The sequence below is a fragment of the Lissotriton helveticus genome, chromosome 6 (genome assembly GCF_964261635.1).
Source record: "Lissotriton helveticus chromosome 6, aLisHel1.1, whole genome shotgun sequence".
Taxonomy (NCBI): Eukaryota; Metazoa; Chordata; class Amphibia; order Caudata; family Salamandridae; genus Lissotriton; species Lissotriton helveticus.
This window is the reverse complement of record NC_136067.1, coordinates 403,569,554-403,641,642: the sequence shown is the minus strand read 5'-3', so window position 1 is coordinate 403,641,642 and position 72,089 is coordinate 403,569,554.

Genomic DNA, 72,089 nt, shown 5'->3' with positions numbered 1-72,089 from the left:
TGTGCTTCGGCCATAGTGATACCCCCATTGCCCTGATCCAAATTATCAATTACAGCCAGATCAACCATTGTGAAAGACATCTCTTCATGTACATTATGATGATTCCCTCGTCCCAATGAAGCCCTACGCTCGGTGTTAATTTGAGTCACCTTTTTTACCAGGTAATTATCCAAGGTTCCAAGGCCAGGTGCAGTTTTGTTTGTCTTGGCCATAGACATAGTCCAGACTTGCCTATATCCCACAAGGCTAAACAGGAAACAAAAATAAATGTTCACAAGCACTTTACACAAATAACAAATAAGTGGCACTCACTTAGGTCAAATGTCCTTATGTTAAGCGCCAAGGTCCGTGGCCCAGCCCAGCCTCCTCTGGCCTCTGAGGGCCCGCCCTTTGCCCGGGCTTCGCGAGGCGGGGCAGAGCGCAGTTTAAAGGCACCTCCTGGCGCTTACGTTGCATGACAAAGCAGCGCCGCCGCTGAGGCAACCGGGTGTTGTAGTCCCGGGGCGGCGGCGCAATCCCCAGCAGGTTATGACTCCTGGCGGCGGCGGCAACACTGGAGGCTTCCTCGCCTCGTCCCTCCGCTCCGGTGAGTGACCCCCCACACTCTGCTATCTGACCAGGATCGTTGAAGCTGTTTCTTCAGCTTCACCAATGTCGCAGCCACTGGCTGTGGGCCGGTAATCGGATACCACCGCCCTTCTACAGCTGACTGTCGGGCCTGGGACCAAAATGCAGTGCTATTCTTCGGCGAGAATCTGCATGATGCTGATGGGACTCTGTGGAGGCTGTGCCCCAGTGCACTTCTCACCCCTCTACCGCTTTTGGTTGCAGGGCCCTGGACCATGACCAGGGATCTGCTGCTGCATCGGGGCTTATGCGGAGAGGCACGCACTCACAGCAACGGGTCCTGCCCCTGCATTGAACTAAGGTAAGGCCCATGTTTCAATGGTGGGTCGCCTGCACTGCTTCTGCCCCCACACCAAAAGGTTCCTTTGCCACCTGCTCCGCAGTGCCTGCTGGCCTTACACTCCCTGTCGGACCTATCACCCTGGCTCCTTAAACTGTTAATGCAGGACATTGGTGCCAGCCCCAGGGGGTTGCAGTGCGGGTCAAGTGGTGCGGACTGTGTGATGTGGCACTGAGGGGAGACCTTGCTCCCATATAGCACCACCCACATTTTTACCTGTGCATCCTCTGTTGGCCTGTAAACAACCTTTTGTTTGGACGCATACATGCTACTGCAACCCACTTGTGGGCCCTGTGCAGCTGGGGATGCAAGGCCTCTGCTTGGACCTCTCAGGTGTCTGACACGGGGACCATCATGATCTGCAGGCACTGCACCTGGATCACAACTATAATAATTTGGCCCCTCATGCCTTTACCTTCCCTGGACCACATAGCTACACTAACTTGCTTGGAGCAAGTCTAAGGCTCATATGGTGTGTGCCCTCGTTCCCCTGCCCACCTATCAATCAGATACCCTTCATGTGATAAGTCACTGCCCAAAAACACTTGAACATACTGAGCTGCTCAGCCTGTGGTATCTGCTCGTATCCATAGGAGCCAGCAAGCTGGCCCTCTTGTACAGTGGCCTAGATTTCCTCCCTGTGATGGACTTGAACCCTCAGCCACCATGGGCCACCTATGCTCGGGTACACAGAGCACACATTTGCACCCATCTGCCATGTCTACCAATCACCAGTAGCCAAACACTCAAGATCACCCTGGACATTCCCCGTCCTCGACCACAAATCAGACATTGTCCTGGCTGCCATAGAGAAGTTCCGGGCCTCTATTGAGAGCAAAATTGACACTTTAGCAAAATATTTCATACTGCTGCATGCAGATAATCGCAAGCTGGCCAAAAAGTCCAGACTGCGGAGCAAACACTTGCCTCACTTCAACCAAGATTCTAGCAAATGGAATCGTCCCTGCCAATACTCACAGCCGGGATTCCTGCTCTGGAGGACAGAGCAGAATCCACTGATGGCCGTACTAGGAGGAACAATGTACAAGTGGTCGCCTACCTGAGGGGGCTAAAGGGCTAAATGCAGTCACCTACATGGAACGATGGGTGTGTGATTTGCCCCGACAGACTGCTCTATCACAATTTTTCTCAGTTGAAGTGGCTCACCAGCCCTAGACACAGAAACACCTCCCTGGTGCCAACTCCAGGCCGCTGGTGTCCCTTTACTCCATTACCAGGACCGGGTAAGCCATCCTAAGAGAAACCCGCAAACTCACTGACATTGTGGTGAATAATGCACATATTATGTTCTTCCCATACTATACCATGGCAGTGCCCTGCAAGAGGAACTCGCTCTTGACTGTCAAACCTCCGTGAAATCGATATGAGGTACTCTCTCTTATTTCCTGCACATCTCTGTATTGTTGCTGTTGGGGCAATGCACTTTTTTGAGAATCCTGAAAACACCTGGGACTGGCTAGAGTCATCTGGACTCACAACTACTTGCCCATTCCAATGGAAGACGGCGATGAACCATGTATCGGATGGGGGCCAACAGTGAGGATGCCAATGCCTGTTGAGGCACTCCCCTCAACCTAAGATCTCACCTAACTTGGAGCAGGTAATACAGGAGAGATGACAAGCTCTGCAGATGGATGCCACGATGTGGAACACTGCTCTGAATTCAGACCTGAAAGACGACTCCACCAAATCTTCAAACAACGATGGCTCCTCCACAATTTGGCCATCCAGAGTGGACTTGGTGGGTTCACCCAAAGTGACTCCACAAACTGCTGACAACCTAATCTGAGCCATGTCTCAGATTTTCTAGATGGGTCATTTGGTATCTTGCTATACCGTTTGGATACTGTTGTTCTGCTTGTTTTAATAACGCTTGTTTCTTTCACAGCCGGCACACTGAACACATGTTCTCACGTCTACCCATTTTGCCTCACTAGTCTGGAATACTGGACTTGGGGCTCTGCCTGTGGGAACCCCGTGTGAGCAGGATGCCTGTCACCATAAGACGTCCATACTTCTTCACTATGTGGGGTCCTTACACACTTGGTTGCTACACACTAATTCACCCCTTGTTTGATTCGCTGTATCTGGCGCAGTATGTTCAAGTTTAGACAGATACATGTTGTCACTCTTCTCCGATGGTACTAATCATTCTGTTAGTTTCTCTTTTTATTGTAGTCACCTGTTCTGTGAGACATGGCCTGATACCCACATCAACACTATGATCATCTGGTAAAAATGTTCACTTGCCACTCTAGTAGCAGTGGTTGACAACCATACTGCTCTCAAACAGTGAGATGACATGCTCTAACATTGTTACTTGGAATGTACGGGGCATGCACACACCCCTCATGCCGTTATGCTATCTACTCCTATCTAAGACGTTGCTCCACACATATTCCCTTATTACAAGAATCCCACTTAGTACATACCGAAGCAACAAAATTACAGAGGCAATGGCATACTCAGGTGTATGCCACTAACTTCTCATCATATGCACATGGGGTACTGATATGGATCAAGCCTGGTGTCCCCTTCACAGCAGATACCATCATCACAGATCCAGAAGGTTGATGCGTTTTCATTAAGGGCCACTTAGAAGGTTGAGATATTCTTATAGGCAGTATAAATGCCCCCAGTACAGATCAACCATCGTTCCTAGTTCCTACACAGAATGTCCGAGGTGCTCTCCTGCCGAGGCAGAATCCCATAGATCACAGATGGGGTCTTCAATGGTGTATTATCTAGATCGACAATTCCCTGCACTACCTCTCACACATGTCTCATCCAACGCCCAGGCGCTAAATGAATGGCTTAGGCACTTGCAACTATTGAATACTGCAACCTGCAGTGTTAGAAGATCCTCCATTCCGCACTTCCCTTAGCACAGCCATTATTAATTATTTTTAACTTAACGTTGACACAGCAAGAACTAGAAGAATTGAATGGGATGCACTTAGGGTGTCCATTAGGGGACACTGCTTAGGAATTAACAGGAGCACGCTCCGACAGCTTGAAAATGATATATATTAGCTGGAACGTAAACTCCTAGTCCACGAAACTGGTCTATACATGACCCAGCAAGCAGACACCACCTCTGGCGGCAAAGCGTGATCATGTTGCTCTGCTGGAGAGACTGCATTGCCTCAGCTATGGAGCTCACTCCGCTAGAACTCATGACGGAGCTGATGAATCTTGCTCATGGCTGGCATGGATAATATGCCTAGACCAACTGAGACACCCTATAATAGAACTGTGATCTGATACTGGTGTCATGCTCCACACTCAACATGAAATGCATGATGATCTGACAGGGCACTACACTTAATTGTATTGGTAGGTGACCTCCGCAACCACAGGAGACATCGACTTCTTCCTGTCCAGTGTGCCCCTACCCCACCTCACTCAGGAACAATGGGCAGAACTAGATGATCCCATTACAGCTTTTGAGATTCATGAGGCCATAGGAGCCCTCACAACTGGCAGGACCCCAGGGACAGGCGGACTACCTGCCGTAATTTACAAGGCATATACCCCACTCTTAGCCCCCCATCGCAGAAACTATGTGATGAGGCCTTATTAGACTCATGCCTCCCTACCACCCATGCAAAGCACTGCTTATTTCCCTTCCTAAGCCCGACTGCAACCACACTGCATTAGACTTATATAGATCATTGGCACTGCTCAACACAGATTATGAAATGCTGACCAAGATACTTGCCAACTGATTAGTACCCTTGGTCCTCTAGCTGGCACACACAGACCAAAAAGGGGTTGTCCTGGCATGCAACACCTCTCTTAATTTTGCAAAGATGCTTCTGAATCCTCCCCCCACAGTCTCCCCAAGTTGGCTGCTTTGTGCTGCTTTGTGCTGGACCTGGAGAAGACCTTTGATTCTCTGTAATGGGACTTCATATTTGAAACATTGCCATGCTCTGGCTTGGGGACTGACTTCAGCAAGCTGCTGAAGCTGTTGTACATTTTACCAGTGGCCAGAGTTAAAGCAGGCACCTTTATCTCTGACCCAATTCAAATACATAGTGGTGCCTACCAGGGCTGCCCACTCTCCCCTTTCCTTTTTTCCCTAGTAATAGAACTGTTAGCATTTGCCATTCGCAAACTAGTTAGAGATTGGGGAATACCTGTGGGAGATGGAATCCACTCAATCTCTCTCTATTATTATGAATTACTCCTCTCTCTTAGGGATGTACACTCAATTTCTACCACAGTGACCCTAACACTCAAGAGTTTTGCTGTCCTTTCAGGCCTCAAAGTCAATTGGCTATATCAAGTTTCTTTCAAATTCCACCCATGTTGCAAACCAGAATTCAGCCTCAATGCGGTCAGATTTCCTGGCAACCCACCAAGTTCCGGTATTTGGGTGTTCCCGTGCATCACTCAATTACGGACCAGTGCGACGGCATCCTCACTCATGCAACTACATCACTAATGTCGCAGATGAGCGTTTACAGGATATTGCCGCTATCGATGATGGGGCGTATAGCCTTCCAAAAAATGGTCATACTACCCCACCTTTTATATAATTTTACCAACCTCCCCATATACATCACAAGACCCTTCTTCCGCTCCCTTGAGATGCTAATTCATCTGGAATAACTTCCGTTGTAGGGTTGCACTCTTTAAACTTTATTTTTCCCATGATAAGGGCCGACTTGCAGTACCAACCCTCAAGTACTATTGTCTAGTGTCCCAAATGCAATGGGTTGCTAGATGGCTGTCAGGCCAGCAGATAGCTGACACAGCAACAACATCTTTGGCTTGGAGCTTACCTAGTATCCTTCTATCCTTGTTCTAGGGTGGAGACAACCGATCCCACACTCCTACGAGTAGTGTACTGCTGCTATCATTGATGCCTCTTCATTATGAGGTAGACAATTCATTGTTCTCTGGCACAGGCCTTGCACACCTAGAGGACACCACATCACCTCTCCAGTGGAGCTGCCCTCATGGCACCAGGTGGATCTTCACACCCTAGGAGACCTGTAACAAGATCTCCCATTTGAGTCCCTGATAGAAGGCAAATCTTTACCCCCGACCACCTCCTTCAATTTAATTCCCTAATTGTAGTGCTGGGAAGAAAATGGGGCCACAGGAGCACCAGAACACCAAGAATGCCAGATGCACCTTAATGTACAATAATTTCATAAGAAGGGACCAGGGAGACACCTAACTCACTGGCTCAAGGACTCACTGCGAACACACTGGGCACTGCTGCTCACACTGAAACACCAATTCTGGGAGACGGACCTGGCTTGCCCCTGCACAGACAAGGAGTTGTCTGCTTTACTAGAGATTTGGTTCATGTTCTGTATAATGCTCGTTTCAGACTCATCCAGTTTTAGTTATCCACAGAGCCTATCTTACCCCCGATAAGAAGAATCATTATTTTTTTACCACACGGACACTGCCTGCCCCCATTGCAATGATTTACTTCACATGCTGTTGGCCTGCTCGTCCCTCCATCCGTACTGACAAGGGGTTAGCTCACACCTGTCACTACCATGGGAGACATGCCGTATAGGCCTACAACACAGGCATAAAAAACACAGGGTCACCTCGCTCTTCCTCAACTTGGGTTTATTGTCGGCCAAACGCTTAATCACTTGAACGTAGAAATGACCTGTGCCCCCAACTCTTGCAACCTAGACACAATTCCTTACCACGCAGGCCCACATAGAGAGTGTCGGCCTGCACAGGGTGGGCACCATGGGCTTACGCAAATATCCCTTTGCAACCAACTGGAACGCTATCCTGACCGACCTTCAAACTGCTCAACAACACAAGACTGACACCCCGGATCATTCAATGGAGATCAGGGCGGAGACAGCAGATGTGCAGGGGCTCTTTATATATATAATATTCATGAGACACACCGTCACTCCCCACACCAATCATACCAATGTACAGATCTGAAATCTTTCTTCTTAATTGCTGTTGTGTTGGGGAAATATAGGCTGGGGTTTCCTTAGTTACTGTTAGAAAATTACCGGCTTATGTTTTTTTTCCTCTGTTCGTATAATATTGAATTCTCTCTTTCACATGTATGATTAAATCGCTTTTCATTTTCTTTGCAATCGCTTGCAGCATAGACAATTTGTACGGATAAGTATATAAAAGCCGCCGTGGAAAAGCATGTGTCAATGCACATCGTAATGTGGCTGAAGGTGTCTTGCAGACACCGCCACCAAATAACTCTCCACACCCCGCGGATCAGCGGCAGACGGACCTGCCGTCCGCCGCTGGTCCCACCGCAATCCCACCACCATTCTAATCTGGCGGTGGGTGATGTCTGTGGCCATAGCGGTGAATCCGCATCCTCCAGGCCGGTGGTGGCTTCCGCCGGCCCGGAGGATGCGCATTCACCACCATCCTAATCGGCCCCATAGTGAGAAAGGTGCAATAAATACAGCTATAAATGCACATTGACATAACATGTGGGGATTATGTCAGATTGTTTTTGCAAAACAGGTGTTTATTTCATTTTGTTAGTGCACTTTAGAGTAGATCATAACCAGTTTGATATAATAGTAGAATGTAATGTTTATTTATTGTACAAAATATGGCATTGTGCTAAGAAAAGATTGTCTACTAAGAGTGCCACTTTAGAAATAGACAGACATATTTAGCAATTATCATTCGACCTTCTAATGTGCAGGGAATCTCTTAGTTCCAGAACTTGTGAGCCGCGGAACAGAATACCGGAGCAGCGTTCACCGGTCGAACGACCAACAACTCCAGAAACCAGTGACTGCTGACAGAACTGCAAAGAAAAAAGAAAAGGAAGAAGATGTAATCCTTCAGTGCCCTGCAGATTTGGACTGCAGGACAAGTCCTAAGAGATTCTCTGCACATTAGATCACCAAGTCCTACACTCACAGCCCCAGCCCTGAGGAAGACCGTAGGTGGGTAGGGAGGGTGTTCCAGGTTTTTGCGGCGAGGAAGGAGAAGGAACTGCCGCCGGAGGTCGTTCGCTGGATGCGGGGGACAGCAGCTAGGGTGAGGGTGGAGGAGCGGAGCTGGCAGGTGGGGGTGTAGAAGCTGTGCATGCTGTTGAGGTAGGCTGGTCCGGTGTTGTGGAGTGCTTTGTGTGTGTGGGTGAGTAGCTTGAAGGTGATCCTCTTGTTGATGGGGAGCCAGTGTAGGTCTCTCAGGTGGAGGGTGATGGGCTGCTGTGAAGGACGTTGAGGATCAGTCGGGCGGAGGCGTTTTGGATGCATTGCAGTCATTGCAGGTGTTTGGCCGGGATTCCTGCGTAGAGTGCGTTGCCGTAGTCCAACCTGCTGCTGACGAGGGCCTGTGTCACCGTTCTTCTTGTTTCGGTGGGGATCCACTTGTAGATCCTGCCGAGCATGCGGAGGGTGTTGTAGCAGGAGGAGAAGATGGCGTTGATCTGCTTCGACATGGAGAGGGAGGAGTCGAGGATGATTCCTAGATTGCGTGCGTGGTCGGTGGGTGTCGGTGCTGTTCCCAGCGTGGTCGGCCACCATGAGTCATCCCAGGCAGAGGGTGTGGATCCGAGTATGAGGATCTCCATCTTCTCCGAGTTCAGCTTCAGTCGGCTGCCCCTCATCCATTTGGCAACTGCCTTCATTCCCTCATGGAGGTTGGTTTTGGCGGTGTGCGGGTCCTTGGTGAGGGAGAGGATGAGCTGGGTGTCGTCAGCGTTGGAGATGTTGTTGATGTCGTGCTGATGGGCGACGTGAGCGAGGGGGGCCATGTAGATGTTGAACAGCGTTGGGCTGAGGGATGTTCCCTGGTGTACGCCGCAGATGATGTCGGTGGCTTCAGAGCGGAAGGGGGGAAGCGGATGCTCTGGGTTCTGCCGTAGAGGAAGGATGTGGTCCAGTCGAGGGCCTTCTCTTGGATTACGGCTTCCTGGAGGCGTGTCTTTAGTGTGCGGTGGCAGACCATGTCGAATGCGTCTGACAGGTCCAGGAGGATGAGGGCTGATGTTTCGCTGTTGTCTAGATGGATCCTGATGTCATTTGTGGCGGCGATAATGGCTGTCTCGGTGCTGTGGTTTCTTCGGAATACAGAATGGGATGGGTCTAGGATGTTTTTTCCTCGAGGTAGCGGGTCAGTTGCGTGTTGAAGATTTTCTCGATAACCTTCGCTGGGAATGGGAGCAGGGAGATGGGCCGGAAATTCTTGAGGTCCTTGGAGTCCGCCTTGTGCTTCTTGAGAAGGGCGCTGCTTTCAGCGTGCTTCCAGCTTTCCGGGAAAGTAGCTGTCTCGAAGGAGATGTTGATTACTTTCCGTAGTTGGGGTGCGATGGCTGCGTCTGCTTTGTTGAATACGTGGTGTGGGCAGGGGTCTGATGGTGATCACAGTTCTTGTGATGTCGTTGTCGTTGTCGTTGGCGTTGGCGCTGGGGTTGGAGAGTTCCTTCATGATGCTGAAGAGCTCTTTGCTGTCATGTGTGTTGTTGTCCAGGCGTGCTTTGAATGACGATCTCTTAGCTAACCCGATGAGATGGTGATGTCTGTTGGTGGCGTCCTTGTAGAATGCGTGGCTGTTCGGTGTTTGTTCGTGGAGCCATTTTTTCTCCTATTTCCGGCATGCTCGTTTGGAGGTCTGGAGTTCTTTAGTGAACCAGGTGGCTTTCTTGCTTGTGCGGCTGTTGGAGGGTTTCTTGAGCAGGGCGAGGATGTTGGCGCAGTCGTTGATCCACTGTCTGATGTTGCACAGGGTGGTGGCCAGCTGGTCTTGTGTGATTTTGCTCCAGCAGCGGCGGGGCAGCTGTTGGGTTTGGTGATGCGTGATGGGCTTCTTGTAGGTGAAATGGATGCAGTGGTGATCCATCCAGTGAAGTTCGGTGGTGTGGTCAAAGGAGATGTAGGTGCTTGTGAAGAAGATGGGGTCAAGCGTGTGGCCGGCGGCGTGGGTGGGAGCGGTGATGAGTTGTCTGAGGCCGAGGTTGGCGATCAGGGTGGCGGCGTTGACGTCGTTGTTGTTCTCGAGGTGGAAGTTCAGGTCCCCGAGGAGGATGTAGTCTGTGGAGGTGAGTGCGTGGGTGCTGACAAGGTAGGCGATGGAGTCGCTGAACTGTGGCCGGGGTCCGGGTGGTCTGTAGATGAGTGTTCCTCTGAGGGTGGTGTTGGGGTCAGTGTGGATCCGGAAGTGCAGGTGTTCAGCGGTGCTGAGAGTGTCGTCTGCTTCGGTGGAGACCTTGAGGGTGGACTTGTGGATGACGGCTATTCCTCCTCCAATTCTGTTGGTGCGGTCACTGCGGGCGATCTTGTATCCGTCCGGGACGGCTATGGCGATGTCGGGAGCCGAGGAGTCGTTCCACCAGGTCTCGGTCAGCAAGGCAACGTCTGGGGTGGAGGTGTCAAGCAGGTCCCAGAGCTCGACGGCATGTTTGCATGCGGAGCGTGTGTTTAGGAGTATGCAGCGGAGGTGGTTGGGTCCGGTCCTTGGTGGTTTGGTGGCTCTGTCGCAGGTGAAGCTGCAGGTGTGGCAGGAGAAAGGTCAGTGGTTGCGTTTCGGGACGTCCTGGAAGCAGCTGTGGTCATGGCTGGCGTTGAGTGCATGGAGGGTGCTAACGTCGTATCGGAGTCTGGCGTCGTGGCGTTCGCAGGGGCCAGGGGTTCTGGCGCTGGGCGCGGTCCTGGCGCAGACGGGCTTGCCTTAGGCGCGCCTTTGGCGCGCCGGTGGCGCAGCTGCGCAGCATCTGGCATATATGGGGAGGTGGGAGGGAGGAGCAGCTTGGAGGCCGGAGCAGCAAGTGGGCAGGCGGTGGGGCTGCAGGGGGCACAGCGGCGGGAAAACAGTGGCACAGCAAGCAAAATGGGACACAAAGAGGGGTAGAAAACGAGTGGCACAGAGAGCAAAATGGAGCGCAAACCAGGGAGAAATGAGTGGTACACAAGCAAAATGGGGCACAAAAAGGGGGGGAAGAGCAAGTGGCACAGAACAAAAAATGGGGCACTAAGAGGGAGCACACTTACCAGCGAGTACTCGGCAGTGGCAGCAGGGGCACAGAGGCGGCACTGCGTGGAGTGGGAGCGACCTACCAGGAGCGTCAAGCGTCGCCTCTGTGCCCCTGCAGCACATTATCCTGGGTGCTGTGCCACCAAGGATTGAAGATATATACAGTTACTACAAACTGGGATATGCAATGTGATTCAGGAATACATGCATGTCTCATGAAACATTTATGGACACACTCCAAGGCATTTTAACGCACAAACAGAAAGACAATTACCTTTATGCAAGTCAACAGCATTATAACATTCTGTGTGCAACGCATCATTAGATTATTAAACAGTCAGTGGAAAAAAACAGGGAAGTACTTTCCGATGGCAGAGAATCACATACCTCTCCTCCATGCCTCTATTCTCCAGAGTTTTTCATTCAAAACTCTGTTCACATCATCGGTTTACCAGCAGGCCCTGGCCCAACCCGTTTCCCAGCCTCATTGGTAGTGGATTATTGGACATAGCAACAACAAATAAAGGCTCTCATTTGTCAGGGAGAGGAGAAATAATGATTAAACAGGGACAGCACAGGCATTACTTAATCTCCATGCATCTACAAAAGAAAATACACCTGACCTTGTGTAATGTAACTGCTGCTTTTGTAAAGCGTGCCAATACCTTTGGGTCAGTGGAGTTCGCGTTTTATAAAAATGCCCCCAAACATTTATTTAACCTTATGTAAAGTAACTAGAACTCATGTGAAGTGCTCCAACATCTTCGGGTCAATCCAGTTTACGTTATATAATAAAAAATGTCTCACAGTCACTGGGAAGCTGCCATGAATGTGCTTTGAAATTCGAGCTCTGAGAGGATGAAGACGACAGGAAGAGGCAGCGGGGCGGGCATGAGGCAACATGGGAGGAGGAGAGAGGGATGAATGCTGCTCCGATTTGTGAGGTAGAAGGGAAATAATTAACAAAGAGGAGCGACGTCTGCATCACTTAATCTCCTTGCACCTTAAAAACAAAACCTGACCTTGTGTAATGTAATTGGTGCTTTTGCAATGCGCTTCAATGCCTATGGGTCGGTCTAGTTTGCACTCTACAACAGGCATTGGCATAGCCAATAGGTCTCCCTTTAGGACCTTATGAATGTTTAGCCATGCAACAGCTGATGTTGCTGCCCCAATGATATAGTGCTGGATAACTAAACACTTATAAGGTCCCAAAGGCGAGACCTATTGGCTATGCCAATGCTTGTTCTACAGAGCGTTAGGTTTGTATTAGTCTGACTCTCTTTTCTGCAAATTTACTTGAAACTTATGTCTCTTTACATATCCACTCCGTTATAGGTACATTGATACATATTATTTTAGATGAAACTATTGTCTCTTCATTTATCCTCTCCGTTAGGTGTATTTTGTTTCGCATTTGAATTTTGCTGAAACCTTTGTCTATTAATATATCCACTCCATCAAGCATAATGTGTTGACTGTATGATGAGTTTGCATTCATTTGAATTATTGATATTTCTCTTCCTTTGTGAATTCATTATTTGCATTTTGTGACGGTATGCTTGGAACATTTTCAAATTTTATTAAGATAAAGCTTATTAACTTTACCAAGAGTTTGTGATTATTTAGCTGACTGAATAGTTATTTAAGAGAATATTGTCATTACCATCAACTATTCAACTAATTGGTCCATCGACCAAATGGAAGGAAAGTTGATGAAAAAGGTTGATATATTTTAAAGATGTCACATTTGAACCTATGAAAGAAAAGAAACTAAACGTACATGTAAATTGATGCCAACGCATCAGGGATTCTGGGTGAATGTGTTTGGGCCATTGTATTATGATGTTATTGAGTACTGATCCCTGATCAATTATTGGTATCGCGCTGGATCAGAGCCTTTAAGGTACTATGACCCTGTGGAAGAAAAAGAAATCAGGCATTACCTCTACGTCCCTCGTCCTCGACCCAGTCAATAACTTATTAAGAAAAGTTACCCAATCACAGGACAGGAAACTGATGCTAACCGACTCCACTGACCCTCAGCTGGACACAACATTAGAGCGGCATTCTTTCAGCACTTCCTCTAATCCCAAGCCTCTTATCAAAATCCCAGATACCTGGGAGGGTGGGAGGGTTTGAATAGCTGGGTTGAGGACGAGCATGCCTCAGAGTAATGAAGATTACAGGGTGGTTATCAGGACACAATCTCTACGTCCCTCATCCTCCACCCAGTCATTATCTTATGAGGTATACAAAAGCTGGGAGAATGTCCTTTTATAAGAACAAGAGTAAAGAAAATATCATGATATAATGCTACATCAGAGTGATTTCATTATAATATCCTGATGTCAAAATAAAAAAGTACAAACATAATCATGGTAAATAATGATTTCAACACTGCAACACAAAATACTTTTGATTGCTCAACACCCCATGCAATCTGGAATGTCCTACAAAGGTGTTCTCTAAGGGCCAAGTTCCAGCTCTGCAAATCTCGTCTAGATGACCACCTCTCAACTCTGCCCAAGAGCTGGATAGAGGGTGAGAAGGTCGAATATCTAATTTAGTTTACTGGTAAGTAATCGGAGGCAATAATGATAACTGGCTATTCTGTGACACTGAAAAAACAGCTTATGATGCAGGCACACAAAGTACAACAGGAAACCGTGAAGAGCTCCTGCCTGATTTAAAGTCATTCAGTATTAAACCAGTGTGGCAGAGCTAACTAGTTGACTATATCCATACACAGTAAAGGTAAGGTAAAGGTAAGCTGGGTTCTACCCAGCAAATTCAAGAAGTTTCAAATCAAATTCAGATTTCTTAAACGTAACCTTTGGCGATCCCATGAGTTTGACAGCTAATCAAGCATAAAGTATAGTCAACAGCAGATGCATCTTGGTAAAGATCAGAGCTCCCTAGTCAATTCCATTCACGCCGAAGTGATCCAGGAAATTTTTAGGCTGAGCCTGGGCAGTGCACGCCCTGCTCTGCGTGCCATGCTGTATTAGAGTATGCACTTCAAGCCTGCCCACTCTCCGCACATATTTTTCTTTGGGTTGTGTCATTGTCCTTCGTAAGCACTACTTTCTGATTAGCCAATAGGCTTGTTAGACCCTCCTTAGTACCGCCCTGTGTTCATTTGTAACCTCCCATGAGCACTGGCTCTTTTACTTCGGTTGTTACACAGTAAGTCTTATTTCATCTGTAAGCACTACTTCTTTAATGAGTTTCTGGTACTGCAGGCACAAGTGTTTTGCTGCAACTTGCTTTACTGCAACATTCAGCGCTCCATGCTCGCTTTCACTTTTATTTAGTGCATATGATTTGTTGACTTGTTTATGCCTTTAGGGGTCACCTTAGTCAGATCTGCGATTTTTCTGTACTTTATCTTTAAAAAAGTTGAATTGCACGCCTTAAAGCTATTAGCATTGTAAATGACAATCCCTTTCGTTTATATTTTAAAATCCAACACATCCATAAAAGTCATTGTCATTTCCAATGCCAATAGCTCAAACGCGCGGAAATGCAAAACCTCTTGCATTGCAAATGCTTGTTTTCTTTGTCTTCTTACCTTGTAGCCTAAATTTGTAGTGGAATAAAACAGGACTGGAAGTTCCAGAATGCAAAGGAAAAAAACACATTCGGATTAGCTGCTTATATTTGCAACGGGTAAAGTTGAGGTCAAGAAATAGTTTGTATTTGAGGTTTGAGGTTTTTATTAACTGTACAATTAATTAAAATCTTTACAGTAAAAAGAGAAAGTACAGAGAGCAGTAATTGTAAAAAAAAAGGTGTACGTCTATACTAATTAAAAGAACAGTATAAAAAAAACAGAATGAGGTAAAAGGATACAGTGCCCCCTGTCTTAGTCCCATTTGATTGGCCTTTCCCAGCCTTGTATGCGTAAAAATAAGTCTTTACTTTCTTTCAGAGGGGGGCGTACAAGTGGCACTGTCAATGATACTACGTAAAGAGTTCACTTGAACTTTGATCCGTTGCTTTTGCGGTGGGCTCCCTGAGTGTTAAAATACTCTTGTTATGGGTTTTTAGTGCTTGCCCAATTTGGTAAACTAATTTCACCGATCTCGCTAGGGTCATTGTGTTGGTGGTAGACAAACACAAAGATGATGCTTCCGAGCATGTTGTTATACTCCGGTTGAGGCAGATCAGGCGCAGCAATCGCCGGCGTTCATTCTTGAAATGGGGACAGCAGCAGAGAAGGTACAGCCAGGATTCCCTTTTATACGTGCATAGCCTGCAGGATATGGAATCCCCTCTTTGGACCCAAGTGGGGTTAAAGTCTGCTATCCCAAGCATGATCAGCCTCATGCATAAAATGTTGCTTCTGGCCTGTGTTGTAATGGCCTCGCTTAGATATGGTTGTGCTTTGCCCACCGTGTATGAGTTGTTTAGTGGTTCCAAATTGGAACTTTGGCGAAGGGTTTTATAATCAAGTTCAAAGGAGATTTCCTGCACTTGTTTATTAATGGCTCTCTTCTAAGCATTCAGTGGAATATCCTGCCGCGCGAGGTTTTCTTCCTCTATCTTAAGAGCTTTGATTGCATTTCCCAGCCTAGTATGCCATGTCGATGCAGGGTCTACAAAGATGGATCTCAAGTGGAGTTTTAGGGAGTCAGCCGGGGCCTTTAATATCCTTAGGTACAACTTAATAAGATCCCCCTTGCCGATCACATCTGGCCCTGCTAGGCCAAGCTCCAGTCTCAGCCTGGTTCTTCTTGCTGACCTTGGTATATGTAACACTGACTTGTAGGCTTTGACTTGGGCAGAGTTGAGGAGTAATAGTTTGTACCCACATTACATTTTCATTGCCATTAATGTTACGAGGCAGCTTGTCACCCCCATTTCAACGAGTGTCATTTTAACAAGTCCCAAACTTTTGGAGAACAATTTGCATACTTGTATTAGCAGGACTACGTTTTTAACGGGAAAAATTAAACCACCTTCCAAAAAACAGTAATTACTGTTAGCCGGAAAGCCACAATGAGTGGCTATAGGCATCAAAAGTACACGAGGAAAACAGAACTGCTATCAACTTACGGCTTGGGTACAAAATCTGCGAAATTCTCAGGGGCCAGGCTTAAAACAGCTTTCTCTCACTACCCCTAGCCCCATGCATTCCTGAACCCTAAAAACCCTTCCTACTCCTAACCCCCACCCATCCCATTCACCTTATAACACCTCAGCACAACCAAACTCCACCCATCCCTGTACCCTAAAAACCCTCACTGCCCTTAAACACCAGCCATCGATGACCCATAGAAACTCCTCATCACCCTAAATAAAATATCCCTGAACTCTAAAACCCTTGTGACCTGCGCCCTCTAAGAAGACTCTCCTGACTTACCTCTAATCCTGCCTGTGCAGTGCATTTTGAAACAGCCCCCTTCGTCTTTGTGTTTCCAAGACCCTTAACACTCTGCTCCCAACGATCAGGAACACTCCGGAACTTCTCCTGCTGGAACTTTGGACCTGGTCCCGACATCGACATAAAATGAGAACGTGTTCTTCAGGAAAGCAGTGTCTGATTTTAAATGTATTTGTTCTCTTTTTATGTCGAGATTTTATGCGCGCATGCGCTGTCTGTAAGACTGTTCTATTTACTATACAGAGTGTAATCCCACCTGCCGCTTCCCATAAGTTGAGCCCATTGTCAGTATTCTTTGCTGCTTCCTAATTGGTTCTAAAGCGATACCTGACTTCTGTTTTTTTGTTCAGGAGCACCGGCCTAGTACAGTATAATAATGCTTCGATTTCTTTTATGCTGGTTGGGAGAACTCTTTGTTTACGTGCATGGAACCATTTTTTAAAAGTAATTGTTGCAGCGCAGCATGCCGTGTTTTATCTTTATTTGTAATTATTCCAGTGCAGCACTCTGTGCTCTATTTTGATTAAGCATGTAGCTTCAGCGCTGCATCTCCCTTGGGGTTGCCCTTCCTGCCTCCAGCACCTCCCCACAATTTTTAAAAGCACCTCTGGGCCTGCAGGAAGTACCCCGCCAGGTCTGTCATCAGACTGCAGTGGTCCCAAGGCTTTTTGGGCCCCCTTCCTACCACTGGAAAGTGGCAAAAATCTGAAGAAAGAGGTCAGTTGGGTGCTGTGCCATGGAAGCGGTGAGTATGTCTCTGTTTTGAAAATGTTATTTAGCCTTATTATTAAATGGTTGCAACACAGCAGGCCACACTTTATTTTTACCTTTATATATGGCACTGTAGCCCCCAGCTGGGCCTCCCTCCCTCTCTCTCTCTCTTCATTTAATTCCCTCTCTTTCTGTCTCCTCCTCCTCACTTACTGTGAAGAAACACTTTGGCTTCTCCTGCTCTTTCGCTGTCAACTGCCCCTCCACCTCTGGGACAGAGACAAAAAAGGTCAAAATATGAAAAGCTGCCAGATTGCTTTTATTCACAACCACATACATTAGCGCCACCTGGCAGAGTTTTCCAGCGAAGATGTACTTTTTTTTCTCATGTTTCTTTAAACAACAGTGTTCACTTCTCCTGCTCTGCTGCTGGCAGCTGCCCCTCCCCACGCTCTCTTTGTTCCACTTATTCACTCTCCTTCTTTCTTGGTCTTGTGGTTGCAAAGTGCCCAGATAGTTTTTTAGTCACCACCACACACATTAGCGCCACTTTACAGAGTTTGCAAATGAAGCACTACGTCTGTTTTCTCCTCTTTTTGTAAACAACAATGTTTTCCACGGGTGCAGAAATTTACCATTTCTGGAGGTACTGCAATACCTGGTTTAGCCTCAGCACAGAGAGAAAAAACTTTTTAAAATAAGTAGCCTCGTTGGTCTTATTCACAACCACACACATCAGCAGCCACATGGCTGCAGTTGTTGCTGTTTGTTAGGCAGGGCATACATAATTATCAATTGATTTATCGGATAACACCGCTTGTTGGATGGGCGCACGGAGTGCACACGTTTCTTTTCTTCCTCCTCTGACCCTGCTGGAAAATGTTACGTTTTCTTCTCATGTTGGTATTGAGATGCTACTTGTAGGGTTTAGTTAGAAGCCACTTAAGGAGGTGATGAAGATGGCGGCCTGGCAACAACTCATATTAGATGAATTTACCAGTATCTTTCTCCATGTCTCCAACTGGCGAATTCTGGGGCATGTTACCAAGGGCCTCATCGGCGCTTTAGCGGCACTTTTTGTCGCTAAAGCGGCAATTTTTTTTATCGCCCTAACAGCAAGCTGTTGCTAACAGGCGTTACCGACAGCTTTCTGGTGATAGTGGCTGGTTTGGGTGCCGCTTTGCACATCAGCGATATTTATCACTAATGACATGCAAAGTAGGTGTTCTCGACCAACAGACCACGTAAACAGCCGCTAACAGGCCTGTCGCATATTAGCAAGGAGGCCCTGGCCCAGGTTAGCGACATGAAAAGTTGTGCTAACTGGGGTCATCGCTGTTTTTTAACACTTGCTATTTTCCTGACTTAACCATACCTGACATCGGGGTGGATTATGCTGATACGACCACAGGGTTGTATCAGCAAGGTTTTCCCCCTTCCGCATGCAACATCGCTGGTTTTGTCACGATGTTGGCCCTTCCCTCCCGCTATCACTGGAATATATATCGCCATAGAGCTAATTGTTGCTAATACAGTGTTAGTGTGGCGATATATTCCAGCAATAGCTGGCGATAAAACATTTCGTGCTAAGCGTGCTCTGCGATATTTATCACAGTTTGTTGCTAATATGGCCCTCTGTTCTCCCACCTGCTCTCCCCCAGGCCAAAATCATTAAAGGCAATTACGTGTGAATAGTGCAATACTAATTGATGCAATTTCAGGGGAGGGAAGCCAGTACACGTGCTAGAACAGTAAACATAGTTCAGGGGTGCCAAGAAATTCTGTAAAAGAAAGAAATAATTGGACCCAAAGCCCTAGGTTTGGAAAACTACAAAGTACTGCAAGACTGCTTTGTGAGACAACATTGTTTTGGTCATGTTTTTTGTTGCTGTGTATGCCCTCAGCTCCACGTGGCATAATCTGTGTGTGTATGTTTCTGCAGCTTCCATCTTCCTAGACCATAATCCCTGGCGCTGACAGTCTTTCTAATTAGGATTGCAGAGTTGCTAATAGGTTAATGGGTGCAGCTTGGAGGCCTTAAGTGCCCACCATGTCTCCTCATAGAGGAGTCCACAGGGGTATTAGATCCAGCACTCTGAGATTATACACTCCATATAAAGTACTGCGTCCTGGAGTACTTTTCTGTGCTTCTGGATCTCTACTTTACCACCCCAATGGCTCATTGAGTTAGGCGGTCAGTGCTAACATCTGTAGGTCTAAAGATAGAATCATCACAAGAACAACACTGCCTGTCATTTCTTCTGGATTTCTACTTTAACACAATGATGGCCCAAAGACTTAAGCGCTCACTGCTAATGTTTGCAGGTCTCAAGGTATAATCGTCACAGGAACAACTCTGCCTTTCATTTCTTCCATGGTCGATAAAATAGTATAGTTGATTTGTGTAATGGTAACACCGGTTAATTAGAGTGCTACAAAAGAGTTAAATTGTGTTAGCAAGTGCTATGTAAAAACAAGATATAAAAAGCTGTTATTAAAAAAAGTACACCTTGGTTGCTCTTTTAGACTGGTATAAAAAATATGATTTATTTCTCTGTTGTGTTCTGAAACTGAACCCAGTATATTGAACATGAATATGTTTGACTGCTCTAGCTCAGTAAACATTGACCCACACTAGTAACCTGGGCAGGCCTTCAGTACAAGCCACACGGCTCTCTTAGTATTTAGCACTATTATTTATAGAGGAACCAGATTCGGATTTATTCCACCTTCTTAAACTAAATGTACTAAGAGTAATAGGTTTTTTTAAGTTTGGGTAGTTGTTGTCTTGATGATGTGATTGGAGGGTGAGGCACATCACAATCCACACAGGCACTGGTGAAAGTATTAATTGGAGACTTGGAAGTTTTACTGGCGATTAAAAAACTCACTTCCGATAAAAACAAATATAAACCTATGTTCAGCTGCAATCATTCTCTTTATAATTGCATTTATTCTGTAGTACCTTATGTAGATAATAGAGGTCCCTTTACAACTCCATAGGCACTCCTAGTACCAGCCTGTGGTACTGCACCCTTTATTGCTTTGTGGATTTTCTTTTATTTTAAAGAAAAAAAATCTAACGAACATTATCATTTGCAAAGCCAATAGCTCAAAGTTTCACTAATGCAAGACCTATTGCATTGCAAACGCTTGTTCCCCATTATTTCCTATGGTGCATAATTACACACAAAAGTGTTGAAAGTACTTACCTTGGAACTGTGTTCTTGGTCTTAAAAAATACATAAAAATAAACTTTAGTTTTATAAACTGGTCTCAGGTTTATTCTTGGGTGTGTGTCTCATTATTTGCCTCTGTGAGTACAGCAAATGCTTAGCAATACCCTCTGATAAGCTTAACTGCTCGCCCACTCTGTCACAAAAAGAGCATTAGAATTATCTTATTTTACTTCTGTGTACCTTTTGGGGATTCTCTGGACTATCTGCACAGTGTACTTCTTTTAAGTGCACTATATGGAGAGCCAGCTTCATAAATTTGGTGGAAGAGGTGGGAAAGAAGACTTTGCATTTGCTGGAACGACTTTGTCAATATTTGACCACACGAGTAAATTCAAAAATTGTCTTTAGCTAGGCAAATTATTTATTTATTACCTAATTTAAAAAATGAATTGCTAGGGTCTTGGTTAAGTCCCTGAAACAAACTGTTTAGAAATCTGTACTTTTGTTAGGACATTTTTTTAAGTAATTAGTGTGATTTTTATTTTTTACTTCATTAAAAGTTCCCAACTTTAGTAAAATAATGCCTGAAACCAGTAGCCAGGATCAGGAGCTCAACCTAACCTTTTGCATAGACCTGAGTCATGATAGATGCAGGGCTCTCTGTAAAGGAGAATATCTCCAAAAACCGAAAGCTCAGTTTGATACAGATTTCCCAGACCTGGTAATGTCAATGTAGATAATACTGAGGAGGGGCTTGAATCAGTACCCTCGGATACAGGTGTGACCCCTCAGATGAGGACCTTGAACGGCCCAGGCCTAAAAGTTCTAGACTCGTTCTAGAGTCATCACCTGATGATTCTTTTTTGCAGCATGAAAGCATTGAGGGGAGAACATTCTTTATGAAAGCCAATCAATTAAGCAAGAATCCTTGTGAACACATAGTAACCACAGAAAACTACGCAAAGTTAATTTGATTTTCCACAAGGCCAAAAATAACAGAACATAAGGACATCTCGATACGAGAGTGTAGAAATACATCAGAATTAGAATGAAGCCATATCGGTGTATCCAATTGAGACGGTATAGCATGAATAATACAATTAATTCAAGAAGCAGAATGCAGAGGATCGGAAAGCATGAGTCCAATATTGCTTGCATCGAGGGTTGATGAGTAAAAAGCATTAAGATATCTCTACACTAAGACTAAAGTGACATCCCTACTTAAGCATCTTCAGGAAGGAGGGTAAAAGGTGTGTACATGTGAGGTTCCGTGATTTTCGACTTCGCTTTGTAGTCAGCCACCATTTTGTGACAGCCGCCATTTTGTGTTGAGCTCACTCAGGCGACACGGCGAACATAGGGGCAGATTTATGTTGGTCATGCGCCACGTTTGCGTCACGCAACTGCGGCGTAAACGTGGCGCATCCCTACGACCCATTTACAACGTGACGCATCTAGGCAGATGCGTCATGTTGTAAAGCCCTGCGCCACATGTGGGCGTTCCGTCACTTTCAGGCCAATGCTGCGTCAAAACCCTGCGCCTGCTTGAAGCAGGTGTAAGGCTTGATGCAGCATTGGACAGATAGGGCACCCCCGAGCCTTGCTGGAGCTGCGTCGCGCTTGCGACGCAACTCCAGCAATGCGCCACCTTTAAGGCACAGATGCGTCACGCATCTGTGCCGTTTTTGCCCCATGGTTCGCCGCATTGTAAATGCAGCGCACCATGGGTGGCGGAGCTGCGGCGCAAAATAACTGGCGCATCCCTGGGGATGCGCCAGTTATCATAAATCTGCCCCATAATGTTTTTGCCTTTTCAGCTGCTCGCCTCTCCTGTTAAAAAGTAACCCTTTGTCCTTGTTTAAGAAACCGATGTCAGGGACTGGCCGAGTTAGTTAATCCATGTCTAGACTGATTGATCCTTGTCTTAGTTGACTGTGTGGGTCTCACCATTCTTCCTTTATTTTATCTTGTTTAACTGGTCTTCACTATTCTCTCTGTGTATTCTCTTGTTACACAACTGTCCTTTGAGGCTCGCAAATACGTCCTACCACCTGCAAACTGAATTACATGCACTAGCATTGATTAACTTGAGGGGAGGGGAGAACACGGGGTCTGAAAGAAGTGCGTATACAAGATACCCGAAAGCTTGTTTTCGAACTTTTCTCATTTGTCAGTTCTGTATGTTTTGGGAGTGGGTATTGTAAATATGTATGGTATAAAAGACTGTTCGCCACGGAATGAAGTGGCAGTCTCCTGAGAATTTACCATTGGTGTACTTCTAGGACCAATGTGCTTAGCTGCAGCTAATAAACCTGATTTTCTTCGCCTAACAAAGTGTCTCGGTCTGATAAGGCAGGTGAACCCGGAGATATCAGGCATGCACTGCGCCGCTAGGCCCATAAGGCCCAGTTCTCCAATTGGCGTCCCAACGAGGGGCGACTTCCGTGGTAGCGGTTCAGCCCGAAGATCGTGAGGAGCCTCGCAAGAAAATTCTGGAGGATTCTTGAAACACGTCAAGCGACCCCTGTATTTCGAAAGTGGACCGAAGGTCTTTTTCAGCGCGGCTACTCCTTTCCGACGGCTGCAGACGACTGCTGCCCTGACTGTCGCCCTGCCTTGGCCCTCTGGTGATGATTGGTATCGCGAGACGTTAGACGGACACCTGTTGGCATGAGAAAATACTTAGTTAAGTATACGTGGGTAGCTCCCACTCTTTTTGTTTTGGTTTTTAGTCGACAAATGCATTAGTCGAAGCCGAGGAGTAAGTACGTTTGTGCTGTAATAGTTGTCTTAAAACACTTGAAGTTTGAGAATAGTCCAGTTTGTTACAAAATGCCTGGACTTAGTAAGTTTAAGAAATTTTGTTGTTTTAGTTGTAATAGGGATTCCCAGCTCGAGGACTCTTGTCCAATTCCTCCGGTTGGAACTCCCACTTATGAGCTCTATTCCAAACATGGTCTTGGTCCAATTATTTTTAATGACACATGGATTCGATATACGAAGAAAGATGGTGTTTTGCAATGGCCGACAAATGGTAGCTTTGAGCCTGACATATTAGACAATTTAGAAGCGATTTTGTTTAAAAGAAAAGCCCGGCCGTCAATGTTTGACTCTTTCCGCCTCTGGCATAAGGAAGCCGAACAGAAAGAAATTAAACAAGCAAAAAAAGATAAGAAAGCACAGGATATGACGATTCTACAGGCTGCTCAACAGTTTAAAAATAATGAAATTGATCAAATGATTGACATTTCGGAACGACAGCACCGCATGGCAATAGATAGATGTTATCCAGTGTTGCCTCCTCCCACAAAAAGTAAAGATCTTGATGAAGATACTTTATTGTCTCATTTGTTCCGATTACCTCCACCTTATGTATTAGGTGCTAATGCACCTCCATTACAACCTATTGTTCAGCAACCTGTTGTCCAACCAGTTATTCCAGTTCCTCCGCAATTGCCTCTTCCAGTGATTCCACCCCCACATCCTTTGCCACCGACTTCTGTACCTCAGTCTCCTTCACCGTCAGTTTCTTTTACTACTGATAGTTCTTTTCCTGCTGTGCTTAACACGATGTCTCCAGTCTTACTGTCTGATTCTCCTACAGCTCGTCAACGATTAGTTGAGACCGTTTCCGGTCTTTTGTTACCTTTCTTTGGGTCTCTTAATTTGACTCCTGCTTCGTCCCAAAGACAATCTCGTAGTCAAATTCCGGATACTGACGCACGAATTAGGTTAGTCTCTCTCACCCACAATTGGATCATGAGTGGTCCACTGTATAATGTGCACAATATCTTGGATACTTTCCTTCAGTGGAATGCGCCTACGCAGAGATATGTTTTTAATGTTATGTGTAATACCCTGATTAAAGGATGGGGTGATATGGGTTTGGATTTACTCCTCAGGGTTTGTTTGATATACAGGATACCTTCGATAAGGTTCTTATTGTGGGTTCCGATGTCGAGGATGCTGTTCGAACACTTATCACTTTTAGGTCTTCCTTTTTCTCTCAAGCTTCTCTTGAACCTGATCCTGCAGTAAGGCATAAAGTGAAACACTATCCTATGCGAGAGGTACCTCCAATATGGAGGGAAGGGGATCAGGGTGCTGTTCCGCCTGTCCCTGCTCATTTTCAGCTTATATGGGTACATGTTCCTGGGAAAAGATCTGAAGTTCTAGCGCTTAAACAGTCTCTACCGTACCCTCATAAGAATCCTGCTGGGTATTATAAAGAGTTGTCCCAGACTTTTGATGCGTGCGTTATGAATTTGGCAGATATCGAGTTACTGATGGGCAATGTAGTCCCTCAAGCATTATGGGCTCGGATTCGTAAGGAAGATCACGATCAAGCTTTGGGTGGTGATTGGGCTGCTTTAACTGCCGCAGATGCGCAACAAGTAGGTGGTGCTAAACCCGATTCTTTGATAACTGAATTGCCTGGTAGAATAATAGCTCTAATGAAAACGATGATGCCTGCCCTCCGAGTTAATTGGGATAAGTTAGCTGCGTGTAAACAGAAGAAAGATGAGAGTGTCTCTGATTTCTTTACTCGTTTCGAGGAAACATTCATCGACCATAGTGGTCAAGATATGAGTCCTCAGGGTGGAAAGCGATTATTTGTGGATAAATTTGTGTTTAATTTGCTTCCCGAACTATCGCATAAATTGAAAGATTCCGAGAGTTTGTGGGCCGTTTCTTCGTCTGCCCAGATATTAGCTACTGCTCAGTATTACGAGAACAGGGATAAGGAAGAAAAGGATAAAGCAGAGAGAAAGACTAAAGAGTTGACAAAGAAGGTTCTTTTGCAACGAGCTTATCCCCCTCGTTCTGCTCAGAATCAATCGCAACAGCCTCCACAGTTTCAGAGATTGTTACAGAAACCTACATCGTTTGTTCCACAAGCTTTGTTAGGTCCTAATCAATGTGCCTATTGTAAAGAGGAAGGTCCTTTCAAGAATAGTTGTCCGGTTTTATTGCAGCGTAATGGTGGACTATCAGGGCCACGAGGCCGTGGTGGTTTTCAGTCAGCACCCAGGGGTAGAGGACGAGGTGCGCCGTCTCAAGGACAGCGTTCCTTACCCCCACAGAATACTATGAATTATTTTGATCAGCAGAATTCTCAGTCTGCACAGTATTACAATGACGATTATTGTATTGAGAATGACAATTCTGTCTTTTCCACTAGCTAGGACAGCCGTAGACAAAGCAAGGGAGTGTTATCAGTTCCAGTGGATCAGGATGGGCCTTATGTTAACGTTGTTACATTGTGTGTTTCAGAGCCGTTTCTTTTGGATACTGGTGCAATGAGAAGTTCTATTATTCACTCCAAACTCCCTTGGGCACCTTTGTCTGGCTTAACGAATGTTTCTGTAGGATTCTCTGGCGCCCCAGTTAGCAACCCAGTTTCATGTCCCTTACCCAACTCTATTGGTCCTTACGATTTGGAAGCCCCGCTCCTTTTAACGACTAGTTGCGGTGAGAATTTGTTGGGCTTGGATTTATTGAAACGTCTACATGCAACGTTGTATTGTTCCCCCTCTGGTGTACATCTTACGTTGAAAGATAAATCGATTTCTCCCATGTATTTGTCTAAAGATCAACTACCACTTTAATTGCGTTCACTTCCTGCTACGCTTTGGGCCACGGGTCCGAATGATGTTGGTTTGCTCAGAATTCCACCTTACGTGATCACTGTCAAACCTGATGTTCAGTTGCCACGTATTCCTCAATACAAGATTTCTAGCGCTGGTGAAAGAGCTCTGTTGGCTATTGTGCATGATTTAGTTCAGAAAGGTGTCGTTGAAGAAACGAGAGGAAACGTTTGCAACAGTCCTGTTTTGCCTGTTCTTAAACATACTTATACTTCTAAGCCACCTGTGTATCACTTTGTGATTGATCTTCGAGAGATCAACAAAATTGTTGTGCCTCAGTTTCCTGTTGTCCCAGATATTACTGCTTTGCTCACAATGGTACCTGCTTCGGCTGCTTGGTTCTCAGTCATTGATCTTAAGAATGCTTTCTTTAGTATTCCTATTGCTGAGGAAAGTAGAGATCTTTTTGGTTTCTCTCTTGGAGGCCGAAGCTTTAGATTTAAACGTGCACCTCAAGGCTACTGTGAGAGTCCCTCCATTTATAGCCAAGCTTTGAAATCCTAATTGGATTCTTTCTCTTTGCCTTCCGGTGCTACTCTTATTCAGTATGTGGATGATTTGTTAGTGGCTGCTAATTCTGAAGATATCTGTAAAGATGCGACTGTTTTGCTTTTGCGCCACTTGTCTGATTTACATCATAAGGTGTCACCCTTTAAGTTACAATATTGCCGCCAAGAGGTTACCTATTTAGGTCACCTCTTGTCGAAGGAGGGAAGGCGATTGACCCCAGAACGTATCCATGCAATTTCACGAATGTCTGTACCATACACGCAAAAGGAAGTGCGTGCCTTTTTGGTCATTACCTCTTATTGCAGACAGTGGATCCCGAATTTTTCTCTACTGGCTAAACCTTTGTTGGCGCTTACTCTAAAAGACACACCCCAACCTCTTCCTTGGACTGATGAATGTCAGAAGAGTTTTTCTGACTTACGTACTGCTTTGTGTTCTGCTCCTGTGTTGGGTACTCCAGACTATAGTCAGACCCTCCAGGATTTCGCGATTTCGCGATTTGCCGCGAAATCGGCACTTTTGTAAAAATGCCGTGATTTTTACGAAAGTGCCCGCGAAATCCTGAAATTCTGGAGGGTCCGCCTGACAGTAACACTATTGTGAAGTGCAACTCCCCATTCCCGCCCCCTTCCTGCGTCATCAAAGGGGAAGTGCTCCGCAGTGTCCTATGATGATTGAAATAGCAATGGCCTCCTCTGTTCGGATCTCCATGAAGTGTAGATATCTTAGGCGACTCAATGCACTACGGTATCGTGCCACTATGCAATGAAGCCCATCAAATTATATCATCCTCTAAACGTGCTCTAGGCGCACCTCTTATAAAAAAATATGTTTTTTTTTTTTTGTTTCAAGGCAGCTTGTCACCCTCTCATATGGCAGTAGTCAAAAGTAAACTTCTACCCTTCAAAGTAACTCCAGTACAACCCTGACACTGAGGTGCAGTTTGACTCCCCCTCCCGCGTCATCATGGGAGCAGTGCTGCGCAGTGTCCCTCGCATTCTGGTTGGGAAATAAAAGGAAATGACTCACCAGTCAGCGCCCCCCTCAAATTCTCGAGACTTCCAAATAGCCCATTTCTTCCCGAGAAACTTGAAGCTTTTGTTGCTCGCCGGTGGGAGGAGCCTGTTTGCATGCTGACAGGCCACAACAAACGCTCACAAAAGCAGGGAGCAGTGGCACCGTGACCCCCTGCCATCAGCAAACAAAACTTGGAAAACGCAGCATTGTTTTTTTTCTCTGCGTGTTCTACGGCGGCTCCGTATCAGCTGATTCAGGAAAAAAACAGCTGAAGAACTTCATTTTAAACACGAGGCTCCATCCAACGCAGAAATCAGGGCATACGGCCGGGAGTCAGAGGTGATCCATTCCTTACACTGTATTTAGTTAATTGCTTAAATAATGCTGCAGCTGTACTTTTTTCTTTCGATAAAAGCACATGGAAATAATTTTGACGTTTTGTTTAGTGCATGATTTATTATACTGTCATGTTTGCCAAGTTTCAGATTATTTATGTGTGACAGTTCCATGCTTTTAGTGTGCTTTTGCGTCATTCCATGCTTTTTGTGTGACACTATGAGTGAAACTTAATTGCGATAAAAACCAAGCAGAAAAATACACGAAAAGATAAATATCAGAAAGGGCCTCACTTGGTGCCATATGAAGATGTAGAAGTGCCAATTGCTTTTGATTCAAAAGTGCATGCACTGAGGTAGTGCTGGTAACTTGCTGCCAGGGTTGGATGGAGATGCAAAACAGGCCTGGGCACCCTAAAAAAGTGGCCCACATTTGCGGATTGCACCTTTGGCAGATGCACACAGTGCAGTTGATGAGTTTCATTTCAACCAACGCTTACATTAACAGATCTTCTTGCTAAGTAGAAGCTGGTACACATGTTTGCATATATTTATCATGAACGTGCTGTAGCCCTACAAGCTCGTGACCACACCCTGGCACACATAATTATGCATGTGTGGTACTAGACACTGTTCACAGTCTGGGTGGAAAATCGACTCTACAACACTCTATGCCACTCTACAATACTATTCCAATCACCACTACTCTAAGTAATTCTGCAGCGTGCTCAGTGTGCGGGGGGCCCTGGGGGGGATTGCTTTTGGGGCATTTATTCATTAGTTTATGTCCTATATGCAGCCTTGAAGCCAAACAAAGTGTCTACATTGTAAATAAACAAAAAATACATAGCTTCATGTTGTTAAACAACTAAAAAAACAAATATCTGTGTTTGTTGTAGAAAAAAACGCCAAATAAAATGCCGCTAAATTGCCGCTAAATTTCCATATTTGTGCCGCTAAATTTCCATTTTTGTGCCGTTAAATTTGCTAATCCATGCCGCTATATCCTGGGGGGTCTGAGCCTTTTACACTCTATGTGCATGAACGAGAAGGTTGTGCATTATCAGTTTTAACACAACAATTTGGAGACAAACAAAGGCCATGTGCCTATTTTTCGGCTACTTTGGATCCAGTAGCCAAGGCATTACTTAGTTGTCTCAGAGCAACAGCAGCAGCGGCGATCTCTATTTGTCAATCTGCTGGATTGGTATTAGATCATACTCTTGTTGTTATGGTACCACATGCAGTAGATAGTCTTTTGAACAGAACGAAAACACAACATCTCACGAGTGCTCGTTTGTCTGGGTATGAGTTGATGCTTTTAGCAAGCCATATACACATCAAACGATGCAATGTTATGAATCGAGCAACGTTGTTACCTACTCCAGAAGGAGAATACACAAAATCAGCATGATTGTTTTCTCCGAACGGAGGAGGAAACTAAAGGCAGAATGGATCTAAAAGATACACTACTCGTGGATCCGGATGGGATCCTATGGGTAGATGGCTCAGGTTTTAAGCTTCCTAATGGTAATACGACTGCAGCCTATGCTGGTACCACTTTGCATACAGTAGTAGAAACTGCACGTATCACAAACAATTCAGCACAAGCAGCTGACTTGATTGCACTGACGAGAGCATGTGTGTTAGCGAAAGGAAAGAGAGTGACTGTTTACACCGATAGCCAATACGCCTTTGGCGTGGCTCATAGTTTCGGTCGCTTGTGGAAGGAAAGAGGATTCTTTACTTCCCATGGGACTAAAATACAGCATGGTCAGTTGGTTACTGACCTTATTGAATCACTTGCCTTGCCTATCCAAATAGCAATTGTAAAGTGTAGTGCACATAAAAGGATCACTGATGATGTAGGTTGTGGGAATGCATTTGCAGACGAACTAGCGAAGGAAACAGCGAGAATCGTTTAGAGCCATATGTATGTTGCAGGCCCTGCAAATTGGGTTAGAGAAGGAGTTATGTGTGAGGACACAGTGGAAAGTATGAAAATGATTCAAGCAGAAGCGACTGAGAAGGAATTAAGCAAGTGGAGAGAAAGTACGGGAATGTTGGATGAGACAGGATGTTGGACGGAATTGTTGGAACACCAACGATGGTTGTTACCAGATGCCTATGTACTACCTGTAGTTACTATGGCGCTTGGTCCAGCTCATATCAGTGTGAAAGGAATATGTAAGCTTCTGGCTCCAGTATGGCAGAATGAAGGTATTCCTAAATGTGCGGAAAATGTAGTGAAGCATTGTATTGTTTGTTTAATGCATAATCCAGGAAAGGGAACCCCAACTCCGGCAGGTCATTTTTCTCCCCCTACGTATCCTTTTGAGGTTTTACAAATAGATTACATTCATATGGAACGTTCCAACAACCTCAAGTATGTCCTTGTGGTGGTCTGTGCCTTTTCCAGATGGATAGAGGCTTACCCCCTAAAGGATAATACTGCCTTATCCACTGCCAAAGTCCTCTTGAAAGAATTTTTCCCAAGGTTTGGTCTGCCGCGCATTGTCTGGAGTGACAATGGAAGTGAATTTGTGGGTAAAATTATGCAGAAGGTGTGTGCGGGTCTTGGGATTAAACAGAAATTCCATGCGGCAAACCATCCTCAGTCAGCGGGTTTGGTAGAGTGCTATAATGGCACTCTCAAGCTCAAATTAGCGAAGATTCAGGCCAGCACAGGCCTCGCTTGGACTGACACTTTACCTTTGGCACTTCTCTCTACGAGAACAACTGTCCATTCTCGTTTAGGACTTAGTCCTTATGAGGTCGTTTTCGGACGCCCAGCTAATTTTTGGGGAGTCCCTCGACCAAAGAAATATTCCGACATTCCATACCCAGTGTTGGTTGACTACTTGCATGACCTCACCAATAAATTACGTGTTATTCATCAACAGGTCCAAAACGCTTTACCGGAGGCTTCCTCAGATCCAGGTCATTCCATACGACCTGGCGATTACGTCTGCCTCAAGAATTTTCAGAGGAAGAAGAATCTGGAACCTCGTTGGGGGCCGCCGCGACAAGTGCTTTTGACAACACGTACAGCTGTGAAAGTCACTGGAAAGAAAAACTGGGTCCACGGCGTGCACTGTAAAAGGGTACCCCTGCCTTTACCTTATGATCAGTGGGTTCAAGAAGGCATTGGCGATAGTGAATGTGAGAAAGTACCCCGATTTGTACCTTTTAGTAGTGCACGCCTGGACTGGACAAGTTCTGAGAAAGCGGATGATGATGTACTACAAGAAGCTGTACCACCACATTTAAGACTGGATACGACTAACCCAGAGACTCTATTCCGGGACCAAACAATGCCTGGCAAGACACGGTACAACCTAAGACCTAGGTTGTCAAAAGACAATTGAACTGTGTTTTCTTTTTTTTTTATTACTTTTTTTGAAAAGACATTTCCTTTCCACTATCCATCAAGTTGCAGGGTCACGGTAGGAGTCTTGGGCTGTGACCTGAATAGTGACTAGGTCAACAGGACTTGCAGTGTCATAGGACGACTAATAATCACACCTAAGTGATCTAGGAAGATTACCATGAGCAACGCCTTTAGAGAAATGGATACTAAGATGGAAGGGAATGATGTTATGATTGTAAAAAGAAACAAATACAAGAAATTGCTATTTAGTCGATGTGGCGTAGCACTATAGTGTGTTTATGTATTTTATTAGCTTTTGTGGGTTGGATTGTCCACACTATGCAGCAAGCACCTATTCCAACTTCTGTTCCTTTGCTCTCTTCTTCTACTAACTCTCCGCATAAGTTCTACACACTCCCAGATCATGAACAAGTTGGGAGACCATAATATTTCAACAATTCTTTCAGCCAGTTATTACATCAGCATCAACTGGTAATTAACACTACTGATTGTTGGGTCTGCGGGCTTATGCCCCATAATGCTGACAAAGGGATGCCATATTTAGTTCTCCCGTTTTCATATGAAGGTTCCACTTGGGCTTATTTGGCTATGTTTTCCAATGCATATCAGAACCAACTTCGATATCCTCCTGGTGATCTATATACTGGTGGATCAGACTATAGTCATAGTCCTTTGATAAAAAGAATAGTGACTATGGCTAAAATTGCCGACATTAGTAAGATTCCCGTGGAGGAGAAGCAGGCATATGATGGTTGGAATGTGACTCGCTACATTACTAACCTCACTGACAGGGCTAAAGAAAGAAGAGCCTTACCAATTTGGACTGTACCTCATGAAGGCACCCTGTGTTTGCAAATAACTGGTCAGAATAATAAGAATGAACATGAAAGGAGTGTTTGTTCCCATACCTATGTCTATTCCCCCTTGATTACTTCTCCGTTAGTACCATCTCAAGGTACATATTTTGTCTGTCATGATAGGGCCTACACATGGCTTCCTGCCTATTTTCAGAAACATGTTATATAGCTTTCCTTCTTCCCCTTACATACACTGCTCCTTCAGGACACCACAGGAAAAGATATGGTAGAGGGGTTATTGATCCTCGAGACACAGCTGGACAAGAGGGAGGAGATTTCATTAAAGGGTTTCTTCCCTTTTGGGGCCCAATGGTCAATAGCAGAAACATTAGACAGTTGGTTCATGTTGTTGAGGCTACGATAAATGTAACTTCCGGAGCCTTGAGTAACTTGACGTCTGAACTTCAGGCAGATCGTCTTATGACTTTACACAACCGAATGGTTTTAGACATTGTCCTTGCTGATAGAGGAGGAGTTTGTAAATTGATTGGGTCTAGTTGCTGCATTTATATTCCTGATAATGCCCCTACAGTATACCAAGCCATTTCTAAGATACATGTCATTTCCGAGTCTATTCATCAGGACTCAGGAGATTGTTCTGTGATGGGATGGTTTTGGGGACTACTGTCCACATGGGGATGGAAAGTGTTAACTTTCCTTGGAATGATTTTAGCCATCATTTTCTCTTATTGTCTCTGTTTGCAATGTGGTCCCACTATCTGCGGTCTTTGTGCCACCTTGTGTGTTCCGAAGCCTGTGTCACAGCAAACAGAGAACATTAAGATGATGTTGCAGCAACAGCTCAATGACATAATGACCATTAACAATGATTCAGACTAGCGTGAGTCCTTTGTGTTTTGCCTGAGTAATGGCAAAAGGAGGGTCTGAGGTTCCGTGATTTTCGACTTCACTTTGTAGTCAGCCGCCATTTTGTGACAGCCGCCATTTTGTGTTGCCCTCACTCAGGCGACTCGGCGAACATAATGTTTTTGCCTTTTCAGCTGCTCGCCTCTCCTGTTAAAAAGTAACCCTTTGTCCTTGTTTCAGAAACCGATGTCCGGGACTGGCCGAGTTAGTTAATCCATGTCTAGACTGATTGATCCTTGTCTTAGTTGACTGTGTGGGTCTCACCATTCTTCCTTTATTTTCTCTTGTTTAACTGGCCTTCACTATTCTCTCTGTGTATTCTCTTGTTACACAACTGTCCTTTGAGGCTCGCAAATACGTCCTGCCACCTGCAAATTGAATTACATGCACTCGCATTGATTAACTTGAGGGGAGGGGAGAACACGGGGTCTGAAAGAAGGGCGTATGCAAGGTACCCAATAGCTTGTTTTTGAACTTTTCTCATTTGTCAGTTCTGTATGTTTTGGGAGTGGGTATTGTAAATATGTATGGTATAAAAGACTGTTCGCCACGGAATGAAGTGGCAGTCTCCTGAGAATTTACCATTGGTGTACTTCTAGGACCACTGTCCTTAGCTGCAGCTAATAAACCTGATTTTCTACGCCTAACAAAGTGTCTCGGTCTGATAAGGCAGGTGAACCCAGAGATATCAGGCATGCCCTGTGCCGCTAGGCCCATAAGGCCCAGTTCTCCAATTGGCGTCCCAACGTGTGGCGACTTCAGTGGTAGCGGTTCAGCCCGAAGATCGTGAGGAGCCTCGCAAGAAAATTCTGGAGGATTCGCGAAACACGTAAAGCGACCCCTGTATGTCGAAAATGAACCGAAGGTCTTTTTCAGCACGGCTACTCCTTTCCGACGGCTGCAGACGACTGCTGCCCTGACTGTCGCCCTGCCTTGGCCCTCTGGTGACGATTGGTATCGCGAGACGTTAGACGGACACCTGTTGGCGTGAGAAAATACTTAGTTAAGTATACGTGGGTAGCGCCCACTCTTTTTGTTTTGGTTTTTAGTCGACAAATGCATTAGTCGAAGCCGAGGAGTAAGTACGTTTGTGCTGTAATAGTTGTCTTAAACCCCTTGAAGTTTGAGAATAGTCCAGTTCATTACGAAATGCCTGGATTTAGTAAGTTTAAGAAATGTTGTTGATTTAGTTGTAATAGGGATTCCCAGCTCGAGGACTCTTGTCTAATTTCTCCGGTTGGAACTCCCACTTATGAGCTCTATTCCAAACATGGTCTTGGTCCAATTATTTTTAATGACACATGGATTCGATATACGAAGAAAGATGGTGTTTTGCAATGGCCGACAAATGGTAGCTTTGAGCCTGAGATATTAGACGATTTAGAAGCGCTTTTGTTTAAAAGAAAAGCCCGGCCGGCAATGTTTGACTCTTTCTGCCTCTGGCGTAAGGAAGCCAAACAGAAAGAAATTAAACAAGCGAAAAAAGATAAGAAAGCACAGGATATGGCGTTCCTACAGGCTGCTCAACATTTTAAAAATAATGAAATTGATCAAATGATTGACATTTCAGAACGACAGCACCGCATGGCAATAGATAGATGTTATCCAGTGTTGCCTCCTCCCACAAAAAGTAAAGATCTTGATGAAGATACTTTATTGTCTCATTTGTTGCGATTACCTCCACCTTATGTATTAGGTGCTAATGCACCTCCATTACAACCTATTGTTCAGCAACCTGTTGTCCAACCAGTTATTCCAGTTCCTCCGCAATTGCCTCTTCCAGTGATTCGACCCCCACTTCCTTTGCCACCGACTTCTGTACCTCAGTCTCCTTCACCGTCAGTTTCTTTTACTACTGATAGTTCTTCTCCTGCTGTGCTTAACACGATGTCTCCAGTCTTACTGTCTGATTCTCCTACAGCTCGTCAACGATTAGTTGAGACCGTTTCCGGTCTTTTGTTACCTTTCTTTGGGTCTCTTAATTTGACTCCTGCTTCGTCGCAAAGACAATCTCGTAGTCAAATTCCGGATACTGACGAACGAATTAGGTTAGACTCTCTCGCCCACAATTGGATCATGAGTGGTCCACTGTATAATGTGCACAATATCTTGGATACTTTCCTTCAGTGGAATGCGCCTACGCAGAGATATGTTTTTAATGTTATGTGTAATACCCTGATTAAAGGATGGGGTGATATGGGTTTGGATTTACTCCTCAGGGTTTGTTTGATATACAGGATACCTTCGATAAGGGTCTTATTGTGGGTTCCGATGTCGAGGATGCTGTTCGAACACTTATCACTTTTAGGTCTTCCTTTTTCTCTCAAGCTTCTCTTGAACCTGATCCTGCAGTAAGGCAAAAAGTGAAACACTATCCTATGCGAGAGGTACCTCCGATATGGAGGGAAGGGGATCAGGGTGCTGTTCCCCCTGTCCCTGCTCATTTTCAGCGTATATGGGTACATGTTCCTTGGAAAAGATCTGAAGTTCTTGCGCTTAAACAGTCTCTACCGGACCCTCATAAGAATCCTGCTGGGTATTATAAAGAGTTGTCCCAGACTTTTGATGCGTGCGTTATGAATTTGGCAGATATCGAGTTACTGATGGGCAATGTAGTCCCTCAAGCATTATAGGCTCGGATTCGTAAGGAAGATCACGATGAAGCTTTGGGTGGTGATTGGGCTGCTTTAACTGCTGCAGATGCGCAACAAGTAGGTGGTGCTAAACCCTATGCTTTGATAACTGAATTGCCTGGTAGAATAATAGCTCTAATGAAAACGATGATGCCTGCCCTCCGAGTTAATTGGGATAAGTTAGCTGCGTGTAAACAGAAGAAAGATGAGAGTGTCTCTGATTTCTTTACTCGTTTCGAGGAAACATTCATCGACCATAGTGGTCAAGATATGAGTCCTCAGGGTGGAAAGCGATTATTTGTGGATAAATTTGTGTTTAATTTGCTTCCCGAACTATCGCATAAATTGAAAGATTCCGAGAGTTTGTGGGCCGTTTCTTCGTCTGCCCAGATATTAGCTACTGCTCAGTATCACGAGAACAGGGATAAGGAAGAAAAGGATAAAGCAGAGAAAAAGACTCAGGAGTTGAAAAAGAAGGTTCTTTTGCAACAAGCTTATCCCCCTCGTTCTGCTCAGAATCAATCGCAACAGCCTCCACAGTTTCAGAGATTGTTCCAGAAACCTACATCGTTTGTTCCACGAGCTTTGTTAGGTCCTAATCAATGTGCCTATTGTAAAGAGGAAGGTCATTTCAAGAATAGTTGTCCGGTTTTATCGCAGCGTAATGGTGGACTATCAGGGCCACGAGGCCGTGGTGGTTTTCAGTCAGCACCCAGGGGTAGAGGACGAGGTGCGCTGTCTCAAGGACAGTGTTCCTTACCCCCACAGAATACTATGAATTATTTTGATCAGCAGAATTCTCAGTCTGCACAGTATTACAATGACGATTATTGTATTGAGAATGACAATTCTGACTTTTCCACTAGCTAGGACAGCCGTAGACAAAGCAAGGGAGTGTTATCAGTTCCAGTGGATCAGGATGGGCCTTATGTTAACGTTGTTACATTGGGTGTTTCAGAGCCGTTTCTTTTGGATACTGGTGCAATAAGAAGTTCTATTATTCACTCCAAACTCCCTGGGGCACCTTTGTCTGGCTTAACGAATGTTTCTGTAGGATTCTCTGGCGCCCCAGTTAGCAACCCGGTTTCATGTCCCTTACCCATCTCTATTGGTCCTTACAATTTGGAAGCCCCGCTCATTTTAACGACTAGTTGCGGTGAGAATTTGTTGGGCTTGGATTTATTGAAACGTCTACATGCAACGTTGTATTGTTCCCCCTCTGGTGTACATCTTACGTTGGGAGATACATTGATTTCTCCCATGTATTTGTCTAAAGATCAACTACCACTTGAATTGCGTTCACTTCCTGCTACGCTTTGGGCCACGGGTCCGAATGATGTTGGTTTGCTCAGAATTCCACCTTACGTGATCACTGTCAAGCCAGATGTTCAGTTGCCACGTATTCCTCAATACAAGATTTCTAGCGCTGGTGAAAGAGCTCTGTTGGCTATTGTGCATGATTTAGTTCAGAAAGGTGTCGTTGAAGAAACGAGAGGAAACGTTTGCAACAGTCCTGTTTTGCCTGTTCTTAAACGTACCTATACTTCTAAGCCACCTGTGTATCACTTTGTGATTGATCTACGAGAGATCAACAAAATTGTTGTCCCTCAGTTTCCTGTTGTCCCAGATATTACTGCTTTGCTCACAATGGTACCTGCTTCGGCTGCTTGGTTCTCAGTCATTGATCTTAAGAATGCTTTCTTTAGTATTCCTATTGCTGAGGAAAGTAGAGATCTTTTTGGTTTCTCTCTTGGAGGCCGAAGCTTTAGATTTAAACGTGCACCTCAAGGCTACTGTGAGAGTCCCTCCATTTATAGCCAAGCTTTGAAATCCTAATTGGATTATTTCTCTTTGCCTTCCGGTGCTACTCTTATTCAGTATGTGGATGATTTGTTAGTGGCTGCTAATTCGGAAGATATCTGTAAAGATGCGACTGTTTTCTTTTGCGCCACTTGTCTGATTTACATCATAAGGTGTCACCCTCTAAGTTACAATATTGCCGCCAAGAGGTTACCTATTTAGGTCATCTCTTGTCGAAGGAGGGAAGGCGATTGACCCCAGAACGTATCCATGCAATTTCACGAATGTCTGTACCATACACGCAAAAGGAAGTGCGTGCCTTTTTGGGCATTACCTCTTATTGCAGACAGTGGATCCCGAATTTTTCTCTACTGGCTAAACCTTTGTTGGCGCTTACTCTAAAAGACACACCCCAACCTCTTCCTTGGACTGACGAATGTCAGAAGAGTTTTTCTGACTTACGTACTGCTTTGAGTTCTGCTCCTGTGTTGGGTACTCCAGACTATAGTAAGCCTTTTACACTCTATGTGCATGAACGAGAAGGGTGTGAATTATCAGTTTTAACACAACAATTTAGAGACAAACAAAGGCCATGTGCCTATTTTTCGGCTACTTTGGATCCAGTAGCCAAGGCATTACCTAGTTGTCTCAGAGCAACAGCAGCAGCGGCGATCTCTATTTGTCAATCTGCTGGATTGGTATTAGATCATACTCTTGTTGTTATGGTACCACATGTGAGGTAACAGGTTTTTAGGAACCCGTTTGGTGCCAGGGGATAACACCCGAAGACCTCTGAGTTCTCCCTGTTCCGGACCACAGAAACACAGAGTCTTCTAGTCGCAGTCAGAGATCAAGTTTTATTGGCAGCTACCAAGTAACAGGTGTCCTAGAAGCACGACAAACACGGGTCATGTGTTCTCAGGAGACTGTTCGTTTTTACAGAACCAGCCTTCTCCTTATATACAAAAATATTAGCTGCAAGCAAGAATTCTTAAGTTTATGATATGGCTATATACATATTTCTACAATAATACAAAAGAGCGAAGTCATGTAGGCAAGCCCGTATTTTAGATGTCCAATTTGTGATAGATTACCTAGCCAGGCCCGGAACTCCCATCAGATATCGGTGAAGCCCCAATAAAAGAAGGCACCTCCTAGTCATAAAACTGGCCATAAACAGGGAGCGTGGACAGGTGTGTATGTGTGTAGAAAACATGATCTGTATGCGGTGAATGGTTTGTGGTATGTTGTGCATTGATGCTATCGTGTTTGGCCACTGGGCGAGGAGCTGCCCAAACAGGTTTGGCTGGAGGCAAGGGAGTCAGTTGGGACAGGTCAGGGGGAAGTCAGGGAAGGTGGACGTGTCCTTTTAGATCACGCTCGACCTTTAATTGACTTATCATGAGGGCAAGACACAAGATGGATACCGTTTACAAAATGGAGTCTGGGGGGTCGGGACGGAAACTACGATTCAGGGGTGTTAGCATGCCTCGATCATGACGCAAATGCATAGGAATGATGTCCTAATCATTATCGGTACGTCGACACCAAATTCGTCATGGTACGTTGATGTTTCGGGACACGGGTATTGGACCTCGATACCGGGACAATGGTAGGGTCCAGAATTTCAGAACCACACATGCAGTAGATAGTCTTTTGAACAGAACGAAAACACAACATCTCACGAGTGCTCGTTTGTCTGGGTATGAGTTGATGCTTTTAGCAAGCCATATACACATCAAACGATGCAATGTTTTGAATCCAGCAACGTTGTTACCTACTCCAGAAGAGGAGAATACACAAAATCAGCATGATTGTTTTCTCCGAACGGAGGAGGAAACTAAAGGCAGAATAGATCTAATAGATACACTACTCGTGGATCCGGATGGGATCCTATGGGTAGATGGCTCAGGTTTTAAGCTTCCTAATGGTGATACGACTGCAGCCTATGCTGTTACCACTTTGCATACAGTAGTAGAAACTGCACGTATCACACACAATTCAGCACAAGCAGCTGAGTTGATTGCACTGACGAGAGCATGTGTGTTAGCGAAAGGAAAGAGAGTGACTGTTTACACCGATAGCCAATACGACTTTGGCGTGGCTCATAGTTTCGGTCGCTTGTGGAAGGAAAGAGGATTCTTTACTTCCCATGGGACTAAAATACAGCATGGTCAGTTGGTTACTGACCTTCTTGAATCACTTGCCTTGCCTATCCAAATAGCAATTGTAAAGTGTAGTGCACATAAAAGGATCACTGATGATGTAGGTTGTGGGAATGCATTTGCAGACGAAGTAGCGAAGGAAACAGCGAGAAACGTTAAGAGCCATATGTATGTTGCAGGCCCTGCAAATTGGGTTAGAGAAGGAGGTATGTGTGAGGACACAGTGGAAAGTGTGAAAATGATTCAAGCAGAAGCGACTGAGAAGGAATTAAGCAAGTGGAGAGAAAGTAAGGGATTGTTGGATGAGACAGGATATTGGACGGAATTGTTGGAACACCAACGATGGTTGTTACCAGATGCCTATGTACTACCTGTAGTTACTATGGCGCTTGGTCCAGCTCATATCAGTGTGAAAGGAATATGTAAGCTTCTGGCTCTAGTATGGCAGAATGAAGGTATTCCTAAATGTGCGGAAAATGTAGTGAAGCATTGTATTGTTTGTTTAATGCATAATCCAGGAAAGGGAACCCCAACTCCGGCAGGTCATTTTTCTCCCCCTACGTATCCTTTTGAGGTTTTACAAATAGATTACATTCATATGGAACGTTCCAACAACCTCAAGTATGTCCTTGTGGTGGTCTGTGCCTTTTCCAGATGGATAGAGGCTTACCCCCTAAAGGATAATACTGCTTTGTCCACTGCCAAAGTCCTCTGGAAAGAATTTTTCCCAAGGTTTGGTCTGCCGCGCACTGTCTGGAGTGACAATGGAAGTGAATTTGTGTGTGCGGGTCTTGGGATTAAACAGAAATTCCATGCGGCAAACCATCCTCAGTCAGCGGGTTTGGTAGAGTGCTATAACGGCACTCTCAAGCTCAAATTAGCGAAGATTCAGGCCAGCACAGGCCTCGCTTGGCCTGACGCTTTACCTTTGGCACTTCTCTCTACGAGAACAACTGTCCATTCTCGTTTAGGACTTAGTCCTTATGAGGTCGTTTGCGGACGCCCAGCTAATGTTTGGGGAGTCCCTCGACCAAAGAAATATTCCGACATTCCATACCCATTGTTGGTTGACTACTTGCATGACCTCACCAATAAATTACGTGTTAATCATCAACAGGTCCAAAACGCTTTACCGGAGGCTTCCTCAGATCCAGGTCATTCCATCCGACCTGGCGATTACGTCTGCCTCAAGAATTTTCAGAGGAAGAAGAATCTGGAACCTCGTTGGGGGCCGCCGCGACAAGTGCTTTTGACAACACGTACAGCTGTGAAAGTCACCGGAAAGAAAAACTGGGTCCACGGCGTGCACTGTAAGAGGGTACCCCTGCCTTTACCTTATGATCAGTGGGTTCAAGAAGGCATTGGCGATAGTGAATGTGAGAAAGTACCCCGATTTGTACCTTTTAGTAGTGCACGCCTGGACTGGACAAGTTCTGAGAAAGCGGATGATGATGTACTACAAGAAGCTGTACCACCACATTTAAGGCTGGATTCGACTAACCCAGAGACTCTATTCCGGGACCAAACGATACCTGGCAAGACACGGTACAACCTAAGACCTAGGTTGTCAAAAGACAATTGAACTGTGCTTTCTTTTTCTTTGATTACTTTTTTTGAAAAGACATTTCCTTTCCACTATCCATCAAGTTGCGGGGTCACGGTAGGAGTCTTGGGCTGTGACCTGAATAGTGACTAGGTCAACAGGACTTGCAGTGTCATAGGACGGCTAATAATCACACCCAAGTGATCTAGGAAGAATACCGTGAGCAACGCCTTTAGAGAAATGGATACTAAGATGGAAGGGAATGATGTTATGATTGTAAAAAGAAACAAATACAAGAAATTGCTATTTAGTCGATGTGGCGTAGCACTATGTATTCTAGTGTGTTTATGTATTTTATTAGCTTTTGTGGGTTGGATTGTCCACACTATGCAGCAAGCACCTGTTCCAACTTCTGTTCCTTTGCTCTCTTCTTCTACTAACTCTCCGCATAAGTTCTACACACTCCCAGATCATGAACAAGTTGGGAGACCATAATATTTCAACAATTCTTTCATCCAGTTATTACAATAGCATCAACTGGTAGTTAACACTACTGATTGTTGGGTCTGCGGGCTTATGCCCCATAATGCTGACAAAGGGATGCCATATTTAGTTCTCCCTTTTTCATATGAAGGTTCCACTTGGGCTTATTTGGCTATGTTTTCCAATGCATATCAGAACCAACTTCGATATCCTCCTGGTGATCTATATACTGGTGGATCAGACTATAGTCATAGTCCTTTGATAAAAGGAATAGTGACTATGGTTAAAATTGCTGACATTAGTAAGATTCCCGTGGACAAGAAGCAGGCATATGATGGTTGGAATGTGACTCGCTACATTACTAACCTCACTGACAGGGCTAAAGAAAGAAGATCCTTACCAATTTGGACTGTACCTCATGAAGGCACCCTGTGTTTGCAAATAACTGGTCAGAATAATAAGAATAAACATGAAAGGAGTGTTTGTTCCCATACCTATGTCTATTCCCCCTTGATTTCTTCTCCGTTAGTACCATCTCAAGGTACATATTTTGTCTGTCATTATAGGGCCTACACATGGCTTCCTGCCTATTTTCAGAAACATGTTATATAGCTTTCCTTCTTCCCCCTACATACACTGCTCCTTCAGGACAGGTAGAGGGGTTATTGATCCTCGAGACACAACTGGACAAGAGGGAGGAGATTTCATTAAAGGGTTTCCTCCCTTTTGGGGCCCAATGGTCAATAGCAGAAACATTAGACAGTTGGTTCGTGTTGTTGAGGCTACGATAAATGTAAATTCCGGAGCCTTGAGTAACTTGACGGCTGAACTTCAGGCAGACCGTCTTATGACTTTACAAAACCGAATGCTTTTAGACATTGTTCTTGCTGATAGAGGAGGAGTTTGTAAATTGATTGGGTCTAGTTGCTGCATTTACATTCCTGATAATGCCCCTACAGTATACCAAGCCATTTCTAAGCTACATGTCATTTCCGAGTCTATTCATTAGGACTCAGGAGATTGTTCTGTGATGGGATGGTTTTGGGGACTACTGTCCACATGGGGATGGAAAGTGTTAACTTTCCTTGGAATGATTTTAGCCATCATTTTCTCTTGTTGTCTCTGTTTGCAATGTGGTCCCGCTATTTGTGGTCTTTGTGCCACCTTGTGTGTTCCGAAGCCTGTGTCACAGCAAACAGAGAACATTAAGATGATGTTGCAGCAACAGCTCAATGACCTAATGACCATTAACATTGACTCAGACCAGCGTGAGTCCTTTATGTTTTGCCTGAGTAATGGCAAAAGGAGGGTCTGAGGTTCCGTGATTTTCGACTTCGCTTTGTAGTCAGCCGCCATTTTGTGACAGCCGCCATTTTGTGTTGCCCTCACTCAGGCGACTCGGCGAACATAATGTTTTTGCCTTTTCAGCTGCTCGCCTCTCCTGTTAAAAAGTAACCCTTTGTCCTTGTTTCAGAAACCAATGTCAGGGACTGGCCGAGTTAGTTAATCCATGTCTAGACTGATTGATCCTTGTCTTAGTTGACTGTGTAGGTCTCACCATTCTTCCTTTATTTTATATTGTTTAACTGGCCTTCACTATTCTCTCCGTGTATTCTCTTGTTACACAACTGTCCTTTGAGGCTCGCAAATACGTCGTGCCACCTGCAAATTGAATTACATGCGCTAGCATTAATTAACTTGAGGGGAGGGGAGAACATGCAGTCTGAAAGAAGGGCGTATACAAGATACCCGATAGCTTGTTTTCGAACTTTTCTCATTTGTCAGTTCTGTATGTTTTGGGAGTGGGTATTGTAAATATGTATGGTATAAAAGACTGTTCGCCACGGAATGAAGTGGCAGTCTCCTGAGAATTTACCATTGGTGTACTTCTAGGACCACTGTGCTTAGCTGCAGCTAATAAACCTGATTTTCTACGCCTAACAAAGTGTCTCGTGTCTCTGTCTGATAAGGCATGTGACCCGGAGATATCAGGCATGCCCTGCGCCGCTAGGCCCATAAGGCCCAGTTCTCCACATGTGGAGTCTTCCTAAAAAGTCTTTCCGCCATCAATAGATCATGTAGCATAAAGCTACTGAGACAGAGCATGTTCTAAAATTCTCTCTCTCAAAAGGCAAAAGAAGAAGTGGGGTATTTTCCTACTCCCAACATCACATTAGTCATAGGTAACATTCCCGAGATCAATTGCGGGTCACACCATCTGCTCTGGGCACAATCCTGAATGTGTTTTTCCATGGAACAATGGTGTTCTTTCCTTGCTACAATCTATCCTTGGTTCATAGGCCTTCTCATATGTGAAGCACAACGACCTTCCTTTAACGACTCAAGCCACATGATTATAGCTTCTTCTCTCATTGCCTGAGTAGTAAAATAAAGGCATTATTCTAACTAACAAGAGCGCTTCTTCACCTGCAACACAAAACATGAGAAAGAACAAATTCCACAGCACACATGAAATTTGACTTTTTAATTCTAAAGTGAGAGTTTCCAGTGTACTGCATTGCAGGGCTACAATATTCAGCTAACATAAGAAAGCATCATATGAACTTCACGAAATTGCATGGAAAATAAGGCACTTTCCATTAATACATTTACCTACATATAAAATGACACACTTAAGAAACACATTTATTACATGAATAATTGTCAGATTCACAACACCATTTCTTCACGTTAATGTTTTCTGCTAGTGAAATTCACTTTCTACGTTAATTCTCCATGTTACTTTTCAAAGGCCCAAGCACATCACATTTCAGATTAATACATTTCACAATTCTAACACTTCAAATGAATACAACAAAGGATTATATGTGGGTGCGCTCTACACGTGTGATTATATTGCACCACTACAAATAATGATGAGTATTCCCCCACATCAACCTCATGCTGGAAAAATTGAACTTAAAAGCTCAGCTCCTGGAAATAGAAAGACTAAGGAAAGAGATGGGCGTAGGACCTATCTTTGGTGACAGTATACAAATAAATAGCGAGAGAGAAGGTTTTTATGACTCCAAACTCCCCAAAGCGATTGACCCTAAATATTCAGGTGGTGATGATATCACCAAATGGTTCACTGCATTTGAAAGAGCCTGTATAGGAAGGAAAACAGCCAGAAGAAAATTGAGTTCCTCTCTTGTGGGAACTATTCTCAGGGAAATGCGAGGACAGATTCCTGACATTGCCTGAAAAAGATGCTGAATCTTATGACCTCATGGAGGGTACCCCGATTGAGGAATTTGGACTCAATACTAAAGAATATAGAATAAGATTCAGGAAGACTAAAAAAAAACAGAGTTAGTCCTGTTTGGAATTCGTATACTTTCCAGTTAAAACACTAGGTGGTTGTTCAACAGGAAGCAATGTGAATGAATTTGAAGGGCTTTACAATTTAATTATGAAGGAGCTTCTTTTAAGTAATTGTTACAACGAGAAGTTACATCAGCATCTAGTAGACCTAGGTCCACTTTCTCCTCTAGAGTTAGAAAGAAGGCAGACCACTGGGTCAAAACAAGGGTGATTAAAACTACCACTGGAGGGGGTGACCAAAAGAAAGAGACCAAAAATACCCCCCAAGGGAAAGATGGTGACCTAAAAGACAAAAACAACAAGCATTTGCGATGCAATAGGTCTTGCATTTACTCAAGTTTAACCTATTGCCATTGTAAATTACGATGCCTTTTATTTAGGTTTTAAAAACCAAAACATAAGTAAAAGGCAATGTCATTTACAATGCCAATAGCTCAAACACGCGTAAATGCAAGACCTATTGCATTACAGCTGTTTACCTTGACTGATGGAGGCCTCAATATTCTATGCCCTAGCACTTGGTCAATTGCATCTACAAACATTTTCTTGCTCATAGAGCAAATCATCCTGTAATACAGGTGTTTTTATCACTAATTCTATGAAGGGAGTGGCACTTGTGAACTGTTACCTAAAACTAAAATGCGGCTTGAGGATTGGACTTGGCTTTCGGCAACTCTGTACCCTTAGGAGATGAATATTTAACTTTGCCTGCTGCAAATGATAAAGAAATCACAATTGAGAATTTGTTCTTGGGATGTGCATGGGCTGGCCCATTTGGTAGCTGACCCGGACACTCTTTAATTTTAAATACCTTTGAATTTTTAATGTTCCAAGAAACATGGAGAGAGCAAGCAACCCCATTGCTCGAGTTTAATGAATTGAATATCCCGGCTGTTTGCACTAATAAAGTAGGCCAAGAAAGTGCGGACTTTCATGCTATATTGTGACCGAACTAAATTTAACAGTAGAAGTAGTCGATTTACTGTTGGATTGGTTACAATTCATTTTTTTACAATTTAATTCCCATAAGATAATAATATTTAATATGTATTTTAGCGGGAGGAAAAATAAGATGAACCAACAGATCATTTTACAGGATATCATAAGATTATTAGCAATTCAGTACCTAGAAGCTAGTTTGATTATTTCTGCTGACTTTAACTTACACCTGGTCACTCTTAATTCTTTAAATGGAATGAGTAATGGTCTCGCAAATGAGTGTTGTGCCAACATGAACCAGCTCGTGCTAACCCTGTTAAAATAATAATCCCTGTGCAAACTAAGGTCAGTTTCATCTTTTAAGCAGTCTAAGTATGGTTCAATTATTTATTACAACTTTATTTCAGAAACGCTGGGCCCAAAAATGGTTGAATAAAAGGGGATTCCCTGACTTGAAAGTGACCATGACCCTAAAGTAGTGATGCAACTGCCAATAAACTGTAATCCTAAATCTAATAAGCTTGCTAATATGGTCCACTACTCACACAACTTGAAAAGATTGTTATGTCATTCGGATAAACAAGTAGAAATAATACAGTTTGCCTCAACAATAATAAAGGACAGTTTCCAGTGTTAGGTGGGGGCAAGTACAATAATAGATAAAGGGAATTATATAACCTCGTCTTTGGTGGAAAAATTTCAAGTTCGAAATCGAAGAAAATTAAACCCTTCATTATTCTCCCCCAACAAATGGTATACATCTCAGTTACTTAAATTAAAACGTTCCCTCAATAAAGCTGCACTGGACTTTTTTTATCTTAGATACCAGCAATGGTTTTAAAGATAAAATGATAGCCTTAAGAGGTTATAGAGACGAGAGGTTTGGTTGGCTAAATCACGTTATCAATCTGGACTACGGCATCGATTATTACACACTACTAGAAAAAATAATGTAAAAATCTTTTGGGGGATCATCAATAAGCCAATAGGGCTTTACAGTATCAATATAATGGAAAATGATTGGATACAGTTTAGTACTAATTTGTTTGGTGTGTGCGATATTGATGTGAATACGCAAGATGTGTGCCATAACTGTGACAAAACCGGCAAGCCAAAAAAAGAGAAAGTGAGTGGCCTGAACCTGGTTAATGACTTGGATGATCCGGATGCTGTGTAACTTTTATAGTTTTAATGAATTAAACCGAATAAAGTTGTATTTGATTTAATTTGATTTGACTTGGATCATTCAAATAGCCTTAGGAAATCTAGTGAGTTAGATATAGAGCAAGAGAGCAGTTTTAATCTGGAGAATGATATGGATTTTATACATTTTAATGAAATAGCCATTCTCCTAACTCCCCTTCGATCAAATGGGGCTCATGGCCCAAATGGGATTCCCAATACCATAATCCGTGCCAATATTGATATGTGGGCCGAACTGTTAACTCAAGTGTTAATGAGATATTGGCATTGAGTATTGCCCATGTATCTTGCCAAGGTAGTATTGTGCAGCCCTTTTATAAAAGTGGTCCAGTTGACAACCCAGCCAATTATCAGTTAATTGCCTTAACTGATGTAGACGCTAAGTTCTTTTCCTTCCGTTTGTTGATTGATCTTGAAAATTGGGCTGCACAGCAAGGTATAATCCCAATCAACCAAACAGTTTTTTGTAAGGGCCAATCTACCATTACCAATCTGCTGGCCCTTCCTTTTCTTGCGGAATGGGCAGTTTAAAAAAACCAAAATGTATTAATTTCCTTTTGTTGACCTAAATGCAGCATTTGACTCAGTTCCTGAAGCTTTATTATGGAACAAACTGGTAGGTTGGGATATTCCACGAAAATTGCCTGACGCAATAATACTCCTCTACACTTGGGTTCAGGTCAAGCTAGGTGATGGTGGCATGCTATCACAAAAAATTGAAACCTCTAATGGTCTTAAGCAAGCATCCTCCAAAATGTGGTGAGGTACACTTAAGTTATTCACAACACGCAGATTATACTAATTTGTTGAATCAGACCTCGATAGGCCTACAAAGATTGATTAATGCATTTGATGAATATATTTTAATAAATTGGCCTGGAATTGAATGTTAAAAAAATAAAAACCATGAAAATCAGCCGGGCAAAATCTAAAACGAAATCATGGAGGGCTAGAGGAGGGCCAATTCAAGTGCTAAAAAATATAAAAACCTGGGGATTTTATCTGACAATAGAGTCTTGTTTAAAAGTAATTTTGAAGATCTAAGGGCAAAAACTGCAACCCTAATTTATGCTTTTAAATGTTTACACAAATCATTGAGATGCAAATCATATGTCCATCTCCTAACAGTTATGAGAGCAAAGCTACAGCCAACTATCAGATAAGGTTTGCCTATTGCTAGGAAAAAGATGCGAAATTATTGGCCTTGCTAGTAATTAACCCCTTCCATGCTGATGCCTACAAATATTATATTAAATAAAAGAAAAAACAATTTCCAAACAAATGAATATTTGTATTTAAAAATTATTTAGAAACAAAATCATTACTTATTACATACATTTACTTTTTTTATTTCCTACCATATAACACCACACAGTTCACAACACACATATAAATTAAAAAACAATTACTTCCAAAATTAACTTTACCAATTAAAGAAGTACTATTAATTAAAAATAAATCTCATTTAACTTCCCACACTTTACCCCTATAATGCCCACAACCCACGGTTAAAACTGCAAAAAAATTGACTACACAATTAAAATGCATTTTCAATAAAAAAACTAATAGTATGTAACAACTAATTATAAAGTAAGTAAAATTAATTTACTTCCCACACTGTACCCCTATAACAATAACACCCACACACAAAAAATGTAAACAAATACCCTAATTATATATAAATTAATTCATTAAAATTAATTATCAACTAATATTTAATTAAATAAACAAAAATTACTTCCCACCCTTCACCCCATAAACCCCACAACCCACACCTAGAAATAATCACACAATTACCATAATTAATTATCAATTAATTAGTTAATGTAAATTAACATCTAATGATTAATTAATTAAACATATATTACTTCGCACCTTTTACAGTTATAAACCCCACAACCCACCCCTAAAATTATTAACACAATTTCCATAATACATTTTCAATCAAATCATTAATATGAATTAACAACTAATTATTAATTAATCGAACATAAATTACTTCCCACCCTTTACCCCCATGAACCCCATAACCCACACCTACAAAAGGTACACAATTACCATTAATATGAATTAACAACCAATTAATAATTAATTACAAATACATTCCTTCCCATAATTAACGCTATAAATTCTAAACAGAATAAATAAAAAATAATCATTAATTTAATATAAATACATTACCTTCCACCTTATTCCCCTATAAACACACAACCTGCTACGGAACTAAACAATGCAAAATTTAAATAAAATAAAATTCATAGCTACTAAAAATTGAACACATATATTAAAAAACATAAACAATACTTATATAAAAAACGTACATCAAATACATTTAAAATATAAACTAAAATGCATACCACTAATTACAAAATCAATATTTTAAACATCTATACTTTTGCAAACAATATTAATGACGTCTATATTTTTAAAAACTATATTTCTTACCTTAAATTCGATATTCTTGAACACGATATTCTTGCTGTCGTTATTTCTGAAACACGATATTTCCAACTCGATATTTGTGTAAGTCGACATTTCCAACTCAATATTCTGTCTCAGCACCTCATCTAATAATATGGGTTCATGCATTCACACACTTTATAGCAAATTTGCACAATGTATTATAAAGTTAATCATTTTTATTGTATATTTTTGGGAATGTACCAATAATACACTATTAGATCTTTCATTACATCGTGTTTGTGTTACAAAACTGTCTGTATGTGGTGTTAACGTTATGGTATGGCATGTAATCATAGAAACATTTTCTTTGTTCAGACGCATATTGTTTTTGGTAACTGTGTTTCTTTTCACTTTACTTGATGTTTTTTAATGTTTTAATTGTAATCATTTTCGTTAATCAGGCAATAAAGAATTTTACTGAGGCCAGAGAGCCCAAACCTGGTACCACTAGGAGACTGCTAGTGCCTCAGCAGTTTAGAGAGTTTTTCCTAACATTGATCATGACATTCTCCTATCTGAGCTTCTTGGCCAGACAAACACCTGTAGTTTGTTAGTCAACCACTTCTACTGGCCAGGAATGTCCCAGAAGGTGAATGAGTTTTGCAACTCCTGTGCAATCTGAAGGCAAACCTAATTACACTTCCAGTGGTTGGGGTACCCTTTGAAATGGTAGGGTTTGACATTGCTGGTCCGCTTGACCCACCAACAGCATCAGGGAACACAAGTATTTTTGTGGTAGTGGATCAAGCTGACAGGTACCCTGAGGCAATTTTCTGAAGGACCACCACTGCACCTGTAGTGGCCAAGGCCCTGCTTGGTATTTTTACAAGGGTTGGCTTTCCTAAGGAGGTAGTATCAGACATAATTCATGTCTGCATACTTAATGTGGGATGAGTGTGGGGTGATCTATATGTTCACTACACCATACCATCCACAAACAAAAGGGCTTGTTGAAAGATTTAACAAGACCCTAAAGGCATGATTGGTGGACTTGCTAAAAAAACTCAGAAGGAAATGGGATGTCTTGCTACCTTGCCTGCTTTTTTGCTTACAGAGAAGTGCCAAAAAAGGGAGTAGGATTGCCCCCTTTGAACTTTTGTTTGGACACCCTGTAAGAGGTCCCCTCTGTCTTGTCAACGAAGGATGGGAGACACCCTCCAGGAAGCAAAGCAATCCATTGTGGATTAAGTACTATGTCTTCATTTGAGTACGGCTGAATAAATGAAAAAAGCAAACATAAACCTTGAGGCCAGCTAAAAGCTCTAGAAGCTCTGGTATGATCAAAAGACTGCCGTGGTGGAGTTCCAACCAGAGCAGAAGGTGTGGGTTTTGGAGCCTGTGGCACCTATAGCCCTCCAGGAAAATGGACTGCGACCTACCCTGTCCTTGAGAGAAAAGGGGAGGTCACTTACCTAATGGAACTTGGCACATGTAGAGACCCCAATATAGTGATACATGTAAATTGACTTAAACGCTACAATGACAGGGCTAATGTAACCATGCTTATGGCTAAAGATGAGGAACAGGAGGTAGAGAGTGAGCCTCTCTTTGAACACCTCTCTCACAACCTTAAAGATGGGCCAGTTGATGGAATGGTCTTTTCAGACACCCTGACTGCCAACAGCAGACTGATTACAAGCAAGTCCTTAAGCCGTTTGCTGATCTCTTTTTCTTGACCCCTGGACAGACTAACTGGTGTACACATGATGTGGATTCTGGTGACAGCCTACCTATCAAAAACAAAATATACAGGCAGGCTAATGTTGTCAAGGAAATGATCAAAGCTGAGGTAAGCAAGATGCTAGACAGCCCCATGGCCAACCCAGTTGTATTAGTCTCCAAGCCTCATTCCAAGGGTGGAAAGAAAGCAATACGGTTTTGTGTAGACTACGTAGGTCCTCAATGCAGTTACCAAGACAGATGCCCACCCAGTCCCAAGAGCTGATGAGCTAATTGACAGGTTAGGGTGGCAACACATCTGAGTACCTTTGCTTTCACAAGAGGGTACTGGCAGAGAGGTCTGACCCATGGAGCAAAAGACAAGTCAGTACTTTCCACTCCAAATGGGCACTTCAAGTTCACTGTGATGGCCTTGGGTTTGAAGAATACCCCTGCCACCTTTCAGATGTAGGCGAATAAAGTGCTTGCTAGTTTGAAAGCCTATGTTGCAACCTATCTTGATGATATTACAGTCCTTAGCCCTACCTGGCAGGATCACCTGATCTACTTCCACCAGGTCCTGGACCATCTGCCGTAGGCAGGACGTACTAGCAAGGCAACCAAATGCCATATAGGGTAAGTGAAGGTTGTACACTTAGGCCACCTTGTGGGTGGAGGCCAAGTTCAGCCCCTACAGCAGAAAATCCAGATCATTCTGGATTGGGAAGTTCCAACCACCCAGACTGAAGTGAGGGCATTCCTTACCTTCACTTGGCAATAGAGAATGTTTGTGCTGGGAAATAGGACCATTGTGGCCCCCTCACAGAACTGGACTCTAAGAAAATGCTAAAAATGGCAAACTGGAAAATGAGCTGTCAAGAGGCTTTTGACACCTTGAAAGAAACAATGTGCTCAGCACCCATTTAAAAAGCTCCAGATTACTCCAACCAGTTCATAGTGCAGACAGATGCTTGTGAACATGGGATAGGAGCAGTGCTATCCCAGAGCAACTATGATGGCCATGATCAACCTATTGCTTTCATAAGTAGGAGGCTTCTCCCTCGAGGGCGGTGTTGGAATGCCATGGATAGGAAATCCTTTGCTGTGGTTTGCACCTGAATAAACTGAGACCAGAAATATCAGTTTTTTACTTCCTTGTCCAAATCAACTACAGACTTCTCAGATGGCTAATGCAGATGAAAGGAGACACACCCCAAATTGTGAAGGTGGTTCATATTTCTACAGGGAATGTACTTTAAAGTGTAACACAGACCTGGGACTGACCATGCCAATGCTGATGGCCATTCCAGGTTCTTCCATTTAGAAGTTGAATATTCTCTACGGAAAGTTTAGTCTCATCCTTTTTCATTTGGGGGGGGGGATCATGTAGGAAAGTGCATCTTTGTGGATGGTTAGCCACCACTTTTTGCCTGAGTTGTGTCTTTGAACTGTAAATGCACTGGGCCCTGCCTTACTAGGTTCCCAGAGCCAGATCTCTTTTCCAAAACACTGTACCACAATTAGTACAAGTTTAGCTATCCTGTAAGTCACATGGGTACTTAAGAGGGTCCTCTGGGGCTCCAGCACTGGTTGTGACTCCCTAGGGTCCCCTCATCAAGGCTATGCACTCTGCCATTGCAGGCTGTGTGTCTTGGTGCAAGAAAATCCAAAGAGTCAACAAGGCCACACAGCCCTGTGTGCCAGGCCTCCAATGTACTGCATAAGATATAGGTAAGTCACCCCTACTGCAGGCCTTGAACCCTAAGGCAGGGTGCACTATATCCTTTGTGTGGGAATATCAGCATGAGCAGGTATGCCCCTACAATGTCCAGTCCATTCTGTGATGTTTTAGGTGAACAGGTAAGCCATAAAGAGTACATAAGCTGGATACTTGTCAACACGAGGTTCCTAGCTCCATGATGGCTTCACTGATTTCTAAGCTGCTTTGTACCAAATATCTTGACTTAATAAATCCTCACTGATGCCTGTGTTGGACTTATAAATGCACTACAATTGAAAGAACGCGGTGGAGCCAACCACACATGGTTTTTCCTTTGATGTTGTTTTGACCCATTAATGTTTCTATCCCCCCATTTTGATATTTGTTGAATGTTTGGACCTTATTGAATAATCTTTACAGCATTCCTTTTTGACAACGTTTTGGACATTACTATCTGTGCCCCTGGACTACGGCATCGACTATTACACACTTCTAGACAAAATAATGTGAAAATCTTTTGGGAGATCATCAATAAGCCAATAGGGCTTTACAGTATCAAGATAATGGAAGATGATTGGATACAGTTTATTACTAATTTGTATGGTGTGTGCGATATTGATGTGAATACGCAAGATGTGTGCCATAACTGTGACAAAACTGGCAAGCTAAAAAAAGAGAAAGTGAGTGGCCTGAACCTGGTTAATGACTTGGATGATCCGGATGCTGTGTAACTTTTATAGTTTTTATGAATGAAACCGAATAAAGTTGTATTTGATTTAATTTGATTTGACTTGGATCATTCAAATAGCCTTAGGAAATCTAGTGAGTTAGATATAGAGCAAGAGAGCAGTTTTAATCTGGAGAATGATTTGGATTTTATACATTTTAATGAAATAGCCATTCTCCTAACTCCCCTTCGATCAAATGGGGCTCCTGGCCCAAATGGGATTCCCAATGCCATAATCCGTGCCAATATTGATATGTGGGGCGAACTGTTAACTCAAGTGTTAATGAGATATTGGCATTGAGTATTGCCCATGTATCTTGCCAAGGTAGTATTGTGCAGCCCTTTTATAAAAGTGGTCCAGTTGACAACCCAGCCAATTATCAGTTAATTGCCTTAACTGATGTAGACGCTAAGTTCTTTTCCTTCCGTTTGTTGATTGATCTTGAAAATTGGGCTGCACAGCAAGGTATAATCCCAATCAACCAAACAGTTTTTTGTAAGGGCCAATCTACCATTACCAATCTGCTGGCCCTTCCTTTTCTTGCGGAATGGGCAGTTTAAAAAAAACAAAATGTATTAATTTCCTTTTGTTGACCTAAAAGCAGCATTTGACTCAGTTCCTGAAGCTTTATTATGGAACAAACTGGTAGGTTGGGATATTCCACGAAAATTTCCTGACGCAATAATACTCCTCTACACTTGGGTTCAGGTCTAGCTAGGTGATGGTGGCATGCAATCACAAAAAATTGAAACCTCTAATGGTCTTAAGCAAGCATCCTCCAAAATGTGGTGAGGTACACTTAAGTTATTCACAACACGCAGATTATACTAATTTGTTGTATCAGACCTCGATAGGCCTACAAAGATTGATTAATGCATTTGATGAGTATATTTTAGTAAATTGGCCTGGAATTGAATGTTAAAAAAATAAAAACCATGAAAATCAGCCGCGCAAAATCTAAAACGAAATCATGGAGGGCTAGAGGAGGGCCAATTCAAGTGCTAAAAAATATAAAAACCTGGGGATTTTATCTGACAATAGAGTCTTGTTTAAAAGTAATTTTGAAGATCTAAGGGCAAAAACTGCAACCCTAATTTATGCTTTTAAATGTTTACACAAATCATTGAGATGCAAATCATATGTCCATCTCCTAACAGTTATGAGAGCAAAGCTACAGCCAACTATCAGATAAGGTTTGCCTATTGCTAGGAAAAAGATGCGAAATTATTGGCCTTGCTAGTAATTAACCCCTTCCATGCTGATGACGGCCCCCGGCCGTCATGCATCACGGTGCCTGCAAATATTATAATAAATAAAAGAAAAAACAATTTCCAAACAAATAAATATTTGTATTTAAAAATTATTTAGAAACAAAATCATTACTTATAACATACATTTACTTTTTTTATTTCCTACTATATAACACCACACAGTTCACAACACACATATAAATAAAAATAAAATACTTCCAAAACTAACTTTACCAATTAAAGAAGTACTATTAATTAAAAATAATCTCATTTAACTTCTCACACTTTACCCCTATAATGCCCACAACCCACGGTTAAAACTGCAAAAAAATTTACTACACAATTAAAATGCATTTTCAATAAAAAAACTAATAGTATGTAACAACTAATTATAAAGTAAGTCAAATTAATTTACTTCCCACACTGTACCCCTATAACAATAACACCCACACACAAAAAATGTAAACAAATACCCTAATTATATATAAATTAATTCATTAAAATTAATTATCAACTAATATTTAATTAAATAAACAAAAATTACTTCCCACCCTTCACCCCATGAACCCCACAACCCACACCTAGAAATAATCACACAATTACCATAATTAATTATCAATTAATTAGTTAATGTAAATTAACATCTAATGATTAATTAATTAAACATATATTACTTCCCACCTTTTACAGTTATAAACCCCACAATCCACCCCTAAAATTATTAACACAATTTCCATAATACATTTTCAATCAAATAATTAATATAAATTAACAACTAATTATTAATTAATCGAACATAAATTACTTCCCACCCTTTACCCCTATGCACCCCATAACCCACACCTAAAAAAGGTACACAATTACCATCAATATGAATTAACAACCCATTAATAATTAATTACAAATACATTCCTTCCCATAATTAACGCTATAAATTCTAAACAGAATAAATAAAAAATAATCATTAATTTAATATAAATAAATTACCTTCCACCTTATTCCCCTATAAACACACAACCTGCTACGGAACTAAACAATGCAAAATTTAAATAAAATAAAATTCATAGCTACTAAAAATTGAACACATATATTAAAAAACATAAACAATACTTATATAAAAAACGTACATCACATACATTTAAAATATAAACTAAAATGCATAACACTAATTACAAAATCAATATTTTAAACATCTATACTTTTGCAAACAATATTAATGACGTCTATATTTTTAGAAACTATATTTCTTACCTTAAATTCGATATTCTTTAACACGCTATTCTTGCTGTCGTTATTTCTGAATCACGATATTTCCAACTCGATATTTGTGTAAGTCGACATTTCCAACTCAATATTCTGTCTCAGCACCTCATCTAATAATATGGGTTCATGCATTCACACACTTTATAGCAAATTTGCACAATGTAATATAAAGTTAATCATTTTTATTGTATATTTTTGGGAATGTACCAATAATACACTATTAGATCTTTCATTACATCGTGTTTGTGTTACAAAACTGTCTGTATGTGGTGTTAACGTTATGGTATGGCATGTAATCATAGAAACATTTTCTTTGTTCAGACGCATATTGTTTTTGGTAACTGTGTTTCTTTTCACTTTTCTTGATGTTTTTTAATGTTTTAATTGTAATCATTTTCGTTAATCAGGCAATAAAGAATTTCACTGAGGCCAGAGAGCCCAAACCTGGTACCACTAGGAGAGAGCTAGTGCATCAGCAGTTTAGAGAGTTTTTCCTAACATTGGCCATGACATTCTCCTATCTGAGCTTCTTGGCCAGACAAACACCTGTAGTTTGTTAGTCAACCACTTCTACTGGCCAGGAATGTCCCAGAAGGTGAATGAGTTTTGCAACTCCTGTGCCATCTGAATGCAAACCTAATTACACTTCCAGTGGTTGGGGTACCCTTTGAAATGGTAGGGTGTGACATTGCTGGTCAGCTTGACCCACCAACAGCATCAGGGAACACAGTATTTTTGTGGTACTGGATCAAGCTGACAGGTACCCTGAGGCAATTTTCTGAAGGACCACCACTGCACCTGTAGTGGCCAAGGCCCTGCTTGGTATTTTTACAAGGGTTGGCTTTCCTAAGGAGGTAGTATCAGACATAATTCATGTCTGCATACTTAATGTGGGATGAGTGTGGGGTGATCTATATGTTCACTACACCATACCATCCACAAACAAAAGGGCTTGTTGAAAGATTTAACAAGACCCTAAAGGCATGATTGGTGGACTTGCTAAAAAAAACTCAGAAGGAAATGGGATGTCTTGCTACCTTGCCTGCTTTTTTGCTTACCGAGAAGCGCCAAAAAAGGGAGTAGGATTTCCCCCTTTGTACTTTTGTTTGGACACCCTGTAAGAGGTCCCCTCTGTCTTGTCAAGGAAGGATGGGAGACACCCTCCAGGAAGCAGAGCAGTCCATTGTGGATTAAGTACTATGTCTTCATTTGAGTATGGCTGAATAAATGAAAAAAGCAAACATAAACCTTGAGGCCAGCTAAAAGCTCTAGAAGCTCTGGTATGATCAAAAGACTGCCGTGGTGGAGTTCCAACCAGAGCAGAAGGTGTGGGTTTTGGAGCCTGTGGCACCTATAGACCCCCAGGAAAATGGACTGGGACCTACCCTGTCCTTGAGAGAAAAGGGGAGGTCACTTACCCAGTGGAACTTGGCACATGTAGAGCCCCAAGCCTCATTCCAAGGGTGGAAAGAAAGCAATACGGTTTTGTGTAGACTACGTGGGTCCTCAATGCAGTTACCAAGACAGATGCCCACCCAGTCCCAAGAGCTGATGAGCTGATTGACAGGTTAGGGTGGCTACACATCTGAGTACCTTTGCTTTCACATGAGGGTACTGGCAGATAGGTCTGACCCATGGAGCAAAAGACAAGTCAGTACTTTCCACTCCAAATGGGCACTTCCAGTTCACTGTGATGGCCTACCTCAGGGGCCCCCTTGTTGTATTGGAGGACGTATTAATGCATTCACACAGGAGACCATTTTAGAGAGTCCCCTGAAACTTAATCAAACACTTGTGGGGTCGCTGGCTGATTTTCACTAGCCTGCCACCACCAGGCAAGTTTCTGACCTCATGGGGCGAGAGCCAGCGCACTGAATGGAGAGAAATAATACCTGTTCTGGGGGGTGTTTCACACCTCTTCCGGGACAAGATGGCTTTCCTGGGTGGGAAGCTTCAAAGGCAATGCTTCCTTTCAAATCCAACCCAGGAACCCCCAGCTGGTGGCGGAGGCCAAGCTCCCTTTCCTTCTCCCCTTTTGGTGGGAGGAAAGGCGGAAAAAACAGCGAGATGAGAAGGAGGGTCCCACTCAGCCCGCACTAAACCTAGGGCAGGGCAGGTGAGGTGAACCCCTCTCCTGAAAATACACCATCTTGAGATGGTGAGCAAACCCCCAATCAGTGCTAGGGTAGTACCCCTTATGCAGCCCTGCTTGGTATTTTTACAAGGGTTGGCTTTCCTATGGAGGTAGTATCAGACATAATTCATGTCTGCATACTTAATGTGGGATGAGTGTAGGGTGATCTATATGTTCACTACACCATACCATCCACAAACAAAAGGGCTTGTTGAAAGATTTAACAAGACCCTAAAGGCATGATTGGTGGACTTGCTAAAAAAACTCAGAAGGAAATGGGATGTCTTGCTACCTTGCCTGCTTTTTTGCTTACCGAGAAGTGCCAAAAAAGGGAGTAGGATTTCCCCCTTTGAACTTTTGTTTGGACACCCTGTAAGAGGTCCCCTCTGTCTTGTCAAGGAAGGATGGGAGACACTCTCCAGGAAGCAAAGCAGTCCATTGTGGATTAAGTACTATGTCTTCATTTGAGTATGGCTGAATAAATGAAAAAAGCAAACATAAACCTTGAGGCCAGCTAAAAGCTCTAGAAGCTCTGGTATAATCAAAAGACTGCCGTGGTGGAGTTCCAACCAGAGCAGAAGGTGTGGGTTTTGGAGCCTGTGGCACCTATAGCCCTCCAGGAAAATGGACTGGGACCTACCCTGTCCGTGAGAGAAAAGGGGAGGTCACTTACCTAGTGGAACTTGGCACATGTAGAGACCCCAATATGGTGATACATGTAAATTGACTTAAACCCTACAATGACAGGGCTAATGTAACCATGCTTATGGCTAAAGATCAGGAACAGGAGGTAGAGAGTGAGCCACTCTTTGATCACCTCTCTCACAACCTTAAAGATGGGCCAGTTGATGGAATGGTCTTTTCAGACACCCTGACTGCCAACAGCAGACTGATTACAAGCAAGTCCTTAAGCCGTTTGCTGATCTCTTTTTCTTGACCCCCTGGACAGACTAACTGGTGTACACATGATGTGGATTCTGGTGACAGCCTACCTATCAAAAACAAAATATACAGGCAGGCTAATGTTGTCAAGGAAATTATCAAAGATGAGGTAAGCAAGATGCTAGACAGCCCCATGGCCAGCCCAGTTGTAGTAGTTCCCAAGCCTCATTCCAAGGGTGGAAAGAAAGCAATATGGTTTTGTGTAGACTACGTGGGTCCTCAATGCAGTTACCAAGACAGATGCCCACTCAGTCCCAAGAGCTGATGAGCTAATTGACAGGTTAGGGTGGCAACACATCTGAGTACCTTTGCTTTCACATGAGGGTACTGGCAGATAGGTCTGACCCATGGAGCAAAAGACAAGTCAGTACTTTCCACTCCAAATGGGCACTTCCAGTTCACTGTGATGGCCTTTGGTTTGAAGAATACCCCTGCCACCTTTCAGATGTAGGCGAATAAAGTCCTTGCTAGTTTGGAAGCCTATGTTGCAGCCTATCTTGATGATATTGCTGTTCTTAGCCCTACCTGGCAGGATCACCTGATCTACTTCCACAAGGTCCTGGACGATCTGCCATAGGCAGGACGTACTAGCAAGGCAACCAAATGCCATATAAGGTAAGTGAAGGTTGTATACTTAGGCCACCTTGTGGGTGGAGGCCAAGTTCAGCCCCTACAGCAGAAAATCCAGATCATTCTGGATTGGGAAGTTCCAACCACCCAGACTGAAGTGAGGGCATTCCTTACCTTGACTTGGCAATAGAGAATGTTTGTGCTGGGATATAGGTCCATTGTGGCCCCCTCACAGAACTCGACTCTAAGAAAATGCTAAAAATGGCAAACTGGAAAATGAGCTGTCAAGAGGCTTTTGACACCTTGAAAGAAACAATGTGCTCAGCACCCATTTAAAAAGCTCCAGATTACTCCAACCAGTTCATAGTGCAGACAGATGCTTGTGAACATGGGATAGGAGCAGTTCTATCCCAGACCAACTATGATGGCCATGATCAACCTATTGCTTTCATAAGTAGGAGGCTTCTCCCTCGAGGGCGGTGTTGGAGTGCCATGGATAGGAAATCCTTTGCTGTGGTTTGCACCCTGAATAAACTGAGACCAGAAATATCAGTTTTTTACTTCTTTGTCCAAATCAACTACAGACTTCTCAGATGGCTAATGCAGATGAAAGGAGAAACACCCCAAATTGTGAAGGTGGTTCATATTTCAACAGGGAATGTACTTTAAAGTGTAATACAGACCTGGGACTGACCATGCCAATGCTGATGGCCATTCCTGGTTCTTCCATTTAGAAGGTGAATATTCTCTAGGGAAAGTTTAGTCTCATCCTTTTTAATTTGGGGAGGGGAGATCATGTAGGAAAGTGCATCTTTGTGGATGGTTAGCCACTACTTTTTGCCTGATGTGTCTTTGAACTGTAAATGCACTGGGTCCTGCCTTACTAGGTTCCCAGAGCCAGATCTCTTTTCCAAAACACTGTACCACAATTAGTACAAGTTTAGCTATCCTGTAAGGCACATGGGTACTTAAGAGGGTCCTCTGGGGCTGCAGCACTGGTTGTGACTCCCTAGGGTCCCCTCATCAAGGCTATGCACTCTGCCATTGCAGGCTGTGTGTCTTGGTGCAAGAAAATCCAAAGAGTCAACAAGGCCACACATCCCTGTGTGCCAGGCCTCCAATGTACTGCATAAGATATAAGTAAGTCACCCCTACTCCAGTCCTTGAGCCCTAAGGCAGGGTGCACTATTCCATTGTGTGGGCATATCAGCATGAGCAGGTATGCCCCTACAATGTCCAGTCCATTCTGTGATGTTGTAAGTGAACAGGGAAGCCATGAAGAGTACATAAGCTGGATACTTGTCAACACGAGGTTCCTAGCTCCATGATGGCTTCACTGATTTCTAAGTTGCTTCGTACCAAATATCTTGACTTAATAAATCCTCACTGATGCCTGTGTTGGACTTATAAATGCATTACAATTGAAAGAACGCGGTGGAGCCAACCACACATGGTTTTTCCTTTGATGTTGTTTTGACCCATTAATGTTTCTATCCCCCCATTTTGATATTTGTTGAATGTTTGGACCTTATTGAATAATCTTTACAGCATTCCTTTTTGACAAAGTTTTGGACATTACTATCTGTGCCCCTGGAAAGTCATTTTATATTTCATTGAACTATGTGGTTTGCCGCCCTCATTTTGAAGATGTTTTCTATCTAGGTTTGAATGACTGGATCCTTCAGGATCAGGACGAATGTGATTGTGTGAATGTGGAATATATGTTGCATGTTTGTCTGAGTGTTTGAATGAACATTGTGTGTGGAAATGTAATTTTGCCTTTATGTTTCTTTGGTGTTAATTGAATTGCATATATATATATAAGAATATTGATTAAAGAGCCTATTTATGAATTTATACCAAAGAAATGTTGCACTTTGATTGTTTTCCATAGGGAGGGAGACTGTATCCCTGGTGACTTTATCAGCACCTTTTTTATCTAATTGGGGTGGAGACATTTTTGTGTTTATTCATTGCTTTATTCCCTTGCGTCTCCACCTTCATCCTACCTCAGGGGCCCCCTTGTTGTATTGGAGGACGTATTAATGCATTCACACAGGAGACCCTTTTAGATAGTCCCCTGAAACTTAATCAAACACTTGTGGGGTCGCTGGCTGATTTTCACTAGCCTGCCACCACCAGGCAAGTTTCTGACCTCATGGGGCGAGAGCCAGCGCTCTGAAAGGAGAGAAATAATACCTGCTCTGGGGGGTGTTTCACACCTCTTCCGGGACAAGATGGCTTTCCTGGGTGGGAAGCTTCAAAGGCAATGCTTCATTTCAAATCCAACCCAGGAACCCCAGCTAGTGGCGGAGGCCAAGCCCCCTTTCCATCTCCCTTTTGGTGGGAGGTAAGGCGGAAAAAACAGCGAGATGAGAAGGAGGGTCCCACTCAGCCCGCACTAAACCTAGGGCAGGGCAGGTGAGGTGAACCCCTCTCCTGAAAATACACCATCTTGAGATGGTGAGCAAACCCCTAATCAGTGCTAGGGTAGTACCCCTTCCCACAGGAAGTGGTCACTAAATGGTGTAGACACCCTAAAGACTGATAGCCCATCAGCTATTACCTGACTCCTGTTGTAACACCCCCAAATTCAGTATTTTGGTGGCTCACTGAGACCTGAACCTCAGATTTATCAGACCAAAGAATACCCTCTGCACAAAAACTGAAGCCCTTCTGTAGAAGAAAAAGGCGCTAAACCCTGCCAGAACCCCAGAGCAACTACAACCTTTGGGAAATCACAGAGAAGCTCCCTTAGAGTGAAGGTATCCCTGGACACCACCGATCCTGTGTAGTCCAGTTTGTTGACCCACTGCTACCTGATTAACTTTATGCAGCACCGAAGCTTGAAGAGGTACAACAGCTTCAGAGGATCAGATCTGCCTCTCCGCCAAGTTTGGAGGCACCAGGACCTACTGGAGCCACAGTTTAACAATACCCGGGGTAACAGTCTCTCAACAGTAAAAACGAAGGAAAAGAAACCTCCCTGGAATTCCATAGAACCAGAAGCAAGCACCCATCAAGGCACTGAAACCCATTCCCTGAGTGCCCGAACTGTGCCGATATTGCTTCTCCACGTTACCTGCTCCTGACCGAGAGGACCCTAAAGACGTATGACTTCCGGCAACCAATTTGCTCTGCACCCATTCCCACTGATCCGAGCACTTACTAACCAGCTCTGCTCCCATGGTCCCCAGGCCCTTGTGACCTCTTCCTTCTAAGTCGACCCACCGGACTTACCTGCAAGTCCCCCTGTGAAGTCCACTTTCACGTGACCCCTCCTTCAACTTTTCACACCAGTTTCCAAGACCCTCAGCACTCTGCTCCTTCCTGACCATGAAGCTCCTGAACTTCTCCTGCTGGAACTTTGACCCTGTTCTTGACATTGACCTACAATGAGAAGGTGAACTTCATGAGAGCATTGCCTAATGTGCATATTTCCTCTTTTTCCCCACTGTTTCCTATGTGCATATTTGCACATAAAAGTGACATCTTTTCCGTACTTTCAAACTACATAACTCCGAAAGTATGTACTTTAGAACTTTGTTCTTTGTGTTAAAAAATACAAAAAAATCGACTTTATATTTATAAATTGGTCTCTGATTTATTCTTGAGCGTGTCTCATTTATTGCCGCTGTGAGTACCCCAAATGCTTGGCACTACCCTCTGATAAGCCTAAATGCTCGCTCACACTACCACAAAAAGAGCGTTAGAATTATCTCCTTTTACCGCTATATACTATTTGGGGAATCTCTGGACAATCTGCACAATGTATTTCTTTTTAGTACATATATATATAGAGCCAGCTTCCTACACTCCTCTATACCCTAAACAATACCCATCCCTAAACCTAAAAACCCCACAGTAGTCCTAAACTCCAACCGAGTTTCCTGTCATTTGGGATTTTTCCTTAAAATTGTCTTTCCTTTCAGACGTTTGCTTTCATTTTCGATTTTTTGTATTTCCTTAAAATTGGTTTTCCTCAAAATTACTTTTTCATGATTTGGTTTCCTCCAATGTGGATTCTCAGTTTTCTTTTTTCATTAATTCACACACATCATTTTAAACAGCTAGGACCTGGCAGTAACTTAACATAAGATGTATATGCACTGATTATCCATGTTAGAAACAGACGTCAATCATTGGAACATTTTTTTAGTTAGTTATGATCAATGGTATGCTTTACAGAAATGAATGTATACGACTTTGGGCCTTACATATCACAAGATTAAAGTAATTTCAGCAATCTCCTATGTTCTGTAAATTGTTTATGTAAATGTAAATGTCATGGTACTTATAGAGCGCACTGTCACCAGACGGTCACCTTGCGGTGTCGCCTATTCGGCTTCCTGGCGCTGATACTCATACCGCTGTGGAACCCCTCCTGGCTTTCCCTGTGAAGTGTCCACTCCTGGGCACCCCCAGGGTGAAGCCAGGCATCCTTAGCGCTGTTGGGGCTGGTGTGGAGGCTAAGCACGCTATTGCCCAGAGTTGCAGCATGGGGCCCGTGATTAGAATAGGCACCGAGGCGAGAATTATCAGGTCCGGGGAAATTGAGCCCGAGACCCCGCCGAGGCGGGAATCGAACCCTGGTCCCTGGCCAGAACTCTGCATCAGGGTCTGCCGCTCTAAACATTGAGCCACACTCCTCCACCATTCCCTTATCATTCAGGTGATGTGTCCTAATAGTTGGGCGGTTTCTTATTAAGAAAGTATGTATCCACACTAGGGGACATGCTTCATCCTAGGGAAAATCATTTGTCACAATTAAAAGATACATGGAAGGCTCATCTTGAGCTCCTTTATGTTTTACGATGAGGTTTTTGTGGAGTGTGAATAGTCGTTGAAAGTGCATTGAAACTGTATTGAGGCAGGAGCACATGAAGTGTTGAAATATTAGTGTACTATTATATCTCCGGACTTTCTTCAGGACTGAATGACCCCTCTAAAAGCTATCTTACCTGAAGACTGCCATCTACGTGGGAAGAGATGATGGTTAGTGACCTACCTATAATAACAGTTTTTTAAATCCTATTATGGTATTCTTTACAAACAGAAAAGATTGACATGAATACAGAACAAGTATAAATCTATTGTCCCACTTATTTTTTTAACTACTAATAACATTCACCGATTTATTACAGTCCACATGAGAAGCAACAGAACAGGAAATTGTGACACTCACCTACGCAAAAGGAAAAGCTTTGTGTTGTAATGTCACATATTGTTTCATGAGGTATGTTGCAAATGATTCAATGCTCCTCATTTCGTTGTATGGTGAATTGCCCTCTTGATTTTGTTCTGTGATCGTACCTGTATTCTTTGGAACTTTACATCTTTATCACAAGTTTGAATACCTGTATGGGATATTGTGGAGTGGCGGAACCACCCTCAAGGTTTAGCTGGTCCTCGTTAGTTCTTTACTAAGTACACTAATCTCTGAGATTTCCAAAGCATTTAGATACTGTCTGTTACATGCTTTAGTCTTAGAGTGGGATGATCCTAGGATTTCCAAAGCGTTTAAATTATCTGACAGTTATGTACTTTATAATTAGAACCTGTCGAGCATTTGGGAAAATCATTTTCATGAATAGTTGATTCCACAGCTCTGTATGATGACTTGAGAAGGGGGATGATTTCACCCAATGCTGCTTGGAGATTGATATTTACGAATGCTGTAACTAATCGGTTCACTCCTCTAAAGTGGTGTTCTCTGACACAACTTACATATACACGTCCCGCTGGCTTCTACTTTGCCTAGCAGGGCTGAAGTGGTACGCCTCCTAAGCAACCATGGTTCTGTGTTTGATGATCATGAAGGAAACAGGCAAGTAATATGATCAGTCAGGAAAACGTTCAATGAAGTGAATGATTCTCTACTTAGTGAGTAAATAGACAAAGTTAAGGTTGTACATGGTTCCTGCAGGACTACAGTAAGGGAGTATTGAAGTTGAACGTCGCCATAGGAATGATTAAGCCATGAACTATGAATTAAGAGCCATATTATCAAGAAAGGGTGATACATTATTGCTGCTTTTATCGGCAGGAAACTGCCGCTAAAGCGGCGATAATGGGCTTGATAATATGCCCTTGTGAATTCCCATAGAAGCCCAGGTTCTGGTGTTAACCTGGGCTTCTATGGGAATTCACATGGGCATATTATCAAGCCCATTATCGCCGCTTTTTAATTCCCACGCATGATAAAACAGTGTACCAGATTGGACTACAAAGTCAATAGCATTCTTTATTAACTTTGAAGATTGCAAATATGCTTTCAGCATACCATATGGCAAGTGGCAAGGATCTCTTACAGGGAAGTACTTCAGCTCAGGGATCGATGTTGACAGGTCATCACACAACTTTTTCATCTACACAGCTGAATCACTGCAAATACAAACAATATTATCCAAACTTTGTTGAATTTGATAAGAACGTTTTGCAGCAGCATTCCAAGTGTCGAAGTGTTCCATGTTTTTCAAAAGTCTAGTGCCATGTTTTCACCACTATCCCAGATGCTTGGTGACATCATACCTGTCAGTGCACCTTGCATTGAATGTTTAAAGCCTAGGGTGTTTGGCAATTCACCTACTATCAATACTGACTTGCTAGAAATGGGGACTGATGTATCAAAGGGTTTCACCCATTCTCTGACTGTGGGTAAATATGATGGTACATATTGGGAATATTCTTATGAAACCAGCCATTTTGCCGATCAGTGAAAGAATCTAATGTAGCCCAAATATCGAATATGATTTTGATATTTCCTGATTCTCTAAAGTTTATAAAATAATCAAATATGACCTTAAACATGCTTCGAAACATTGCAACTTTAGACCAAAGACCACCAAACTGAAAAAAGCAAATGTGACTCCCTAAAAATCAAAACTCAACCAGAATAATGTTAGCCCAGACTTTCTTGCTACAACCTCATATAACAAAGTTACATTGTATTGGCCCTTTCAGGAAGAAATAAAATGACTCTTTCACTGTCCTTTTCCTTTCTTTGAGTGGCATATATTTTATGGTTTTGCAGGTGTTTTGTCAGTGTTTATATGTTTACACTGGAGAGGGCTATTTCTCTTTCGGTGGGGTTTTATCAGTTATTATAGGTTTAAATCTAAAACAGGATAGCCTAATTATATGCCAGAGTAATAGGGGAATGAGATGTGAAAAGGGGTCGAAAGAGAACCATATAATTGTTTGTCATTATAGTAATACATCATTTGGGGAACAGAGAGCTTTCCTAGATCAGGGAGGTTATAGATAAAAATCTTAATCATGATGTAGAACATACTAAACCTTACAGTGAGTCACCTGGCCACTGTTGCCCGGACCTATACTAAACTGGATAGAGTGCACATCACCCTCTGGCAGAGTTTGCCCCGAGGATATAAATAAAGAGGCTGCAGATCGCAAGTGATCTTTTCTCCCACTAGCAACCCATATGTACATGTCTGTTTTATGTGTGCATGCTTCTCTGAACATTATTCTTGCACATTTGGCTACAACAACACAGCCAGAGTGTGAGACCTGTAGCTCCACCCTGGCTTATCCGCTCCAGTCCTGGAGAGGAGTGTGCACTTGAGTCGGAGCTCTGGTGTCTGCTCCTGAGGTCCCACGCATGCATTCCACCCAAGCTTTGGGTACTACCACAGCGCTCTTTCAGATGGTAGTGGGCTTGCCCGCACCTCTATCTTAAAGGCCCCATCTGTCACAGAGCACTGGCAGCCCCACCAGCTACCACACCCTGACTGCTAAGCCTGTGCCACAACTGGCGGTATTGGCTGTGTGGATCTTGGCTTGGTGCAAGGGCCCGTTTGACCGTGCCTGATCTGGCATGTGTGCTGCACAGCCTTGTGTATGCCCGGATTAGATGATGATGCAGCATGGAGCTTTGTTGTGTCTGGTGAGCCCATGAAGAGGCCTTTTACAATTACACCTGGGCTAGAGCTGTCTGGGGGGATGCTTGCTGAAGAGCAGGGACATTGGAAGGCCCAAAATTACTGCCTGCCGGTGCCTGTGAGTGGGGTTTTCATTGGTGGTTGACACCTGACTTTTCATGTACCATATGCCTGGAGTAGGCTGATCTGCATGCCACTTAGGCCTGCCTGGTGTCAACAGTGGAAAATACAGCACCCCATAATATGCACCATTGATGACTGGTGCCCGCAACAAGGTACAGTGCCTCAGTCCTTTTGCTGTTCTGAAGTACCACATCAATGGCTGATGATGCAAATGCTATGCATGTCAATGTACCACATTTGCCGGCAGCTTCTCTACTCCAAAACATGATGGGGGCCCTTCAACCATTAAGTGGGCTCATAGATTCTGCCACGGCTACCCCCGGATGGAAAACATGGGTAGGATGTCTGAACAATTATTTTCGACATACTCGTAAAGCAGATGGTGCATTACAATGCTCACTTCTGCTCCACTATGCAGGGGTCTCACTGTTTATAGGCACAGTGCCCCATCTTGTGTTCTAAATTGAGTGATGGGCTATGCAATTGCAGAACTACCAGATCAAAGTGGTGTACAGAAAAGGATCAAAGAAACCTGGACAGTAAGACAGAGCAAGAGGCATGCCAAACATAGAAATATGTACAGCTGGGGAGCAAGGGAGCCTGTCCAAGGGCATTGAGTCTTCCTGAAATCTGAAAGCCAACCACTTACGATACAATGCTAATGAAGGTCATGGCAAAACTAAAACAAGGGGCGTGGCACCCCTTCCTGCAGGGTATGCATAGCTGGAATTACCAGGTGAAGAATGTCTCATGCAATTTTGGAGAGTTCGGCACTCCAGATGGTCTCATTCTACGGACCCACAGATTGGTCATCCCTGAAAGTTTAGCAAAGCAGGTAACTGTAGTTGCTCATGGGGGGGCACATGAGGGAGGTGGAAATAAAGTCTAGACTGCGAGGAAAAGTATGGTTCCCTGGTCTTGAGACTTGGAAGGATAACTTTGTAATATAATGCGTGGCATGCCAAATCACCATGGAAGAAGGTCAGCCTTGATTTTGACAGCTTCCCAGATAGGAGGACTATTATGGTCCTCATTGAGAGACACTCAAAATACCCTATTGTGGAACTCATTGATTCTCAAATGTAGCCCCAGCATTAGAGAAAATATTGGCGGAGGAGGAGAGAATAACTGACAATAACCCGCCATTTCAGGGCCTCGAATTTTAAGAATTACTCCATCACCTAGGCATACGGCATTGCAGAAACACACCGCAGTAGCCACAGGCTAATGGTGATTTAAAGGGGTTTATGTAGATATTAAACAAGGCCCTGAGAATTGCTGTGCATGAAGGGCTGAACCCAGACATCAGCCTACATCGCTTCCTCTAAAGGTACTGGGGCAATTTGAACTGCACCACCCAATGCCTCCTGTGAATCCTCATACTGTAGGGTTACCGTCATGACACAATATCAGTACACCTGGAATGGACCCAATCTGGGTCTGCTACTGATGGTACCTAGAACAGGCTGGTACAGAACAATATGAGGGCAGGTGTGAGGATGAGGGCGGCCCACCGCTGCCTAGGACTTGGTGATCAAGTACTCCTGAAGGATCGCTGCCCAGGATGGAAGTTCAGAACACCATTTGAACCAGGTGCGTGGGAAGTCACATAGGTGGAGGACTTGATGGTGACTACCCGCAAAGGAGAGGAAACTGTAACCTGAAACATATTCTGGTTTAAGATGAGATTCCTGGTATGCAAAGAGGAGAGGAACGGGATCAAGAGAATGGAGACCTTACCACAACAGATGGGGCCCATGATCAACAACAGGATGGTGGACCGTCTCGAGACCAGATCAGATATGGCAGTCGAATGACCAATTCCCAAGGAGAAGAGAACCAAGAAGATTTACCTGATAGGTTTCAAAGTCAGCACTACAACTTACTCCCACATCCAAAACCAAGTCTGAGAATGAATGATTTTGTGTGTAACACATACCTCAAGGACTCAGAGCAAAGTGGGGAAGGGAAGTAGTTAGCCAACCGACCACTATTGCCCCAACCCATGAACCGGATGAAGTGCCTTTCACCCTCTGGCCAGGCAGTAAACCTCACATGATCTTTGCCCGTATTAGCAACCCATGGACATACCACTGCCTTTGCACACCTAGGACATTACTTGCCTAGACTAGCAAGAGTAGATTCATCAACATAAATTTTTTGAATGAATCAGCCACAATGACATATGATATGACCCAAATTGATAATGGTTCAGACTGCTTACCCTCACAAAAGTTAGAAGGTCAGAATAACATCTCTGGATTGCGCAGTGCTAGGAATGAAACATGTAAACATTCACTCCCTCTCATGGGATAAGTGAGGGGATGCAGTAAGGCCACTTGGCTGTTATAGTTAGTTGAGCTAACTATAACTTGTGCCCCCGTTATGCACTGCTAATGATGTCACATATTACATCATTCATGAGATGGTCAGTGACATCACTGATGACATCTAAAATGACAGCCCTGGGGGCCAAGTAGCCCACTAGGAACCTCCAGTATGCACCATGGGGCTGCCTTGCAGAGACGTGTAAAGAGGCCATACACCCTTTTACACCTCTCTGCAACGCAGCCCCCTGGTGCATACTGGAGGTTCCTGGTGGGGCTGGTAGGTAGTTATAGTTAGGACCTAGTTTCCATAGGAAATCCGCAACATTCTATTTGGAATAACTTTTGGGCGGGTCGATGAATACACACGTAATTCTCAAAGAAAATGGCCTGCTATGCTATGCTCCTTCCCTGAAAGTTTCGGGGTGATTGGTGAAGCAGGGGCAGAAAAAAAGGGGGTCCCAAAACGTGTTTTCCCCATGAAATTTTCCTTAGGGACCTTTAAGTGAGGCTACAGCCCGAACTGCTGAACGGAATTACACCAAATTTGGAAAATAGGTAGAGTTTGGTTCACATATATATATATATATATATATATATATATATATATATATATATATATATATATATATATATTACCTACTGGCGGTCGCCAGTAGGTATATATAGTTAGGATTTTTTCTCTATGGGATTTTTGAAAATTCTATGTCTAATAACTTTGCCGTTTGTGGACGGAATTGGCTGAAATTTTCAGGAAAATGGAACATTTTGTTTCTGAGCAGCCCCTAAAAATTTGGGGGGGGTTCGTCAAGGGGGGGCCGAGAAAAAAGGTGGGTCCCAAAACCTGTTTTTAACATTGAGTTTTCCATAGGGCGGTTGGCCTCACTTTTAGCCCGAACGGCTGAATGGATTTGCACGAAACTTGGCAAAATTGTAGGGACTGGTAGCCCGATGTGCCTTTTGTAGGTCTCAATATATGTGCTCCGGTGGATTTTGAGAAATTAACGTTCAAAAAAAGATATATATCTGTAACAGCGGACCGGGCAGCGCTCCAGTTCGCGTACTTTTCGCGTTTCGGAGCTTTGTGAGCAAAGCTGATTGGTTCTCCGGCATCTGTCAACATTCTAAACAGTCCGTAGCGGCCGCCATCTTGTCTCTCGGTAGGATCGAGAGACAAGAGGAGGCCAAAGCGAAGGGGCAAATGACCATAAGGGGGCATAGTAGATCCTCCCTGATCCCCTAGGTTTGATGTGGAGGTTTTAAAAGGGCCCCGCGGGGCAAAAAAAAATAAAAATAATAATAATCGAACGGCTGAATGGATTTGCACGAAACTTGGGAAAATTGTAGGTACTGGTAGCCCGATGTGCCTTTGCTAGGTCTCAATATATGTGCTCCAGTGGATTTTGAGAAATTAACGTTCAAAAAAAGATATATATCTGTAACAGCGCTCCGCTTCGCGTACTTTTTGCGATGCAGTGCGCGCTACGAAATTCGTTTGAATAATTAAATTGTGTACTTACCTGCAATTATCCATATGGCAGTTTTTAGGTCCCTCCACCCTGCCCCTCCCCCTTCCCGCCTCCCTGCCCCACCGTAACTTCCTCCACGGCCCGCGGCTGCAGTCATCCTGTGCCGCTGTTCCGCCACCCATGGTGTGCTGCATTTACAATGCGGCGCATCATGGGGCAAAAACAGCATAGATGCGTGACGCATCTGTGCCGTAAAGGTGGCGCATTGCTGGAGTAGTATCGCAAGTGTGATGAAGCTCCAGCAAGGCTCAGGGGTGCCCCTGTCGCAGGGTTTCTGTTCTCACACAGAACTGTGCACAGAGGATTGGAACCTCGGCGAATTAGGGTGCCCCAAAACTCACCTTAGTACCCAAAATCCCTTTAGCAATCTAGCTACAGTGTCACATTGGATATAACAAACTCTCAATGTTTAGACAATCCAGAATATGAACTTACAGTACCTCAGGATACGTGGAACTCATGAACACTCGGTCGTTATATATTCATTACAAACCAGAACATGGAGTTAAGAAGAACACACGTGTATTTGAAATGTTTATTTACT